Genomic DNA, 61,887 nt, shown 5'->3' on the forward strand with positions numbered 1-61,887 from the left:
TTAGTGAAAGCCAATAATCGACCAAATCATTCCAACTCTTGGGTGATATTCCATCAGGAAGACTATCATAATTTTGATCTAGAGTTTTATTCACTGGATCAAAGTACTGCTTCTTCAATATATACCTATGATTCATCCATGATTTACCAGTACGCCTCACAATTGCCTTGTTAACTACCAGCCCACCAGGTATCACAAAATGTTCCTTCAAAGAAAAAGACAAAATTAAGTTACATCACATGTTACATCACATCATCGGGATAGACACAATATATAAGTGCACATCGTCGAACTATCTATTTCAGTATTACCTTTCACTAACTACATTTTCAATTTAATTATTAACAAGTCATGTATATAGTGGCTTGTTTCAGCACCAGGTAAAGCTCAGACGCTTAGTGTAGGATGATGTGATGTAACATGTTTATGATTTTAGTGGTAGTTGGGACATGTAATATAGATATTTAGAGAAAGTATTGCTACTTCAAATTCCAACATAATCATTCTAAGACCAAGGATCATATAGAGATTTGAACTAGTTGCTACTTAACAGTGGGAGTGAGCCCAAACCGGACCAGAACTGAATTTGGACCTGAACCGGGCAAGTGAAGGATTTAGGGAAAGGAAAATAACAAGTCGGCACATGTTACGACACTCACGACTTATGAGTTTATGTTATTTAAAAAAGGTAAAATGCTTCACACCTTCCTAAAGTTGTCGAAGGACCATCTACAGATTGCTCCAATGAAGTTCCAGTTTGATCAGGTGGTGCAGTTGGCTAGTAAGACAGGCAGGAAGATGTCTACTGTTGCTAGGCTTTAAACACTACTTTTTGCTGAGACTGTTTATGGTGTGTGGATTCAGAGGAATGCTGCTATCTTTAATGTTGTTTCCTGGTTTTGATTTCTCTCTTTTCATACCGGACAAGTTAAAATTCTGTACCTCTACCTGTCCTTTCATCTTCCTAGTGCTCCCATTTTTTAAAAAACAAAAGTAATAGTTTAGCTCTTCTCCTCTATAATTTAGAATAACATTCAAGGCAGAGCCGCACAGGTGAATAACAAATTCTCTAACAATTTTTTTGGACCTCCTCCCTCAACTTTGTTGAATCAAAATCCAGCAATCTTAGTCAGTTTGTCACAAGTAATTCAATAATCTTAGCATGGAACAAGATCCATATAATTGTGTTTTCCAATGATCGTATTGTGGTTATAACTATAAGCTACTTGACAGTGGAGAACCAGAGAGGAGGTGATCTGCCTATGATGATATATTCATATGTTAGCCCTTGCATCAGCATGAATAACGACCATAAGAAATTCAGTATCTCATGAACAAACAAAAAGTCAAAAAGCAATGCATGCCCAATACAATGCAAAGCTTCTTAAAATAATATTCAAATAGCCGACACTATACTTAGTTATAAAAGATAACTAAGGAATTCAAGAAGTGACATAATAAATGCAGTACACTTGGGACATGGGAGAGAACATTAAACAGTAAACCAACTGAAATGAACCACTACCAACCTTTGCAAGATCACAAAGTTCACAATAAAAAAAATATGGTAGGAGCCAACCTGCAGTAATAATTCATGACCAATATCGACTTCCACAACACAAACTATTCTTCTTAACTGACATAAATTTTCAGAAAGGGACATGAAAGAACAAAATATATGTGCACTTTAAAACAAATGCAAAAATAATAACAGCAATTACTTGTGAAAGTTAAGGAAATGTTGTACAAAATATGCTCAAGAACAACAACAGTATGTGTAGACCTATTTAGCTTAGGTGTCTCAGTGTGTCTCACTGATGAACAAGGATTCAGACCCGGTCAGTGATCTCAGTGTGTGCAGACCTGTTTAGCTTAGGTGTCTCACTAATGAACAAGGATTCAGACCTGGTCAGTGATCTAAGTGTGTGCAGACCTGTTTAGCTTAGGTGTCTTATTTAAGGTCCGAACCTTATTTGCCTCCAATTAATTTCTGAGCTACAAGAGCATCACATGCTTATACTTACCGTGCATAGTTATATGTAAAAATATAAGCTCATTGGTTGATAGATGCGCAACTAGTTGATAATGAATAAAAAGGGTTAAGAACGATAATCTACATACCTGAACCATTGTAACAATATTAGATCTTAACTTCTTGTTCACATCACGCCAGGTTTTTTCTCCCACTGAACACAATGAATATTTTTTTTGCAATATCACCGAGGAAACTCACAAGGATGGAACCACCTTTTCGAATAGGTTGGCAGAATTCATTGAGCTTGACATAGTATCTGAATCCTTTTTCATCAGTCCAAACGTCCCGAGGCTGGACTGAACCCTTCACCAGATGGCGTTTTCAATTAGCATCTGCCAGAATTAAAGATATAGAGTTACTTGTAATAATTAAAAAAACAACTCGATTACACAGAATCACCAATATAAAAAAAACAGGTGCATCTTTTATGTAGAGATATGTTTTTACCTATAGCTATAACTTCTTCCTTCTCATCAAAATTCACTCGTTTCGGCCAATTTGCAACTATAATCCGGCGTCGAGGTTTTGATGGTTTCACACTAGTCTCTCTCCCATCTCCTTCATTCAATTCTTCTTCACTCTCAGAAACTGATTCGTCTGGTTCATCAGAACTGTAATTTGTCATAATATCTGTCTCAACATGAATGGATGGAGTAGATCGCTCAACATGAATGGATGGAGTAGATCGCTCCATAGGAGGTGTATAACATCCATGTATGTTGGAGGCCTCTGAACAGAAACCCGATCACCATATCCATTTTTATTCCGTGTCATGGAGTCTGATGGTGATGGTGTAGGAGGAGGTCGTGACAACACATTTTTTTTTAATCCCATGGGTGGAACAAATGATTTTTTCTCTGAATATGGTTTGGCACCTGTGAAAGAAGACAAAATTGGCTGTTGTACAGCTTTGTGAGGCAGACTTGTAGGTTTGACAGAATTTTGTGAAACTTTCTGAGGTTGATGGGTAGCTTTATGAGGCTGTTGGGTAGCGTTATGAGGCTTGGCATGTTGTGCTTCTTTTTCTGTTGTTATTTGAATGAGATTTGGAAATAAAGGGTCACGCGACCATCTACTTTCAGCCGCTTTTTCCTGTGGTTGTGATGCTCCTGTAAGAGTGGATGAAATTGAGTGTTGCGATGGTTTAGAGGATGGTTGTGATAGGGTAAAAGATGGTTTTGATGATGTTTGAAGTTGGGGCTTTGATGGCATGGAAGTAGATTGAGGCATGGATGATTTGGAGCAACCATGGACGAAGATGGTGTAGAAGACGTAGGCTTTTTAACAGTTGTTGACTGCTTGATGGGTTCTGATATATATCCAAATGGTTGTGATACTCCAAGTGTTGGAGGGCAGAATGGTCCCCATTTTTGGGTGGATTCGTTAGAAGATTTGGCTGACTTTGGTGAAGCAAGGCTCGAGTCTTCACTGGTGGTGGCTATGCAGGTTCTTTTACTCCTGTAACTCATTTGTTCAGTTCCTGTTGAGCAAGTAAGAAACGCAATTAGCATGGAATAACCAATAGGATTCTAATAAAATCATACATAAAATTAAAGAAATTGTTGGGAAGAAAACTACAATACACAAGTTCTTTGCCTAGAGAATCATAAATTGACAGTAAGGAAAGAAAAACAAGTATTTAGCGGTGATAAGTGCATAAGATTTATATTTTATTTGTTAAGTTCTGAATCTCTACCGACAAGCTTCTACCTCTCTCCTTACCCTATAATCCTACACCCCGAAAAGGAGGGGAAAAAGTATGTCTTGAAACCTCATTCTACGAATTATCTATCCAGTAGAGTGCTCGGGTTAAATCATAGGAAACATAAAACATTATGAGAATACGAAATTATTCTAAGGTCTCTATGAGAAGTGTTGAAACAGGTTTTCAAGCGCTATCTGATTTTGAGAAATTTTGCCGTTTTCTCAAGAACTATCAGTTCGCATGATTTCAAGCTATTTTAGAACAAAAGGGACATGACCATTTAAAGGCATGCCAAATTTCATGCAAGGTGAATAGGTGACAACTAAGTTTCTTAGTCCGCCGGACAACCTGGTTTCTAGTATGATGAAAACACGTGATCAGATGGGGTCAAGATCTTTAACATCCAGATACATGGTGATCTGAGGTGACAGCCAAGTTTCTTAGTCAGCTAGATAACCTGGCCTCTAATTTGATGAAAATAAATTATCAGATGGTGTCAAGATCTTTTCACATCTAGATCTAGGCATAGTGATCTTGAGCGTTATTTCTTTGTTCTGTGGCTTCTGCCAAGTTATTTATTTCGAGGGTTAGCCTTCTAATTTCTAAATAATCTGAAAAAGAGTCATTTCAAAGGCAAGTATTTATTAGTTTAAAATAGATGTTGCAGAGAAGTCAATTAGCTAGTTTAGCAAGAAACTCTCTAGAGGTAAGACTCTCAAAACAAAGAAGCTCAAGAAATAGCAAAGAAATAACTAGATGAACCTTTTTTTTATAAAGAATATGAATAGCAGAAACAGAACTAAAACCAGAGGACAAGTTGTCCGCACAAGCAGCATAGTAAGAGAATCAGATACAAATTAGCCCAGTTCCATTGAATTTTCCACTGAGTAACTGTCAAAAGCACCCTCCATTTTAGACAGTTAGCCTACAAGATGTTACACAAGTTATTCTATCCCAAAGGATCATGCAAATTAAGAGCTGCCAGACGATTCACAAGAAAGCATAATAATTAATGTAGATGCAAATCAACTATCTCACTATCTTCTTCTTGATAATCCTATACCTCATATTTCCATATGTACACATCAATCAAACAGTTCAACTAAGACAGATTATAGCAAGAGGCAATCAAATAAATAAAAAGAAAGGAAGTGAGCAAGTGAGTGAGTGAGTGAGTGAGTGAGTGAGTGAGTGAGTGTGTGAGTGCTCATGTGATCTAGCTTTCAATTCCCACATATTTCATTTTAGTTGCAGCATAGATATACAGCTGAAAATAAAAGTAACTTAGGGTCGTCGGTCAAGGATGCTTAGTTAGGATGGGAATGGTCAATGAAAATAACATGTGTCCTACGCCGTAGTAATTCCTTGCTGAAAAGGTATAAAACTTCGCAGAATTGTCAACAAGTCTGTCATACACAAGTAAAGAATAATGGTTAGACCAAGAATTAGGAGACAATACAAATTTTGAATGCTACGTAGTCATCTAATTCAGAACTCGCCTTTCTCCAACACTTCTTACTCTAGTCCAGTTTGAAATCATCAAGTATAACTACCACAAGCATATCAACCGCAACAAAAAAAATATAATACTCATTTTACAAGGCACAAGAGAAAATAAATGATATTATTAAAAACAATGCAATATACATCTTAGGGAAAGATCACATAGCTCGTAATTACTAGATTGAAAATAAAAGAAAATAATCAATAGATGGAATCAATAGGATACAAATACAAATCCAAAGAGAAACAACAACGAAAATAAACATGATCAATCAACCCCACCCTCTCCCTCTACTTCTATTGGTACAGAATCACCTAAATCAAACAAGTCTCTAGGCTTATTCTTAACAACATGCAACCATCCTTTTTGTATCTCATCTTCGATGTAAAAAACTTGTTTTGCTTGAGATGAGAATATAGATGGATCATCTTGCAACAATCGTCCAATATGCATCAATTTAGAGAAATTGACACATACGTCGCCATTTGGATATGTCCTTACACCCCAATGAATGTCTACCCAATCACAACGAAACAATACAACTTTGTAAGCTCCATAGTAATTTAATTCATAGATATCCGTCACTTTTCCATAATATGCCTCTCCATCCGCTTCAACCAGAATTCCAGAATTTTGTGTCAAAACACGACAATCACGATCCGTGAAGGAATTTAAATCCATTGATGACGAATCCTTTTAATTTTCTACCATAACAATACAAACCACCCGCCAAAGCTTTTCTTAGTTTCTCATCTTCGGTGGTTGCATCTATGCAATGTACCTACGATGATACATCATAAAATCAAATACATTGTTTTTTTCAAAACAAAATGAAGTATTTATTCACATTAAAAGAACTTATTTAAAAAGTAACCTTATTTTGCAACCACCCTCCGAATTCATTGATGATCCAGTTACTTTCATCACTCTCCGTGAAGGAACTTTGTAAGTTCATTTGACGCTTCTCGGTTAAAAATTCACTTCATGGAAAAAGAAAAAACTTAGAGTGATCTATTATAACAATTAATAATTCAAAGGAAAACTAACATAATACTTACTCCATATCCCCTTTGATCGCATCAGAGTGAAGTAAAACGTAGCGATGAGCTTGTTTTAAGCTTTTATCGTCAAGGCGAATGCTAACCTCCTTCCCAACAACTCGACCACCAGAGTTAAACAAGTAATCATTGGAATTTGAAATCTCATCATCCATCCTTGTAGGTATGTTAAAGATGGTCTTAACACCTTCAAGATATCTCTAACAAAACCTAATTGTCTCCTCTAAAAGGAAGCCTTCCGCAATAGATCCTTCTGGTTGGGCTTTATTGGTTACATGTGATTTCAAATGGGACAAGTACCTTTCAAATAAAATATTTCTACTTACAATATAATAAATGTCAAATATTTAAGAAAATATTATAATTAAGATATGTAAGATATAAACCTTTCAATGGGATACATCCATCTGTATTGCACTGGTCCACCAAGTTTAACCTCCTCCACTAAGTGAATCAACAAATGGACCATGATTGTGAAAAATGAAGGCAAGAACTCTATTTCCAACTGACAAAGAGTTAAAATAATTTCATCTTGAAGACCATCTAAATCATCTGGATCAATAGTATTAGAGCACAACTTCTTGAAAAAGGAAGACAATCTAGCCAACAAGTCAATCACTTTTGTAGCATTAGAAGCTCTTAAGGCAATAGGAAGGATATCTTGCATTAGAACATGGTTGTCATGACTTTTGAGGTTAATCAACTTCCTTTGCTTCATATTCACACAACTCGAGAGATTGGATCCATATCCATCCGGAACTTTAAGTTTCTGCAAAACATTTAAGAACCTCTCTTTCTCCTCCGTAGACATAGAATAAGAAGCTGGAGGCATGTATTCACTTCCATTAGGATTGGTACTAAGCCAAAGGTGAGGCTTTATTCTCCATTTTTCAAGAGCTTTTCGATCATCCTTACTATCTCTACTTTTATCCATACTAAGAAGAGTTCCCAAAATATTCTCAGACACATTTTTCTCGATGTGCATAACGTCTAAATTATGCCTTAGAAGATTATGCTCCCAATACACCAAATCAAATAGTATGCTTCTCTTTATACCAAAAGCACTTTCATCTTGGACATCATTGTTATCATTATCTCCTCTTTGTCTCTTTTTCGGTGGTGCTTTCGACTTTCCATAAACATACTCGACCTTTTCCTGTTCACTGAATATATCAGTCCCGCTAGGACGAGATGGGGCTTTACCCCACTCATTAGTTCCAAACTTCTCACAAAACTTGTTACCCTGAGATCGATATGGGTGATTTGCGAGTAACCATTTTCTATAGCTACAATAACAAATCTTGTTCCCAAATCTATTAGAAGGGGTTGAATCTACGCATATAGGACATGCATTGTAACCTTTTGTGCTCAAACCAGAGAGCATTGCATAGCCAGGAAAGTCATTAATAGTCCAAAGCAAAGCCGCGCGCAAGTTAAATTTCTTTCCGTCAAAAGCATCAAAAGCTTCAACCCCAGTCCACAACAATTTCAATTCATGCACTAACGGCTGCAAATACACATCAATATCATTTCCAGGACTTGCTTTTCCGAGAATAAGTGTGGATAAAATAAAAGAAGATGGTTTCATACTTAACCAGGGTGGAAGATTATAAGGAATCAAGATCACTGGCCACGTACTATAAGTGGTGTTCATTAAACGATAAGGATTAAACCCATCACTTGCAAGACCGAATCGAACACTACAAGGATCTAATGCAAAATCTCTATGACGCTCATTAAATGCCTTCCACGCTAAGGCATCTGAAGGATGCCTTAAAATCTTCTTATCATCTTCACCCAATCAATGTGTATCATGCCATCTCATATCTTCTAATGTTTCTAATGACATGTAGATTCTTTTTAGCCTCGGGATAAGAGGAAAATATCGCATTACCTTAGCTGTCACACCTTTCTTACAAGTATCCGTACCTTGATCACTTATAATGTCCCCCTTACCCTTAGTTTTCATCCACCTCGATGTACCACAAACATGACACTTGTCTTTCTCTAAAAATTCACCCCAATACAACATACAATTATTCGGACAAGCATCAATCTTTTCATACCCAAGTCCCAAGTCTTTTATCATTTTCTTACTATAATAAAAAGATGAGGGAAAATCAAGTATTTGTGGAAATGCATCTAGAATTAGCTTCAACAACATATTGAAAGATTCAATGGAACAATGATTCATACACTTCAAGTGAAACAAGTGTAAGAGAAAAGATAACTTTGAAAAATTGGTACACCCTTCATATAATTTTTCCTCAGACGCTTCAAGTAACTTCTTATACTTCACCTCTTCTTCTCTTGTAGAATCATCATATTCATCATCAGTTTCATAGTTCACTGGCTCCTCAATCCACTCATCATCCTCTCGTGCTTCAAAAGTTGGGCAATTGGGAGACGTATTAACACTAAAAGCTGATCTTAATAGTCCTCCCATATTATCTCGACCAACAAACCCACTTTCATTATTTAGGGATCCTTCACTAGTACTCCCTCCATCACTACCAATCATACCATGAATCATACCCCCTTTACCATGAAAGATCCATTTCTTATACGACTTATAAAACCCCTTAAACAAAATATGTCCCTCTACTGTATTTACCGGGAACCACTTCTCCACCTTACAATTCTTACATGGGCATCTAATTTTTCCATTCACTAGATCATGCTTGGAAAACTCCATGAATCTCATACAACCCTCGACATAATTAGGGTGGCCAGTGGGTAGATCGATCCAACTCGTATCCATATCTATACGAAATTAGTATAGTAATAAGATATATATATTTAATAATATACTAGGAAATTCTTATAAGTAAACATTATGATCATTCTTAGAACCTTGACATAGCATATAATTCAAAGCCAAATGTTATAAATTGATTCTGAAAAGCACATGACATAACTTTATGTTCTCTTGTTTAATCTTTCTTCACTGGTGACTAATATTTAGTATCTATGTACGTCTTCTTATTAGAAATTATTTTCCTTCAATTCCGCAGTATATATTTTTAAGCGTACAAGGTGATACATTCAAATTCATACATGAATCCAACAAGGAAAATAAAGCATGTGAGTTTAGCGCACAAGATGATACTTTTAACTTCACAAGAATTCAAGTAGGAAAATAAAGCATGCGAGTTTCACAAATGTATTAGCACTTAAGTTTCGATATAATAAATAAGATGGTAAAAGCTAAAAGAAAATATCCAAGTCGGAAGTCTAATAACTGGACTCAAATTTTTGTTTGATTATACGTATTAATTGATCTTTTTATCACTTACACAACCACTAGTCAAGTAGAAAAATGAAGGCAAATTCTATATAATAATAAATGTCAAATTTAACAATAAGCACCTGTAAAACGCTTGGGAAAGATATGTAGAGACAAAGTTGATCCCAAATTTCACGAATAAGCTTAAAATCGGGGGCCACTTGAATTGAAGTCCAAACTTTCAATGCTTCTACGAAAGGTATTTCAAACAAAATGTCGCAAATTAAAATAACTTTAGGAACGACTTAGTGTCTAGGAGATCATAAATTTTGTCTCTAACCAAGTATAAATAGCAACAAAATCAAAATGACTTCAGGAAATATAGCATTCAATATCAGTAGATCACACACTTTCTAAAAGAATAATCAGAAAGTAAATACTAGTGTTTGTTTCAACCCTTCACACAGAGTAACATACATATAGTATATAGCCATAGTATGTAACCAGCTTTAGAGCATCGCGTATAAGAAAGGCATTCCTTAATGTAAAAAAAATCAGATCAATAAACCAACAATCAACCAACAACTACACCAACTAACCAACAAGACCAAACAACCTAACCCCCAAAAATAAAATGTAACAAAATACTACAGCCAAGTAACCAACAAAGGCAAAAACAGAATAAAACAGGCACAACAACATATTGGCAGCATATTAGGCAAAACATAACCAAACAGAATATCAGATCGGAGATCGAAGAAGAACCAGATCATTAGCATATCAGAATAACAGTATTTAGAGCAGCAGGCAGTAGCAGTTTACACTACTAAAAAGCCCAGTTATTCTCGACATTATGGCTTCGACGACAAAGGGAAACCGCTGCGTGAAATTCAGGTTTCAGATTTTACATGATTTTATTCCATTGACCTGATTAAATTTTTTTTCTAGGAGATAAATTGTGATATCAAGAAGACACTAGGACAGTGATTAAAGTATGGACAGTATAGATTCAATGCACAAACCCTTTATTGTGGCTTTGGCAGACTAGACTAATTCTGTTGTAGCTCTACGGAAAATCAAACCCGATTGTGGAAATATTTTAATAACTACAAGACAAACTAAGTTGTCGCTCTACGGATTTGAGTTTCTAAGATGGTCCAATTTACTTATTTGTCAAACGGCTCAAGTTTTATTGTGTTATAGCTACTTTTATTTCCCTATTTCAGATTAGAATTAATATGCATATAACTTGGAATATTACTTTGCTCCTCTCGCCTTTTACCTAATATTTATTATATAGGTCTATAGGAGCGTTGATTTACAATAAATAGTATCAATTAGAATGTAGCAAGGGTTGAAGTTTAGAATGAAAAACCTGGTACATTGCTTGCTATTGGTGTTCTGTGTTGGACAAAAAAATTGAATTGGGTATTCTGATAATTGCTTCCTCAAATACTTTTCTGACCGGTGAAGGATAGTGTAAAGTTCAGATTATGAGCACCAACTTAGTTTGTCTTGTAGTTGTTCACAGTGTAACTACTCCGTAATTGTTCAGATTATGATTGTTTTTCTTTTATCTTGTTGGGTGCTAGAAGCAGGAAAACCCTTAAGAGGTGTTATAAGTTGTGAAAAAAGAAAATCAATGGAAATGAAAGGTGGATTGAGGAGTGAAGACTTGGATTCCTTCAAGAAACTGATGGTGTTTAGTGGTGGTCTTGAAAATGCAACAAACTACTACAACCAAGTAACCAACAAAGGCAAAAACAGAATAAAAGAGGCACAACAGAATGGTGGCAGCAAATTAGGCAGAACAAAACCAAACAGAATATCATATTGAAGATCGAAGAAGAACCATATCATTAGCAGATCAGAATAACAGTATTTAGAGCAACAAGCAATAGCAGTTCACACTACTACAAAACCCAGTTATTCTCGACATTATGGCAACAGGATACAAACTGAAAACCAGACTGCAAATTGAACACCTTGATAAACTGACACCCTAACAGGTAGCTGCACACACTGACCACACACCAGGCTGAGAAGAACAACATCCCTTTAAATAGCAGGCCAAACAACTGCAGCAAACGCAAACAGACAACCAAAAATGAAGGCACAAAGCAGAACTGCAACAGGATACAGACTGAAAACCAAACTGCAAATTGAACACCCTGATAAACCGACACCCTACGGCCTACACTAAACATCTTAACCACTAAATCTATTAACAGGAGTATTGATAAAATCTATAAAGCTTAACTACATTTCACTGCAAATATATTGAAAAGGCTTCATCTGCTTAACTGTCAGACTGCAACAGCTTGTTGTTGCTACTAGATGTCTTTGAAAAGGAAACAATTAATCAATAACTTGTGAAGTATTGAACAATTAATTTATCATTACTTTTAATATGATTTTTGGTATTTGGACAGGTTAGACCTTTATCAACACTATATTAATCAAATTTACACCATAAAACCTCATTAAATTCACTTCCTTCTCTGTTGATCTTCTACTGATTCTATGAAAGAGTCATTGCTAAAAAGTAAAATATTCCTATTCTGTTGTAGAAGCATACACTTGGCAGTAGCTCTACTAAAACATTGCAAGCAACTATCACACTCATGTAAACCTATTTAAACTACTATGTCATGTTCACAACTCTGTCAAATCTGTTGCATTAAATCATAGTGATAAGTCATATTCAAATTGTTGTTTGTTTGGTGATTTTTTTATACCTCGCAGTAATTGCAAACAACTAACCGGGAAGTTACCAACGGCTCCGAGCACCCAAGACAAGTCCTGACAGCAAACTACTCAACTCCAATCTGTCAAATATGATTTCTAATCAGTTGTATGGATAGGACGGATGTACTTATTATATAAACACTTAGCCAGACTAAAAAGTACAGAATATCAATAATATACACAGAAACATTAGCATGAATATCCTCCCCAAAGGAAGGAACCACTCTGATTTTTCTATTTGTTGAAACAGGTTCTTAGTAATTCATATCTATTTCCTAATTACAATTATAGTTATACTACGAAACAAATAAACAACCAAGATAACAATTGAAATAATACCGAATTACTTGTAGAGGTAAACCAATATTCCCAACTTATATTCCAAACTAATTGGAGAAATCACTATGGAAATTCAAGACTAAAAGAAGCTGAAATCCCTGGTTCTCATAAAAGCATATACTAAAAAAAAAGATGAAACACAAAGCAGAGTTTTAATTAGAATATCCCCTTAGAATTCTTGCATCCCTGGTTCTCATAAAATCATCCCCTTCCTTAACCACATAATTTCATCGACACCTCTCCCCTAAAATTTAATTGCAAATTAATTGTGAAATTAAAGAACTTACCGGTGGAATTAGCAGCAATCTCTCTGTTTTGGCGTTTTACTGCTCGATATTTCAATCACGAAATTAAATTGTGAAATCCAAGGAAAGTTTGTATGAGATTAGCGGTGAAGGAGTAGTAGCTAGAATTATCTTGTAATTATAGGCTTCACCAGATTTCTGATTTATAGGAATGAGAAAACCATGAGTTGAGGAGATTGTTTAATTTGGAGAGATAATCAGGGAATTTTTTGAGAATAATCTGGGATTTTTTTTGCTGAAGAGTACGGATTCAAACGGATCGGTTATGCGCTATGAATTGAGGGCAGAGGAGGTTGAGAAATTCGTGGGTGGTGTACGTGCCGTTGAGCGGGGAACTTTAGAGTCAGAAATTTCATTTGGGCGGGATATAAGAGCTACACGTTTTTCTTTTTTTCTTTTTTTTAAGGGATTTTAATTAATTTATTTATTTTGGTATATTGTGACTATTTTTACAGCCAATATTTATTTCTACGATTAAATGGGTCAATATATGCATTCCCATATTTTTGGAACACAAAAAAATTGTGACCCTTCTTAAAAGCGTCATAGAAAAAGCGTCATTATTTACACCATTTTTTTGTAGTGCTTTTATTACTTCTTAGGCAATAATGAATTCATTTTAATAATGAAGAATTGCAAATAATGCTCCCCTTTTGGAATATTCTAACCAGTTCACATAGATGTGGGAGATTTATCTTTTGACTGAGAACTTGGAAACTAATCATTGATTCAGTTTCCCATGCATCACATATGGTTTTGGACCTACGTTATCACCTTTTAATCACGACGCTTAATTGCCCGTGTATGTTTGTGGTTTGCCTACCAACCAGATCCGACTTTGGCTTAGGAAAATGCATGTAACATCAAAACTTTAGTTTCATCTTCACTTCATATTATCAAGTTCTCATCCTACATGTCCATATGTATCGGATGTTCTTGATATTTTTCTAATGATCTTTGATTTTAGATCAAGAGATATTGGTATAAACTCGTTATGATCCAACACTTATGAGTTATGCACACACCATACATGATTGATTGTAATGCAAAAACCATTCGCAATTTAAAATCTAATCATGTAACGCTTTGCTTATTCTGTTTCACGAGATACTAAATCTTGCTAAAATTTTGGCATTGCCATGTGATATAAGGTGAAGGCTCTTCTTCAAGGTCCTTCATGTTTAACGTTAGTAATAACAACCTGGATTTACACTTAGTTAAAACATTCATTACTTAGACTTACTCATATGGGTTGAGAGTCTCTTTTGAGTCTCTCAATTGTGTTTGATTTAGTAATTACTTTTACAGAATCCAAACAACGTTTTAGATCTTATCCAATTGATCTTTGACCCAATATGATCTAAGTTTCGCCATGGTTCTAATATTGACAAAAGCTTTCAAATCCTAAACATTTAAAATTTGAATATCATTTACAATAAAGAGATATGTATCTCATACATATAACGAAAAAAGTTAACTTAGCTCCCATGTAAGTCGTATGTTCTTGAAGCTCTTCCAAAGTCTTAATAGGTTTCATTCCTATTCCTTATACAAATTACCTTGGTATTGAATACCAAACATTAGTGTCTATAAACATTAGTGTATATATATATTCTTGAGTTTTTTTGATGGGAACACCAACTCCCACTGGGTTTGACAACCCTAGATATTTATGTTGAAAAGATATACTGAAACAGAGTTCAATCCTTATGATATCTTTTACTCTAGCTTTGACAAATTTAGTTCAGTGTCATAGTCTTTTATGAGTATCATTTAGAAACTTGTATAGGAAAATACTCGTGATTATCATTAATCGACTAAAATTCGATTTCTCTAACTAGATATACCATTTTCTTATGGAGATTTGATTGCAATAATGTCATATAAACAATCTTGATAATCATTCTTGGATCATGCAAACATCATGTTGATCTAGTCTAGATGTTCTAAATATCTTGCCAAATTGATTTTATGTCCTTTTGTGAATCGCATTGAAGCATTCATGTATTTCACTTTGAGTAAATATAGCCATATTTTCTCAAATTCTTGTGAAATAGGTAAGTCATAAAATCCATCTTTGGCCCATGAACTTTATTGTCTAGAAACTTCTAACAATAGTCCATTTCTATGTCATGTTCAACAAGCAAGACCCACGTGTCTTAAATTAACCAACTTTCAGAAATCCATGCCATAGAATCTTGGAATGTTGTATTATTTATATGGTTGTATGACATTGCAAAAGATATGTGGAATACAAATCAAGATTTGATTTGAAACTTTTGAAGTTTGAGTGTCATGAGATTTGTTTGTTTATTGATCAATCATATGACTCAACCCATAAATGGCCATTTCATTCAAATAAACACTCAACGATTGTTTTTGTTTACTTTGAATGTGAGTCTTTCTGTGTCCAAACGTAAAATTATTTATGATGATTAATGGAACAAAATGTCATTAAGTTCCCGTCTTTTTAAGGACTTTAAAACAAACAGATGACCCTACAGCTAATGTAGCACAACTTTGCTTCATTTCCCACTTGTAGGTCAATAACTAGACTTAGATTCAAAATTTTGAGTTCTTAACAAAAGTTAGAACCTCAAGCGGAATACCATAGGATTTCAATTGCTAAGTCGTTTCTCTTTGACATAAACTTCAAGGTAGAAATAAAATTTTGAATTCATTTCTTTCGTTCCCGTTTTCTATCCTTTCTAGCACCTTTTCTTATAGCCCAAAAGATTTTACTCTTTGCTTGATTTTCATACTTTGTTATGCTTACAAAGTCCCTTTCCTTTTATTCGTTTTGAATGACCACATCCAATGAGTCTAGTTCATCATTGAATCAAAAGAAATTTGGTTGTTAACAATTGGTAATACATAAGCCTTTAACTCAATACTTCATTATTCCAAAACTACCCATTATTTTGAATATATGAGGCCCAATTGGTATATCATTCAAGTTTAGTTGAAAAAAACCATGAAAATTACTATAAGAAAATGTTGCATCCAAAATACCCTCTTATTCTCCTTTCTTTTGAGAATTTCTCTCAAAACATGTTACCAATCGATCGAGGAATTATTGCAGTACTATTATCCGAAACGCAATGAAATTGAAGATTTGCAATTATATTCATTATAATTCATAATCTACAAAATGAAATAGCAAAGAAAACATTTATCATACTTTAATAACTTCAAATTAGAGCATACATGCAATCATTAAAACTATTAAACATTTCATTCATGCAATAAACACATAGTCCAAAATGAATGAAACGATTCCAAGACCCTAAAAGTCTCTAAGTCTTAAGCATGTTTTTGCTTGTCTTAATCCTTTAAAGATTTTAGGTAAGCAAAAACCAATTGCTAGTAATTCCAAACTATTCTTGGTTAACAAGTTAATGCCATAACTTATTTCTTTGCCACAATATGTACCAATATTGCCTGAGTTAGAACCACAATCAACGTGCTCCTTTGGGATGCCTTTCCATCTAGGAATACTAAAATAGCACCTCACTTTGGAGGAAACCTACTATCTTAGGTTCGAACATTTTTGTAAGTGCTTGATTCGGAAGGCAATTTTCACTAGTAGAAAAAACGTTATTAGTAACGCCCTATTAGTAACTGGCTTGCATACATTATGTTATAAAAAGCTCAATATTAACTGGCAAAACTTAAGATAGTTACAAATAATATGGTAAAACTAATACTGACCGCAGTACTAATAACAGGCATAAGTAAAACCTGTTATTAAAGATTGGTCAAAACTTTAATTGACCACGCTTTTGTAACTTACCTTAATTGTGCCTATTATCAATAAAACACACAAATTTTCGCTCCCTCATTTTCAGAAGAAGAAAACCCTTATTTTCCTATCTCCTTCCCTCGCCGGTTTTCCCTTACAGTTACCACGCTCTCTCGCTTCTCTAATCAATATCGACCAATGTTAAAGAAAAATACACGCTCTGTCGCCACTCTCCTCCATCCACCCAGAATTTTCGAGTTACAAGAGTGGGTTGATTTCAATTTTCTTTATTTGTCTCTACATATATTCAATTTGAAATCTCAACTCAGTGTTCACTGTTTCTAGATATAACCGGAGGTAAATTCCTGCTAACTACTCAACCACAGTCGGCTTTCGATTTTCTAAAATTCATTTTTATTTTCTTCTATATGTCGAATTCCTAAATCTTGATTTGGATTCGTTTTCAAATTTCCGCTTAATTAATTTTGATTCATGATTTGGCTACAGTTTGTGTTGGTTGTTGCTCGCAATCATTGTAGCTATTGCAGTTATTATGGAACGCTTAATTTTTCATCAATTGTCAAAAGTATGCCGAAAGTATCGAGTTGAGCTCAAAGTTTATAATGCTATGCCCAAAATTCATGTCAGTTTGAATAATAAAAAAAAAAAGGTAGATTGATAGTGGATGTAAGGATTTTAGTGTTCATCTATTGAAAGAGTTGTATAATGGCGATCAAAATTCCGGCCAGCTTGCTATTTTTTTGATTCCTTGAATCGAGCTCACTTGTTCTAATAAGAGATTTTAGTTTTACTAATTGGGGACTAAAGAGTGTGATTAGTTCTTTATTTCTTGGTGTCTACTTATATGAATGAATTAGGGATCGGATGAGATTGGTTCTACAATAAACGTACTTGAAAGTTATTAGTTGAGTATTTGTGTAAGTGAGGGAGTGTGTGGGTGGTTCTGGGGCTGCCAGGCATGTTGGGCTGGTTATGCGTGTCTTAGGGACTGGTTATACTGCACTTTCGGAGCTACTAGTCTTGTGGTATATCTGGTTTAATTCTTGAATAATAGTTAAATGTCAAGTACTCAGGCTCAAGTGTTACAGATTGAACCATCCGCTTAACTGAGCTTAGTATTGTTGCTCTTAAATTCATGTTAACTTTACCTCTAGCTCCCTTTGTCTAACAAGAATATTTTCTCAACATCATTGCTTTGATCAGTTTTCAACTTGAGCCTTAGAGTATGAAAAATGCATTTAACTAGACAAATCAAGAAGGCTAAGAGAAGGTCATTGATTAGCTTGGTCACGATTAAGTAGAACAGTTCTTTATTGGGCTTATTAATGATTGGATTAAACCTTGCCTCCCTTAAATGAGTTTTACCTTAAAAGTTAGTTGGAATTGTGCTAGTCTTGTATTATTATCTGTCCGTTGAGTGAAACCCTTTTTCTGTCATAAGATAGTTTTATAGGATGTGTTGATAAGCAGGTTGCTCAAGACTTCAAGAGCATTAGCAATCACTTATCGTGTACCCTCTCCAGTCACTAGAGAGAAGTTCAAATTGAGTTTTTATGTTGATCTCTGTCTTATGTCATACATTCTCCACAAATATAGTTAGGACTCAATTCTTTGTGTGCCTCCCAAACATTAACGAGAATATTCTACCATAGACTGCAAACAGAGTTGGACCTAGAATCAAGCCCCAAGCTCATCTGATAAAATTCTTGAATATTTGGTATTACTTCCCTAGTTTTGTACACTCAATACTTTTGCAAGAGCACATTATTGATTCCTGAAGATGATGACAATACTTTGTCTCTAGCATAATTTTATATTATTCTTATGCTGGTTAACTTGCATAAACCATTGTGAAAAACCTTTCCTTCAAAATAAAATGTTCTGAAGGTTTTTGGTAGACAATGATAGCAGAATCAAGACAATCCCAAAAACCAAGTCCCTGGTGAACGCGTACATGTGGATTTAGTGTTTGGCAGAGACGACTGGAGAACTTGAATCCACCAGATGTAAGTCGTTTTATGAATAGATTCTTTTGAATATATAGATAATTCCCCCGTTCAAAAGGAATATATTAAAGCCCCACTGATATGTATTTTGCAGGTTGAATATTGTGATTATTGTCCTGAGTCGAAGCAGCCTGACATTCAGATTTAAAATGATGATACTACGGATTCAACCATCAATTTCGATCCTGAAAGGATGATTGAAATCATTGGAGGTAAAAATTATCCATCATTACTTGTGTGTTTTGTTTGCAATTTCCATTCTAATACAATTTCCAAGGTATGTTTGATTGTTTTCTGTAAGTCATATATTTCTAGTGTCTAGTTTTATTTTTTTGGGAATCTTACCAGGTGCTCTAGCTATATAGCATTGGAACTTGCAATTGATTATACTGATAGCATTGAATGCATATGCTATACTTATGGTGGAAAAACTTAGTATTCTCTAGCTATTTTATTCACTGAACCTAATTGCCCATAATCTTGAGGGTCTGGTATAACGAATTGGAAGTTTTAGGGGAAAGGTGTGCTCTATAAGCTAGGCATTTTATATTGTACAATCGGTTATGCAATTAAAAAAAATACTAATGTGTCATATCTCAGAACTACGGGAAGAAAGGCTCGCTGCAACCGAGCACACAATGGAAACATAAATTTATGAGATTTCTATTGCAGACTCAAACTTAGTTTTCAAATAATGAAAATATAAACGTCCATTCTAACCTATTCTTCTTCCCCCCCTGTTACATTGACCACTAAAATACTTCATTCTTAGCTTAAATCAATCGACGGGTAGAGGATACAAATACTACGTAGCAAGAAAGGGCCTCTTTATTAAATCTACCTACCGGCGAATCATTAAGTATGAGTAGTTAGGACAACATGATAAATAGTTCCACGTGAAAAATATTACTGATTTGAAATCATTCTTTTGCACTCCGTAGTTTCTACGGGAAATTATGAGTGGTTGAGACATTGTGACAACTAATTCTAAGCGGTTTAAAATTATTTTCTGTACACTTTGCACTGTAAAAGGCCCAAACAAGTCTTAAAAAATCCAACGAATCACCTATGCTGGCGTGTGCAAAAACCATTCTTCATTCTTCCATGTATTATTCTTTATTCTGCTAGAGTTACACATTAGCCTCCTACCATGAAAGGTATGGAGTAACAACGATATGTAACTGAAGGTTTAAGGATGGAGCACTATTCAGGGCTTCCATCTCCTCCCTCTAGAGAGGGTATTGTATCTAGGATCTTGTAGGAGGCGGTTGCTATAATTTACATTACCAAAATATTTTGTAATACTATGATATGTTTCATGCTTCTAAAATCTGAATGTATATTTTACTTCTTTTGTTAATGCAGAGATAAGTATGGATGGCTTGAGAAGCTTGGTAAATAAGTTGGAAAACATAAACGAAAATAGTCCTGCGAAATGGCTTCCGATGTCTGTTCCTCTACCAGAGACTCTAACTGAGTCCATGGAGTTCTTAGCAAGATCATGGAGTATCTCAGCAACAGACTCAGCAAAGCTCTCCTTTGAGAAGACACTGTTTGAGTTTCTTAGTGATGAACTGAATCTGAATATGACAAATACCTTGCTGTCAAATGAATATGCAACTAATCATCTTATACAGCTCCAGTATGTAAGTCATTTTATATAGCTCATGTAATTGTTTTTTTATGAATTTTGTTTTCATTTTTTGCAGGAAGTGGAATGACCGCGATGTGGACATAGTCCTCTAGATTCTCCAAGATGGAGTGACAACACCAAGGTATGTACTTTTCAGTCCCATGCCTCTTATTTATTACTCCTTCAAAGTTATCATGACCAGCAAATTAAACATTCTGTTATTCTAGACGTAGTATAGAGAACTAGAATACATCCTATGTACGAAGCTTTGGAGTAGTAAACTCCTTTATGTGCCATGTCTTTTATCAGTGGAGACTTCAACTATAAATTTGGTCTTCTTTCCAAGGATCACAATGAGAACAATTGGTCATTTTCACCTTCCTGGCAGGTACAACTAGAAATCTGTAATATAAGATTGGATAGTTCGTTACTATCCCCTGGTATCATTGCTTCATGTCATTAATGGCATCATCTGCATGACTACTTAATCATCAGCAAAAAAAACTTGTAGTTGGATCTTTGTTCAGACCAGTTTTTTGTTCATGATGTTAGCACTTAGAACAGTGAGATAGATATAATCATGTCATGTGGTCTAACCTGGAAAAAAAGATGTTTTTTCAGGGGAGTCGATCATCATTCAAAGTGCATCCCAAGTGTAGTGGACCTTTGAATATTGGGAAGCTCACTACAGAGGCCTAAAGTTCTCTTCCACCCACAAGAGAGGTATGTGATTTTTAAAGTGTTACATGTTGACCTAGTACACCTTTACACGTGGTTGCTACTGCTATGTAATGCTTTTCCAGTTTCCATCATGGCTTTAAATCCATTCCAATTTTATTGAGTTTATAAAAAGTAGAAAGATAAAACAATGAAATTTACGCTTCCCTTATCCCCTGTTATTTCTAATTAGTTATTTCTAATTAGTTACATGCATATCATGTGATTTAAACGAATAAAATTGAACCAATATGCTCTATCATTTTTGTTCTCATTATTGTTGTCTTAGCATTTTTGTTCCCATTATTGTCGTCTTAGCATTTTTGCAAATTGTTACTAGAAGAGACAATGTTCTGCCTTATTCATTGCTTATTGAATTTCAATGTATAAAGAAGACCCTAGTTAATTCTGGCAGCAAAATTTATGAGTTTAACGACCTTCTCTTTGGTTCACCTTGATTCTTGAGTTAATGTTGACAAATATTTCTTATTTTTATTTACTTGTTAGATTATTATGTTTGTTTGTTTGTTCAAAATAAGGTTAATAAAAAAAATTCTTAAAGAGAGCCATGCAGATCTTTGAATTTTTATATTTATATAGTTTGATATTGCAAGTTAAAAAATATCTACGCAACACCGAGACATATAAGGATCGGAAAAAGGACAAAAAGGGGAATATTAGTGTAATGCAAGTAAAATCATTAGTGAGGTTTTTTAGAACACCTTATTTATTTTTAGTTACTTTGGAATGACATTAGGACAATTATGTTTCTCCACTTTCGTGATTCCAGTGATTATATGTTTTTATACCATGTATATAAGTATATAATTTAGCTTATTGAAACTTTATCGATTTGTTTTTATTTTTTTTTTATTTTTTATTGTTTCTGAAGTTTTAGTGCATTGGATTAAGTGCCTTGTAGTGGAGATTTCGGATTATAAATGTGGCATGGTTCAATATATTTTTTTGGAACAACCGTTGGACAGTGCTACTGCTACAGCCATAACTCCTACTGATATTATTCTTACTGTTGCTATGCAATATATCTTGCTACAACCAGATTGTTGCTACTATAGCTACTATGACAGGTGCTGCTGCTATAGACTCTAGCCAGCATGCTTTCTAGTATTGTTTTTTTTATATAAAAAAAGACATTAGTAACTAGCATGAAAAAGAGACCGTCACTAGTAAATAAGCTAATAGTAACCGGCCTATACTTGTAGTAACTGAAAATAATAAAGGTCGGTTACAAATAAAAATGTATTAGTAACGGGCTAAGACTATAACCAGTTACAGTTATTCGAATATTATTGTAAAATTTGACCTTTAGTAATGGGCAAAAGCAAATGTCGGTTACAAATAGTTCGTTATTAGTAACTAGCATTTGGCCGTTGTTAGTTTTTTTTACACTATTAGTAACGCTGGCTATAGCAACGGGCGATGTTAGTTACAAAAGGCCCATTTTTGTCAGTTACTAATAGCGCTTTTTCTACTATGTTTAAACTCAATATTCTTTGGACCTAGTTGTTTCTATGTTGGTTTGATTATTTAGTGAACTAAATCCTTAATCAAAACATAAAACAACATACATGTGTATAATATAGATACACCAATATATGAAAGAATATGTAAATTTGGTGAACTAGTATGGCCCCAATTACTTGGTCTTAAAGCATCTAATCTTCTCTTCACCTTGTTAGCTTGGCAGCGTCTTGAAATCCATTCAAAATGCTAACTTTTAATTTAAAAAAACTAGAAGAACTTGAACTTAATAATCTAATTATTACATCAAAACTTCATGGTACTCATACCATATTTAAAACTTTACATTCAAAGATAAAATAGTACGCATATCGTATTTAACTATCCTGGTTGGGCCATACTAGTCACCTGTATCACCTGCAATACATAATAACAATATATGCATTCACCAATTCGTATCCTAAAACGAATTGCCCAAGTAAGCTTTACACATGATTTATTAAAATCACGTTCATGTAAATGCGTTATAAAATATTAATCAATTCCAAATTATTAATCCTTAGAATTATTCTAATCAAATATTAATTTCATTAAAAATTAATTTCCTACGAAAAATTAATTAAAATAATTAATTTAAACAATTTTATTTAAACGGCTCTCACTTAAACCAATATTTAATTTGGACCTTTTAATTTTAAATATTTAAACTCGCAGCCCGACCCGAGTCACATAAAATAAAATAATGAAAAGTCCATCGTTAGCCCCTTCATGCAAAAATAAGCCCAAAGCCCAAAATTGAGTCTTGAATTAAAACCGAAGCAAAATTGCACAACGATGCAACGAAGCATGCGATTGCGCCAATCCATCGTTGCATTGTGCAGCTCGTGAGCATATGAGTAGCAGACCACTATGACCAATGTATGCGTTGCTTGGTTGTGTAGAGTGGCCACATGGGCGTTGGCTTCGTGCCACACCCATCACTATGCTATCCAAGTAGCAGTGTGCGCGGCAATGCAGCAACAACATCAAGCCGTGCCGCAAGCCCACGCATAGACATGCTAGACACGAGCGAGCGGTGGCTCGCAATCGCTGCTCATACGCGCAGCATCCCTCGCTGGTGCCCGGGGTCGCTCGCTGCCTCTTATGCTTCCCCTTTGCCTTCGTATCGTCTAGCGCAAGAGATCCCTCGATGGCATGCGAGATCCCTCGTTGGTGCGGAAGATCCCTCGCTGCCACAAGGCATCTCTCATTGGTGCTGCCCCTTCGACTCGCCCATCGTCCATAGCCTAGCATCCAAGTCATGCCACAGTGCGCAGGACAACATCATTCGTCCAAGGGCGACGTGTTTGCTCGTTTTTCCAAACCAAAATCCAATTTTTTCCGAGCCGAAAAATGATACGAATTATAATTTCATAAATTTAACAAAATCCAATCGTCAAAAATACGAAACATAATTAAAATAGTAGATTTATTAAAATTTCACACAATCCAATTCATGAAAAAAATAAATCTAGGCTAACGATTATTCAAATTTAACGAATGATTATTATGAACAAAAATTTGAATAATTATGATAAACCAATCCAAACATTTAATTCGTTCCAAACATTTAAATTTCAGATTTTTAACGAAAATTGGTTTAGGTGAACGATTAGAATTAATGAATCCAATCAAAATTTTAATCGTTAATTCTTAAATAAGCTATTTAAACATGAAATCATATTCTTATTATCACCTAAATAAAATTTGATAATCTGACCAATTAATAAAATTAATTTTCGACCTAAAAATTCATTAATCAAGGTTAAATTGGGATTAGGGTTTATAATTAAAATTTATGAACGAAAAAATTATTATAGGTTCATAATATTATAAACAACAGTAGGACAAAATTTAAATTAATTATAAATCGATTTGCTCATATATTTAATTTAAAAAACCGTCAAATTTAACGATTTAATTCATTAAATAACAAAAATGCCCAAACAATCAAACTTTGGGGCCTGTTTTTGACATTATAATCTCATGAGTTAATTTTAAAACGCCATTTACTATCAGATTAGGGTTAGAAAAATTGAAATTCTGACACTTTACGAATACAGTACCTTTTTCAACAATTCATCCAATAATCAAGAAAAAATTCGAAAAGTAACAAAATTTGCAGAAAATTTTGACAGCATACAAACATATAAAATATGATAAAAATTACTTAAATCACATGAAACTCATGATACCACTGTAGGGATTTACAATTAAACAATAATATGATAGCGGAATAATCCCAAACCAGAAACCATGTATAAAGTACATATTAAGCAATGCATATGTTTGTAGCGTGTACTCCCGTTTAGTTTACGTCGAACAAAAACTTCAATTGTAGTTCCTCTATTTGGTTCACCGACACGTTCACATCCGCCTTGAGATTGATAGCTCAGATCTCCTTCAAGGTTTTGTGACTTTTGGGAAGAACACTCTAATGCAGGCAGAATGAGAATTAGGGTTCTCACAATGTCTAGGGTTAGAGAGTCATGATTCCTGAGGAAAATAGTTAGCAAAAATAGGTTATTATAATAACCTACAAGTGAGAAAGCTAGCCGGCCAAGCCATGAGGCCACAACCGACCAGCAAGCCACTCGGCCAAGCATCCCGCACAGCACACAGCGCAGCATGCTAGGCCGTGGGCCGTGCTGTTAGGTTATGATACATATGATATTACATAAATCATGCGGAAACAACCATTAACCCAGGATTACATATTATTTACACATAATCATATAGCATAATTTAGATGCATACTCTTTGTTGCGTGCCCTCCCTAGCTGCGCCCGAACCGAACAAGAACAAGTCTTTAGGACTCCAAGTGTCGTCCCTCCGTAGATAGTCCACAGCACGTCCGGATCCGCCTTAAGATTGACCAACTAGAATCGCCCTTAAGGTACTAGAATTTTCGGCACTTTTGAGCAAGATGTGTGGCTGAATTTTTCTCTCAAAAACTCACTTTGAATACTTTGAAACTCGTTATAAATTGTGAACCCTGGCCACATATTTATAGGGGTATGGAAAGGGAATTGGAATCCTATTCAGATACAAATTGATTAAACCTAGAATCCTACAAGAACTCTAATTTAATTAATTTATCAAATAGAATTAGGAATTTAATCATTAACCGAACTCTGCACGTTTTAGGAAACGTGCACGAACACAAACACTTACACACGCACACACGGCAGCCACGATGGGCCGCCCATGCGTGCGCACGAGCAGCAGCCCACGCAGCGAGGCCTGCGCGAGCTGCAAGCCCACGCAGCTCCCGCGCGCGCTGCGCGCGCTGTGCGCGCTGCCACGGCCTGCTGGGCCTGGCCTTGCGCTGGGCCTGGCGTGGCTGTTTGTGCGGCGCGCTTGGCTTGCTGGGCGATGGCCTGGCTTCGTGCTGGGCCTCGTCCGGCAGGCCTCGTCCGATGCTTATTCGTACGATATGCTTCCGATTAAATTTCCGATTCCGGAATTCATTTCCGATACGAACAATATTTAACATTTCCGATTCCGGAATTAATTTCCGTTTCGAACAAATATTTAATATTTCCGTTTCCGGAATTATTTTCCGATTCCGGTAATATTTCCGATTCTGACAATATTTCCGTTTCCGGCAATATTTCCGATTCTGGTAATATTTCCATTTCCGATAATATTTTCCGATACGTACCATGTTTCCGTTTCCGGCAACATCTACGACTTGGATAATATTTATATTTCCGATACGATCCATATTTCCGTTTCCGGTAATATCATCGTTTCCGGAGTATTCATTTCTTGCCTGTGACGATCTCAGCTCCCACTGAAACCAAGATCCGTCGGTTCCGAATATCCATAGATAGAGTATTTAATGCCATTAAATACTTGATCCGTTTACGTACTATTTGTGTGACCCTACGGGTTCAGTCAAGAGTAAGCTGTGGATTAATATCATTAATTCCACTTGAACTGAAGCGGCCTCTAGCTAGGCATTCAGCTCACTTGATCTCACTGAATTATTAACTTGTTAATTAATACTGAACCGCATTTATTAGACTTAACATAGAATGCATACTTGGACCAAGGGCATTATTTCCTTCACGTGCTTGGCCAGCGTTGCTTCCTTGTGCCCCTTGCGTGGGCCATAGCAACAAGGCCTTTGGGCCAACGTTGCTTGGCCTAGAGCGTTGCGCCCATGGGTCGTGCGCTCGTGCACTTGGATCGTGGGTTGCTTCTTCGTGTTGCGATTAAATTATCCTTCGACAATTTGTTTAAGGTATCTTATTTGACGATCCAATGTCGTACGATACGATTATTCGTTTTTCCTAGCTTACGAATATACACAAACGATATACGATTTCACGATCCAATGTTCAATCGTATAATTATGTTTTCCGACCTAATTTCCCCAAAAGCCATTAAATCAATTTCCGATTCATTTAATCCGGCGATCTGTTACATGTCATTGGTGTGACCTTGTAGGTTTAGTAAGAGTAAGCTGTGAGCCTAATAAGGATTAGAACTAACTGAACGGGAACTTTGCTCCAGTTAGTCGTTCCGATCACTTGATCTCACTGAATTAATTATTCATAATTAATCTGAACCTTGTTATTGGACCATGCACCTTGGGTGAAGGACATATTTCCTTCAAAATACGGTTTGTGATTCGTTCACTACTACAGAAATGTCATTTAATAGCGTTTATTTAATAGCGCTTTTGCCTCTTCAGCTATCAAAAATTTAAAAAACAACATATTATAGCGCTTATCTAAAAAGCGCTGTGATATGTTCACATATTATAGCGTTTAGATCTTCTGCGCTATCATATTACCCGTTTATTATAGTAAAAAAGACTTCCCGTTTATTATAGGGAACAAAATGTTAAAACGAGTAAAAAGTTAACCGCCTAACTCTTTCTCTCCTCGGATTCTCTTCAGTCAATCTGCAAAACCTCAAAACCCCAAAAGTCTCAATGGACGCCGAAACCCTCCTACCAAAGTCCTTCACACGGCGACGAGTTCCTTCAGGCGGCGGCGATTTATTTCAGATGGCGGCGTTTTCTCTCGCCCTGCGCCCTACGATGCTTCTTCTCACTACGAAATTGAATTTTAAGGTAATTCATCCACAAAATTTGCGGAATTTGTTGATTATGTTTGGTTTAATTTTGATTGGGTTAATTATGGGCTATGGGTTTTTGTTCCTCTGAATTGGTATACCTAGGTAGTGAGCATTTAGATTGTAATTGGGTTTTGATTCTTAATTTTGATAATAGGTTGTCGAATTATTTGATTTCATGATTGCATTGGAGCAAAACTTATGGCTACCATAATCCATTAATCAATTCACTCATGTCATTCCATGTAAATTAAACACTGTAAGAAGATGAAATCTGTAATAACTATTACAAAGTTAACCCAACTTGTATAACTATTACAAAGTTAACAAAATTTATGCTTTTTGACTTGCCAAATTTAGAGAGCATCTATGATTGGCAAGTACTGAGTTGCCCGTCTTTGCTTAGATTTGAGGTGTTTAATTGTAAAAAACTCAAGCTTCTTGAGGTCTTGGTGGGACGACAAAATTGTATTATTGAGATTGTAGGAGAGAAAGAATGGACTGATAAAGTGATTGAGTATGGTCCAAGCTCACATTTAAATATACTGAAGCATTAGTTCCTGCAGTGCTATCTACTCCTATGTAAGATTTTTAGTGCTTGTTTGTTATAATTTATGCAGTTTATTGCCTGAAGCATCAGTAGGTCGGAATTGTCTAAATTTGAGGGTTTTGAATTTTAGGTGTTCTTGTGTTGGGTTGCTTGAGGAGGCAGAGATTGTGGATGTTACATACTATTATGCTTAGGTATCTCGCATCGCCTGGAAGCTCACCAGGTTGTAAAACTAGGAGCTTTTTAACCATTGTCTACAATTTCTTATTTTAAAAGGCTGAAATTTTGAAAGTAAGATTCTTTTTTTTTGTCAACTAATAAGAGTTTTTTTAATTATAATATTGTGCTTCTGCGGTTGCTAATAAGTTAAAGAGACTCTCAAGAGCTAGGGGCTTGACAAAGTACAAAACCTATAGGATTGTTACAATGAGTGCTGAATTGTTGTTTGAATTTTAATGATATTTTGGAAGTAGGACATCAGAATTGGAACTACAAATTTAGGAAATTTTCCATAATGAAAATGGGAGGGGGTGGAAATTTTCAGGCATACTATTATGCAAAAAGTTTTTAATTGCTGATAGACTTTATTGGTGTTGATTTTGTTCTGAAAAAATGTTCTTACTTTATCAGGTTGATCTAACAATGTGTTCTGATGCAGGTTATTGACTATTGTAGCTCATATTGGTGGTATAATATTTGTTAAAGTAGTATCTGGATTGTTGGAAAAATGGGTTCAGAAGGTCCTGCACCGTCAGCAGTAACAGACTAACAGTTCATGTTAAGAAGTTTCATGGAGTTGCTGAAAATCCGACAGAGACAATTGTGCGTAATCTGAAAGAATACATGGAGAAGAAGGGTTTACCAAAAGGGCTGGCTTTAGGGAGCTGCAATGTTCTTGAAACTGCAGGACTTGGGGCATTTGCTCCTCTTCATCAGACGCTGCCATCTGCCATTAATAGGAATGATTCAGAATTGCCAAATTCTGGGACTGTTATTTGGGTCAGTTGCTCAATACTTTCTTCTTCACAGTTTGTTGAATAAAATTTGATGCAAAATAGTTAAATAGTTGTATGGGATTCTCTCTACTTTAAATTTCTGGCATTTGTTGCACCAAAAGCTGAATCATCTTATGTTATTATAAGTTGCTGTTGATTCTATACCAACTGGGAGTTTGCCTGTGTGATAGGTGGAAATCATACTTTGAGTAATCTTTTACCCTTCACTTGCTGAATACGTTTTATGGTACTTTCGCTATGCCATATCGCATGCTTAGATAGTGATACCAATCAATTAGAACCCACGATTTGGTGGGAGCTTGCCAGTGTTCGGACACATTATATTTCAGTGTCAGCACTATAAAAAAAGCGTTTCTACACTTGGGGTAGGAGGAGCAGCAAAATATGTTTGTGGTTCAATGTGAACTTAGTTACCTTATATAATGACTGGAACTAAAAATTGGAACTAGGACATCAGAATTGGACATGCTGAATTGTTGTTTGAATTTTAATGATATTTTGGAAGTAGGACGTCAGAATTGGAACTACAAATTTAGGAAGATGGGAGATTTTGCATTCTAAAGTTGGAGGTTAATACATAGCTTCAATTAAGAAGTATGTATACTTCGTTTTTGTTTTGTCATAAGTTATTATGTTTTTTCCATAAGTTTGAGATTTTTCATGATTGAAGACATCCTAGCCAATAGAGGATTGAGAAGATCCAATAATATTCTTTTTTATATTCCTAATGGTTTTGTTTCTTAATGTAACTATGTTTTTCTAGGTATGCAGAGATCGTATAATTCAGGAGGAGTTCAATTCTCTAAGCCTTTCTAAGTTGCAGAAGTATTTGACAGATGAGGAATACAGGTAGGTGACATTTTTATTGTCATATGTCAGTATTGTTTTACTTATCTTTGGTTGAAGTCTAAACTTATATTAATATGGAAATAGATAGTCTCTCTCCCCGTCAGTTTTGCTCAGGTTTTCTTCTGGGAAATATGCTTTTTGTCCCTGCTACAATATGGCTCTTGGGTTTTATATCTTGTTGCGAGATGTAGACCAATTTGGTGCTAACTATAACAGTTTTGCTGGCCGGCCAGTGGTAGCTCCTCATTCTCTTTGGAATATATTGCGATGTGGTTGTTGTGGGACTGAATCTAAATGTGTAAACTTCATCTTGGCAGAGAGATAGATGAAGATATATCTCGACTAAAGACTAGTTGTCAGCTTACTAGCTGATCTTGGCTGCAATTGATCAATCTTGTTCGAGGATCTCATAAATTAAATCTCCCAGTTTGGGGCTGCAGAGCTACATGCGGTCTCTTCCTTCATAGGCGGGATTGCGTCACATGAAGTGATAAAGGTATGCTATATTTATCAAGATTTTATTGTTTTATTCTGTTTTATTGTCAAGATCCATAGCGCCTAAGAGTTGGATTAACACTTGCAAAATACTTAGTGTGGTAGCTAGTGATTAGTGGCTTCCTTGGACATGCAACACTTTAGAGATTCATTAATAGTACGCATTCCCTTTAAAGATCTCCACAACTTAAGAACCGGCTATGTACTATACTTTTCACTTATGGCTTCTGATGTCAAAGGAACAATCTTATTCTGTAATGGTACTCGGACCATCTTCATCTTTGTCACTTTTGTCTGAGTAAACAAAATGGAAGGGCTACGAGTCTGATTTGATGAACAAGACTTCTTTTGCCTTCACTTATTGGTAGACTAGATTCCTTTGCTTGGACTACTACTGTCTTGTGTAACTGTTTACTTTGTCCTACATCTGACATCCCAGATGAACCTCTTGGTTTTTGAGTCAGATTTTTCATGGCATCCATCTCGGATCCATCTCCGTAGCTTCAATTGATAATATATCAGCAAGGAATTATCTGTAATTCTTTTCCAAAAACATCATAATCTATTACTATAATGTGAAGTTCAATTTTTTTTCATGTATGGCACTTATTGTTTATGGTAATACTAATTCTTTCGGGTTTTTCCTTTCTATATATGTATGAATTATTATACCCCATTGTTTCGCAGTACTTTTCAGATTGTCAGTTTCCAAGTTATGACAAGGAGCAGATTGACTAAGTAAGAACCGAATGGGTGCGCCATGTTGTTCAACAATTGTATAATAGCTAGGTTATGTTGAAGGAACAAAAAAAATAAGACTCTATTAATTAATGTATTTTACGTAGTTTAATGTTTAGAATTTTATTTTAGATCTATGTAATCGGTTTTATTAGGGTTACAATTGCAAAAATTCTTTTAATTCAGGTTTGGAAATTAATTTTCAACTATTTACTATTCTTCAATATATGGTGTTATTTTGTGGCAAAAAATGAGATACTTTTCAGGTATATAATAAATATAAAAAAAATAATAATAATAACTTTGATAGCGCTCTATATACATCTGCTATTAGAAAATAATTTAAAAATTGGCGGTAAACCTTTAATAGCGTTTCTTTAATAGCGCTTATAAAGTGCTATGAAAGAAAATTTTGAATTATCCTAATATTACATATGACAGCGCTTTTGAAAAGCGCTATTAAAGGTACCTTTTACTTTTAATAGCGGAGCCAACAACAGCGCTTCAAGAAGCGTTGTTAAAAGCATTATTAAGCGCTATTAAAAGCATTTTCTGTCGTAGTGGTTTTATCTTTGAATGTAATTTTTAAATATTGTCAGCGTACCGCAAAGTTTTGTTGTAATAATTAGATTATTCATTCAAGTACTTCTAGGACAGAATTTAAATTTTCTAATTTAGTATTTTGAATGGATTTCAAGACGGAAGCTAACAAGGAGGAGTTTGAAGATTGCATGCTTCAAGACCAAGTCAAGGGGTCATACTAGTTCACAAAATTACTTATACTTTTATATATTAGTGTATGTATATTATGAATGAGTAATGTTATTTTATGCTTTGATTAAGGATTTAGTTCACCAAATAATCAAACCAACATAGAAATAACTAGGTCCAGAGAATATTGAGTTTAAAATTGCCTTCCAAGTCAAGCACTTACATAAATCTTCGAATCTAATATAGTAGGTTTCCGCCAAAGCGAGGTGCTATTTTAGTATTCTTAGATGGTAAGGCATCCCAAAGGAGCATGTTGTTTTGTGGTTGTAACTCAAGAAATATTGGTTCATGTTGTGGCAAAGTAATAAGTTATGGCGTTAAATTGTTAACCAATAGTAGTTTAGAATTACTAGCAATTGGTTTTTTTTATGCAATAGCAATTCGTTTTTGCTTACCTGAAATCTTTAAAGCATGCTTAAGACTTAGAGACTTTTACGGTCTTGGATTTGTTTCATTCATTTTTGGACTATGTATTTATTGCATGAATGAAATATTTTAATAGCTTTAATGATTGCATTTATTCTTTTATTTAAAAGTTATTAATGTATGATAAATGTTTATTCTTTGCTATATCATTCTGTAGAATATGAATTATAGTGCATATAATTATTTATCTTGTATTTTATTGCGTTCGGATAATAGAACTGCAATATTTCCTCGATCGATTGGTAAATTATTTTGAGAGAAATTCTCAAAAGAAAGGGAGAATGAGAGCGTATAATGGATGATGCATTTTCTTATAGAGAGCATATCTTGAATGCTGCATTTTCTTATAGTGATCTTCATGGTTGTTTTCAAGTAAAAGGTTGAATGGTAGACCAATGGGACCTCATATATTCAAAATACTTGGTAGTTTTGGAATAATGAAGTATTGAGTTAAAGGATCATGTATTACCAATGGTTAACAACCAATTTCCTTTTGATTCAATAATGAACAAGACTCGTTGGATGTGGTCATTCAAAATACATAAAAAGGAAAGGGACTTCGTAAGCATAAGAAAGTAAGAATATAAGGAAACGAGTAATGTGAGGGGGTCGAAAAAGCACGAGGCTAATGCGTGACCTCGTCCCTCGTGGGTGTTACGCTTCTTTTTGTCAAATCAAGTGTAATTGGATTTCCTGTGAGTTTACACCCAATTGACTAGTAATATAGGAGTCGTCATTCAGTTTTTAACGGCAATGAGAAAAACTGACAAAACCCGATTATCGTGACATAAAGGGAGTGCAATTATGTTTGACCACGACGGCCGTAGGTTCCCTTGTGATCCCTGGTGGTGGGGATCGCTCAACGTACACCCGCAGGGTAGAGATTGAGGGTTCGGGGGACTGTAACTACCGAGAGGAGTACTCGCTCTTCGATAACTCCAGAGGCAGGATATCCTTACTAGCTCAGCATAAATAATTGAAGGGACATGCGTTAACTATTAAACTAATCTGAGTCGATTTTAACAATATGCAACATATAATACTAGATCGAGCGCGATTATCTGATTTAGATTGTATTAAGGGACCTAGCATGATAATTCAATTTCCCAAAAACATAATCTTTATTAGGCCTGATAGAACAATCAGATTTAATTAGTTTAACAGTTCATAAAAGGGCGAGGAAAGCAATTAAATCATAGAAAAGGGACACATTACGACGCACCCTTGAGAGGTACGTCACGGTTCTCAGAAAACTAACCACTTTGACTTTGCTATTTCTCCTTTTATTTAACGAATCTCAAGTTATGGGACATGATACGTTCTGTTCGATTTATGGATCGATTGCGACAGAACGCGTGATCAATTTCGCAGCGTGAGGCTTAGGCTTAGGGGTTGGAGTCAATACTCAGAATAATAATTGTGTGTTGTGTGTTTCACGTCGAACTTAGGGCCCTATTTATAGAAAAGAGTTCGTGGAAAGATAGAATTGTAGAACTCTAATCCACGAAGAATTAGGAAAGAACACGTCCCAAGTAATTTCAGCGCCCTGGCCTGGGCGTCAAAGATATCGGCGCCCAGCTCTGGCCGTTGAAAATAGGATCCAGGCAATTTCAGCGCCCAGGGCTGGGCATTGAAATTGATGTTTGGGCCGTTTCTTTGTCAGATTCGGACTTGTTGTTCCTATGTTTTGGTTGATGACACACACATATTGCAAACTTCCTGATTATGGTTGCTAAATGACTTTGAACAGGCATGTGCCCAAGTTTCTATTAGGATAGGAACTTGAATAAACTGGTGAAGTTCCTGAGGAACACTTGGAACAGTCAATGGAGTTTCAGAGCTGGAAGTTGTATCTGTTCCAGTTTGAAGTCACAAGAGGAGCAACACAGTTACATATCAAGAGTTCCGAATATCCACAAGAACTATTACAGACTCATAGCCAAGAGTTCCTGTGTTAGCTAGAGAGGAACTCATCAATGTTCCTTGGCTGGAACGTCTGAAGCTTCTGAGTTGCAAGTTCCAGACAAAGGGAAGACATGAAGTCTAGGTAGTCCACTGTACTTAGAATTTTATGTAAATATTAATTATGCTAATGGTATATAGAGTACTCAAGGAACTTATGATTTAATTAGGCCATTTATTTTATTGGAAGCGATTTTTATGGAAAACATTTCATAAATAAAAACAAGTTTTGCATATTTAATATAAAACAGATTTACGTTTTATTTTATTTAAACAAAACTTATTTTCCTAAAAATTCTCCTAAGTTTTTGTAGATAAATAAAATCTGTTTTAAAGAAATGTTTTAGGGTTTGATTGAGTCAAATCACCAACTGCTTCATGGCTGAACGTGGGAAGTGGTCTTCCCCTTGTTCCTCAAGTCAAGGGACGTGGAGACCAAAGTGCTGGCAGTTAGCAGTTGAGGTTTTGAAGGGAACTAACCCTAAGGATAAACACTATAAAAGGGAAATCGTTTTTGGTTTAAAGTACACAAACATTCTGAGAGTTTTTGCTTTCCTAAAAACGTTTTGTCTAAGATTTTCTAAAACAGTTTGTGTCCTAGTTAATTCAAAGTTCCTAAGTTTCTTATATCCTCACAAAAGCATTATTAATATCTAGAGTTATCCAAACACGAATTATATTTTGTATTAGTAAGGATAGAGTTATCCTGTTTAGACTTAGAGTTTAAGTCTGAGAGAGAGAAGTTAAGGAGTTGTAATCGAAGTAGATTACTGTGAGGAACACGAGTTTGAGAGGAACTTGTGTTGGAGAGATTATTGTAATCGAGGCATTACCATAATAAAAGAATTCTCTTCTTGATTAGTATCAAGAAGTTTTCACAATTGTTGCTATTGTCTTCTCTATTCTCAGTTTCTTGATTGTTTCTTAAGTTCCGCAAGAAACTTTATCAAAGTTCTAATTACAATTCACCCCCCCCCCTCTTGTGCGTGTTCCTACTGGAATAACAGTTGGTATCAGAGCCAGTACTCACCAAAACACAGGAAACCCTGTTTGAGTCAAGTTCCTGAAAGTATGAACTCACAAGAGAAACTGGAAGAAGGTTACTCGACACAAAGGCCACCTATGTTCAATGGCAAGTTCTACTCATACTGGAAGAATAGAATGGAGATATTCATCAAAGCTGAAAATTACCAAGTTTGGCGTGTAATTGAAGTTGGAGACTTCGAGGTAACAAAGACCAATGCTGAAAACGAGGTAGTTCCTAAACCAATGTCTGAATTTTCTAAAGAAGACTTTGATAAATATGAGATGAATGCCATGGCTGTCAAAATCTTGCATTGCGGGCTTGGACCTCATGAACACAACAGAGTCATGGGGTGCAAGAACGCAAAACAGATTTGGGAACTACTTCAAGTAACCCACGAAGGAACTAATGAAGTTAAGCGTTCCAAAATTGACCTTTTGATGTCTAAATATGAAAGATTTGAGATGCTTCCAAAAGAAACTATTCAAGAAATGTTCACTAGATTTACTAACATAACCAATGAATTAGTTTCTCTTGGTAGAATCATTCCCACAGATGAACAGGTAAGAAAAATACTAAGAAGCATGCCACAAGATGATCGCTGGAGAACAAAGGTCACTGCACTGTTTGAGACCAAGGACTTCACCAAGTTCAACATTGAACAACTTGCTGGTTCCTTGATGACACACGAACTGCATCTTGGAGCTGCTGTTCCCGAGAGCTCAAGAAATCGAGGACTTGCTCTAAAGGCTGAGGAACTCGATGAATCTGAACCAGATGAAGAAGAGGCTGCCATGCTGGTCAGAAGAATGAGAAAGCTCTATAGGAACTTCAAACCAGGAAACCAGAAAGGAAGGAACTTTGCCAAGAAAATCACTAGTTCCAAAACTGAGCAAGGTTGCTTCAAATGTGGAGAAACTGATCACCAAATTCGTGAATGCCCTCTGTGGGAGAACGACAAGACCAGAGGAAAAGGGAAGGAACAGGTCAAAGATCGCTTTAACAAGTCTACCTTCAACAGACCAAACTTCAAGAAGGCCATGATAGCTGCATGGGGCGAAGCAACAGACTCAGAAGACGATGAGGAACAACCAAATGAAGAAACTGCAAATCTCTGCCTTATGGCTAGAACAGAAGGAACTGATCAAGTTCCATCAGAAGAAGTAAGTTCCTCCACTCTTCAGTGTCTCTCAAAGTCAAAACTAATTGAACTGTTGCTAGAAACTCTAGATGATTACAAAAAGCTAAGTATATTAAAAGCACAAAGTGATAGAGCCTTGGAACTCAGTAAAGACCACATAAATTATCTGAACAATATTAGATCTGATGTCCAAGGCAGGTTCTTTGAATTACTAGATAGAAATACCTCTATTAATGAGTCATTCGAAAAAATTAGAAATGAAAACATCCTTCTACAAGTTCAACTCAGTCAATATAAGATGTTTAATTTAAGTTTAGATCCTACAAAATCCTTGGAAATCAACATGGGAATTTTTAACATCGACTTAGAAAATTTAAACAAAGATCTGATCACCACAAAGGAACAAAAAGAGAAACTGGAAAGGGAACTATCCATGGCCAGGGCACAGAGACAACCACCTAAAGTTCCTCCCAAATGGATTGAGAATGCTCAATCTAAGAGAACAGAAGGATTGGGCTTTAACCATAAAAATAGTCATAAGAAGAAGTATGTAGATCTTCCTAGTGTAAAAGTATGCTTCTCATGTGGAAGTGGAAGTCACATAAGTACTGAGTGTTCCAAGATGAAGGAACAGGATCAAAGGAACATAAATTATGTAAAACAGAAATGGGTTAAGAAGTCTGAAGTTATAGTTGAAAAGGAACTCGAGGAAACCCGAGTTCCTGTAACTAACCTTTGATCTCTTTACAGATTCTAGTGAAGGGGAACAGCTCGTGGTATCTCGACAGCGGGTGTTCCAAACACATGACAGGAGACAAATCTAAATTCCTCTCACTAGAAGCCTACAATGGAGGAACTGTGACCTTTGGAGACAACATGAAAGGAGAAATTATTGGAATTGGAAAAGTTGGAAGGTCAAGTTCCTACGCCATTGAAAATGTATTTTTAGTCGAGGGTTTGATGCACAGTCTACTAAGCATCTCTCAATTCTGTGACAAAGGAAACTCTGTAAGTTTTACTTCTGAAAACTGTCAAATCATAAACAATAACACTGGGAAGGTTATTTTGGAAGGAACTCGTAAAGGGAACACATATTCTGTGGATCTCAATACAGTTCCCAGGAACAATCTAACCTGCCTCAGTGCCTTTGAAGAAAATTCCCTACTATGGCACAGGAGGTTTGGACATGCTAGTTTCTCGCTGCTTGACAAACTAAGATCAAAGGAACTGGTTCGAGGACTCCCCTCAATCAAGTTCCTAACTGATAAAGTGTGTGATGCATGTGCAAAAGGCAAGCATGTCCGAAGTTCCTTTAAATCTAAGAAATTGGTAAGCACCACAAAACCATTGGAACTCATCCATATGGACCTATGTGGACCAATGAGAATTCAAAGCAGAAGTGGGAAAAAATATGTATTAGTTATTGTTGATGATTACTCTCGCTTTACTTGGGTCATATTTCTAACAAGCAAGGATGAAACGTTTGATGAGTTTGTTACATTTTCAAAGAAAATCCAGAAAACCACAGGTCACCAACTGATCCATATAAGATCAGATCATGGAACAGAATTTGAAAACTACAAATTCGATGAATACTGCAAGGAACAAGGTATGGACCACAATTTCTCAGCTCCCAGAACTCCACAACAAAATGGAGTTGTTGAGAGGAAAAATAGAACCCTAGAGGACATGGCAAGAACCATGCTAATAGCCAGTTCCTTGCCTAGGAACTTCTGGGCTGAAGCAGTCAATACTGCTTGTTACATTATAAATAGAGTTATGATTCGAGCAATCCTAAACAAAACCCCCTATGAGCTACTAAAAGGTATAAAACCCAACATCTCTTACTTTAGAGCCTTTGGGAGCAAATGTTTTGTCCACAACAATGGAAAAAGGAACTTGGGGAAGTTTGATGAAAGAAGCGACGAGGCAGTGTTCCTAGGATATGCCTTAAATAGCAAGGCTTATAGAGTTTATAACAAAAGATCTATGTGTGTTGAGGAAAGTGTACATATAATATTTGATGAATCTAACAAAACTGACATAGTACAGGAACAAGAATTTTTCGAGATTGGTTTATCTCGTGCTGCAGAAAATGATGAGGAGTTCCAAATAAGCAAACACACAGCAAGAGGAACTGCTCAACAAAATCAAGAAGTTCCCGTACTAGAGGAACAAGCAGAAAACCAAGAAGATCCAGAAACAACACCAGAGGAACCCCAACAGGGAACTCAGGTCATAGAAGGAACTGACGAAAATGCCACAACACCAGTAGCTCAATTTCAACCTAAACCTTGGAAGCATCTAAAGTCCCACCCAATGGAACTCATTGTGAGTGACATCAGAAAAGGAACTCAGACAAGGTCACAACTAAGGAACTTTTGCGCATTCCACGCGTTCCTCTCCATATTTGAGCCAAGAAATCACACTGAGGCTCTGGAAGATGCTGACTGGATCATTGCCATGCAAGAAGAATTAAATGAATTCAAAAGAAACAAGGTATGGCACTTGGAACCCAAACCAAAGCACCAGAAGGTGATAGGGCTAAAATGGGTGTTCCGGAACAAGAAAGATGAACATGCAACAATCATAAGGAACAAAGCAAGGTTAGTGGTCAAAGGTTATAATCAACAGGAAGGCATTGACTTTGAAGAAACATTTGCACCTGTTGCTAGATTAGAAGCCATTAGAATCTTAATTGCTTTTGCTGCTTTCATGGGTTTTAAACTTTATCAAATGGATGTTAAATGTGCTTTCTTAAACGGTTTCTTAGAGGAAGATGTTTATGTGGAACAGCCCCCTGGATTTGAAAATCCCGAATTTCCAAATCACATTTACAAATTAGATAAGGCTCTCTATGGACTAAAACAAGCCCCTAGATCTTGGTACGAGAGATTATCAAAGTTCCTCCTTCAAAATGATTTTAAAAGAGGTAGAATAGACAAAACCTTATTCTTAAAATCTAGAGGAACTGACTTGTTAGTAGTTCAAATTTATGTTGATGATATATTATTTGGAGCAACTAATGAAAATTTGTGCAAGGATTTTGCAAGCTTGATGAGCAGTGAATTTGAAATGAGTATGATGGGGGAACTCAACTTCTTCCTTGGTTTACAAATCAAGCAAACCGAGGAGGGAATCATGATACACCAACAAAAGTATGTGAAGGAACTCCTAAAGAAATATGAGCTAGAATCAGCCAAAGTAAATCACACTCCCATGGGAACTGCTACCAGATTAGACACTGATCCAAATGGGAAAAGTGTGAATCAAACAAAATACAGAGGTATGATTGGATCTCTATTATATTTAACAGCCAGTAGACCTGACATTTCTTTTAGTGTAGGACTATGTGCAAGATTTCAATCAAATCCAAAGGAGTCCCATCTAACTGCGGTGAAAAGAATACTAAGATATCTCAAAGGAACTGATGACCTATGCCTTTACTATCCAAGAAGTGGATCCTTCGAGCTAAGAGGATATGCAGATGCTGATTATGCAGGTGACTTAGTGAATAGAAAAAGCACATCAGGTATGGTACAGTTCCTAGGTCCATGCATGGTTTCTTGGGGTTCCAAGAAACAGAATACTGTTGCTCTATCCACAGCTGAAGCTGAGTATGTAGCTGCTGCAGCTTGTTGCTCACAAATTCTATGGATAAAACAACAGCTAAGAGATTTTGGTATTATCTATGATTGTGTTCCTATCTATTGTGATAACACTAGTGCTATTTGTATTTCAAAAGATCCGGTTCATCATTCCCGAGTCAAACACATCCACATCAGACACCATTTCCTTAAAGATAATGTTGAGAAAGGTTTGATCAAATTAGACTTTTGCCAAACTGATCACCAAATTGCTGATATTTTAACTAAGCCTTTGAACAGAGAGAAACATGAGAAAATGAGAATGGAACTCGGAATGATCAAGCTAAGGTAATTGCCAAATTGGAGTTCCTCTAAGGCAAAAGCAAAAATCATGGTACATATAGACTATTACAAACACAAAATCTTGTGTGCAAACATAGTTGAAGCTTACCATCGTGGCAAATTCACTCACACTTCAAATGAGCAAGGTAAGCAGTTCCTTTCAAACTAGTTAAGTCAGAAATATGAAATTAAGCAAGTCAAAGTCAAACACAATTTTTTTCATTTTCCTTTTATTTTTATCTATTTTTTAAATTAAAAACCGAATACCCATATTCAAAGAATGTTTGGAACGGTTCCATTGGCAATAAATAGGAGAAACTCTTCACTTTCCACAATCAATCCATGCAACCCCCTTTCTCTCTCTCACACGCCTTCTCCACTGACATCACCTCTCCTTCCACCTATAAAATAAAAAACCTCAACCATGGTTCTCACAAGCAACAACACTGATCTCACATCCCTCAAACGAAAGAGAAACCCTTCATCTCCTGTTCCCATGGATACCTCACCCATTCAATCGCCAATTCCTCTTCGATCCCACAATCCAATGCTCGCAATCACTCAGGGGGAACAAACCAACACTGACATCGAAATGAAATCCCCAATCTCAAACCCTAGATCCTCCACAAGAAAATCCAAAAAACGACGAGTGGAAGCTTCTGGTGAAAACATCGAGGAAACAGAGGAGATTGCTCAAACTCAGGGGGAAGTAAAAGGGTCCAAGAAACTCACTGCAAAGGAAAACAATCTGGTCGAGGGGTTCGCAATCAACTCAACATGGTGTGAAGCCACGAAATTTAAAGAGTTGATGGAAATCCTTGAACAACAAAAGTGGGTAAGTCTCTTGAGTACCTATGCCAAATCCCCCTTAATTCCTGAAGCTATGAAAGAATTCTGCAAGAACTTTGCATGTGTTGATAATGTTTGCTCAAGTAAAGTGAATGGAACTCGCATCGAATTTGATGCCTCTTATCTGGAACAGCTGTTTGGTACACCCAATAGGGGTTTTGATATGTGGCTCAAAGGTCAAATCACAGTGACCATAGATAATGTAGATGAGAAAGATATAGTTGGTTCCATTGGAGGAGATTCTAAGGTATCCACCTCCACCTCACACAACTGCTTTTCACCTCTTCAAAAATTACTGTTTAATATTGTGTGGAGAGGTGTAGTTCCTCGAACTCAGAAAAGGAACATAGCAAGTCTGTTTGATGCATGTCTCATGTATTGTCTTGAAAGGAAAATTCCCATAAACTTTCCTGCAATCATGATCAAACACTTATCCACCTGTATCCCCAAATTCAAAATTCCATACTCCTCCCTTCTCACAGAAATCTTCAAAAGCTTCTCAGTTGACCTTAGCCCATACTTTGTGATTCCCTTAAAATCCACCCAAATCCTTCAACTTGAAATGCTCCATCTATTAAATCTTAAAGTGGTTCAGGGTAAAGTCATTAGGGCTGGAAAGGAAGAGAAACAAGATGAGGAAGATCAGGAAGGAATTGCAGTTAAAGAAGAAGTGGAGGAGGAGGAGGAACTCGAACAAATAGAGGTCCCTTTACCTCGAGGGAACAGGAAGAGTGTAGGAAAAAGAAAGAGCATGAGGGTAGCAATGAAGGAGAACAAGAAAAGAGGGCCTGTCTTCATGGAAATAAATGAGGAAGGGGATGTCAAGGAGATGCCCATAGAGGAGGATGCTGTTCCACTGAATCAAGAGGAACTGCCTGAAACTGTTAGGCCAAGAAAAAGGACACCCAGATCCTCCAAAAAGTCCAAAGCTAGTCGTGTTCCATCTGAACAGGAACATGTTCAAGATCATGGGGGTGCCTGGAACACAAAGGATGATCAGATATTGGAGCTAAAGGCAACAGTTGCTCGTCTGGTGGAACTACAGGAGGGAACAGATCACAGGATTAGCTCAATGCAGGCCCACATAGGTGCATTGGTTACAAGTGTCAAGACTCTCCAAAACGATCTTCACCACTACTCAGAACAAGCCAATGCAACTCGTGCCACAATCCTCACAAAGATCAACAATCTGGAATCTTTTGAGGAGACTGTGATAGAAGAAACTGCTGGTTCTGGTTCCCCATCCCAAGCCTAAATCACCCTATCCCATGTTTCTTTTATCTTTTGCCATGGAACAATCTTTTTAATTTTCTTTTGGTTTGTATAATTTTTAAACTTGGGTATTTGTTCCATCTTATTTTGACTTGCTTGGTTACACATATCTATGCTTTCTAGTCTTGATCATTACTGCTTGCTTTCAATTTATTGTATGAGTTAGTTTAATACTTTGAGGCTAGCTTAACTTGCCAAACGTTGATCGTGGGGCACTGTGTTTGGAATGGCTATATTTCGTGCTATGCTTTTTGTTAATGTCAACAGGGGGAAGTCATGGGTGCAAACTTCCAAGGCACACTCAATCCAGTTCCTGAATCAATCTCTCTGAATCTCTCTGTAAGCCAAGGGTGCTCCTCTTTCTTCTCTCTAATCTTTCTCTTTTGTTTTTCAATTTTTATGTTCTGTTTCACAATAGTCTGTACAAGTTCTTGTTTGTTTGTACTTACTCTCTTTGTAAAAAGTTTGCAAGTGTTGTCATCACCAAAAAGGGGGAATATTGTTGTTCCTATGTTTTGGTTGATGACACACACATATTGCAAACTTCCTGATTATGGTTGCTAAATGACTTTGAACAGGCATGTGCCCAAGTTTCTATTAGGATAGGAACTTGAATAAACTGGTGAAGTTCCTGAGGAACACTTGGAACAGTCAATGGAGTTTCAGAGCTGGAAGTTGTATCTGTTCCAGTTTGAAGTCACAAGAGGAGCAACACAGTTACATATCAAGAGTTCCGAATATCCACAAGAACTATTACAGACTCATAGCCAAGAGTTCCTGTGTTAGCTAGAGAGGAACTCATCAATGTTCCTTGGCTGGAACGTCTGAAGCTTCTGAGTTGCAAGTTCCAGACAAAGGGAAGACATGAAGTCTAGGTAGTCCACTGTACTTAGAATTTTATGTAAATATTAATTATGCTAATGGTATATAGAGTACTCAAGGAACTTATGATTTAATTAGGCCATTTATTTTATTGGAAGCGATTTTTATGGAAAACATTTCATAAATAAAAACAAGTTTTGCATATTTAATATAAAACAGATTTACGTTTTATTTTATTTAAACAAAACTTATTTTCCTAAAAATTCTCCTAAGTTTTTGTAGATAAATAAAATCTGTTTTAAAGAAATGTTTTAGGGTTTGATTGAGTCAAATCACCAACTGCTTCATGGCTGAACGTGGGAAGTGGTCTTCCCCTTGTTCCTCAAGTCAAGGGACGTGGAGACCAAAGTGCTGGCAGTTAGCAGTTGAGGTTTTGAAGGGAACTAACCCTAAGGATAAACACTATAAAAGGGAAATCGTTTTTGGTTTAAAGTACACAAACATTCTGAGAGTTTTTGCTTTCCTAAAAACGTTTTGTCTAAGATTTTCTAAAACAGTTTGTGTCCTAGTTAATTCAAAGTTCCTAAGTTTCTTATATCCTCACAAAAGCATTATTAATATCTAGAGTTATCCAAACACGAATTATATTTTGTATTAGTAAGGATAGAGTTATCCTGTTTAGACTTAGAGTTTAAGTCTGAGAGAGAGAAGTTAAGGAGTTGTAATCGAAGTAGATTACTGTGAGGAACACGAGTTTGAGAGGAACTTGTGTTGGAGAGATTATTGTAATCGAGGCATTACCATAATAAAAGAATTCTCTTCTTGATTAGTATCAAGAAGTTTTCACAATTGTTGCTATTGTCTTCTCTATTCTCAGTTTCTTGATTGTTTCTTAAGTTCCGCAAGAAACTTTATCAAAGTTCTAATTACAATTCACCCCCCCCCCCTCTTGTGCGTGTTCCTACTGGAATAACAGGACTTTTAGAATCCGGAGTGTATGAGACTTAATCGAGTCTTTTAGTGCGTATCAATTTTATGACGGGATTCGTCTGGGCCCGTTACGAACTCTAGGCTCGTTAGGTTTTTAATTAATACGTAACTCTTATTTTCGAATCGTGTTAGGAACAGGATTCTTCTCGCAATTTCTATCTCATTTAGGATTTATGTTGGAGTGCAACACCTAATTCTGACAGGTTTCTATCTTTTATGACTTGCCACTTTTAACAACTACCCATTACGGAAGTTACTATTTTTAGCAGGTTTCCATAAATGGCAGGTTTCTATAAATAGCAGGTTTCGGGTGAAATGAAAACGGGAATTGAGATTCGTTATTTTATAGGAGATGCGTTGTCAAGTGGAGATTTACGTTCTCATCATCGAACCTTCCCTTTCGGGAATGGGGACAAAATTAGGTGTCTACAGTTAGCCCCCACTTTGACTGAGTCTCGGGATGAGACGATGGTCAAAGTACTGGACGGAGTGCGTCACACAAGCCATGGTGTATGTGACCTGTTTTGCGTGGGTCTCACGAGCCCCCGAGTGATAACATTTGACTTAAGGGTCATCACTTGAAGTGTCGACATATCCCTCACGTGTCATTGGGATTTGTCAACTGATAGTATAGAAACTCCCTCACTTTGTCATTGGAAGTATCTAAAGATGCGTAGAAACTCCCTCACTTTGTCATTGGGAGTAGCTACAGATGTTTTCGAAATCAAAGCTATAAAGTGTAATTGGGCCTGGCCAAGCCCAATCACGAGGTAAAAATATTTTTAAAGATTCTCATTTTCAGGGCTAGCCAAACGAGAAAACCCCCTTGTTTTTACAGGATATAAAACGAAGGAAAATCCAGCACATCGCTCTTTTTTGGAAAAAACGGAAAACCAATCCTTTTAATTTTTGGAAAAGGGAAAACCAGAAAACGTTATCGCTGCAGCGACTAAGGACCTGCGCGGCTTGTGACGTAGACCCCGCCGGCTAAAGATGGCGAGCCTGTCCGCTAAGGGTTGACGCCCCGTCCGAAAAAGTGGGCGATTCTTGTTTTTGAAATTTGAAAATAAGGACCTACGCGGCTTGTGACGTAGACCCCGCCGGCTAAAAATGGCGAGCCTGTCCGCTAAGGGTGGACGCCCCGTCCGAAAAAGTGGACGAATCTTGTTTTTGAAATTTGAAAATAAGGACCTACGCGGCTTGTGACGTAGACCCCGCCGGCTAAAGATGGCGAACCTGTTTCATTTTTTTTTTTTTTTTTGAAGATTCTATTTTTCGAAAACTGAGGATCTGCGCGGCTAGTGATGCAGACCCCGCCTGCTGAGGGGGGGCGAACCCTGTCCGCTAAGGGTGGACATCCCTGAATTCGTTTTTTCTTGATTTGGAACTCGCGTGGTTCGTGGCGCGATCTTGCCTGATCGAGGTGAGCAAGTCTCTATTTTTGTTCATTGTGATTTCTTTTGAGATTTCCTCTTTATCCATTCTTCGTAGGAGCGAATTCTTCCGAGGGATGCTCGGATTTAGTTGTAACCTGAACGTGGGTTGACAACGGGTTTAGAAGGACCTTTGTCTTGCGACCGTCTGCTTTCGTGGTTTTGAGCTAGTCTTTACGGCTTGATTTTTGCCACTACTTGGTCTTTGATCAGAGGACCATGTACAAGTGTCCGTGACGACCCTTTTCTGCGGTCGAACCTGTTCTTTTGAGATCATCCAAACATGGGACGGCGTATAGCGCAGTCCGGGAATGTGATTTCGATTGCGCGCTTTTGTTGGAGTATACTTTCCGCGAGCCCCCAAGCACTTGGGCTTTGTTAGTCATTTTTCGCATACTTCATAACGTCTTTTAATCATGTTTGGGGTCGTGCTCGTATGTGCGAGCGACCTTTCATAGTGGTGTGCTATTTTGGCGAAGTCGTGGGGTGCAACTTCAGTCTTTGGGCGACAAGGTTTAACATCATCCGGTTTATCTTGGCCCGGATCAATCTTTTGACAGACAAACATTTTTTATTTGAGAAACCACCGACTTAACAACATTTTTTTTTGGTGTTTCGAAGAATGACCTTGATATTTCACATTTGTTTTGAAAAGTGTACATGTATGTTTCTTGAGATAAGTCTAAGTTTCGACCAAGTTTTACCATTCATTTTTACTATTTGGGAGCTTAAAGGTGCTTTTGGGCTTGATCTTAATTGCAATAGGGCCTCGTGTCTAGCAGCGCGGTTTTAAGTCTTTTCCTGTTCCGCGTTATGTGAAATCTGGGCCTTGGGCTGCACTATCGGCGCCCAAGGCTGGGCATTAATTATTTCGGCGCCCAGCTTCGGGCGCTGAAAGTCTTTTCCTGGCGAATTTTGACTTTCGGATTTCTTAACGTGTTTCCGAATGGGATCAGGATGTCACTTGATGCGTTCAGCTATATATAGAGGCTAGATACGTCCCTATTTTCCATCACTCTCAATTTCCTTCTTTCTTTTCTGTGTTTTAATTACTCCTTGCTTTCATCATGTCGATTCCCACTTTCTCACTCCAACGGGCTGTTAGGCGTTGGCTACGGGCCCTTAATCCTACAGAAAAGACTTTGTTGAAAGAATACCACTTAGAGGCACTTTTAGGCTTACAACAAATTAACATTGACTATAATTTTCTGCACGCAGCCCTAAACTTTTGGGATTCCGATCATCATGTTTTTGTCTTTCGGGGCAACGAAATATGTCCTTTGCCAGATGAATTTACTGCGATCCTTGGTTATCCTACTAATGCTACCCCTGCCACTCCTGGCACTATTGAAGAGAGTAAAACAACCATAGGGGCTTTCCTAGGACTAGATGCTAACATGCTTGCTGAAGTTGTTGTAGGTGATGAGGTTAATTTGGCAAAACTTGTAAAACACCACTTTAGGCCTAGTAAGAATATGACCGAACAGAAATTGAATATTCGAGCCCTTGTATTTTGCTTGTTGAATCATTATTTGCTGTCGAATAAAAATGGTGAGTTCGGTGACATAAGGTTGATCCCCTTGATTAGCCAGATGGAAAGTTGCTATTCTATTATGCCGTTGGTGGTTGCCGAGACTTTGCTGAGTGCGGATGAGTTGAAGAAGGACGCCAAATCTGAATATTTAAGGGAAGCCCCCTATTACTGCAGGTAATCGATTTTTTTTGCGCACGTATACGTTTTTTTTTGCATATATATTTTCCATTCGTCCTGCCTTGGGGCTGAGTTTCAGCGCCCAGGGCTGGGCGCTAGAATTAACGGCGCCTGGTCCTGGGCGTTGAAACTGCGCCCCAGGAACCGTTTTATTTTTTTATTTTTTTTAATCGTACTCGTTTTTTGCAGATTTGGCTCGTGGAACAGCTTAGGGTCTTGGAAGATCCTGCCGATCCTAAACATTATCGTCCTATAGCCTTGGGTAACCAAAAATATTTGCACCGAGGCCAGGATGAGGCCGAATGGGCCTCCTTTTTTACTCATGGCATCTGTTCTATTAAGTGGGTGGTACCATGGTGGGGTTTGACTACTATGACGGGGGGTTCTGATGTATCGGTTTATGTTTCCTTGTTGGGGCTATCTCGGCCCACTTATATTTTCCCTTACCGAGTCATGCGTCAATACGGTTTAAGGCAGACTATCCCCTTTTCTGATACGGTACCACCTAAAGTAGCGGCCTTTTCACAAGCACGGGTTCTAGCGTGGGCTAAGTATTATGATGGTCTCCCGCGTTGGGCCGTAGCTACAAATGGCTTTGTGGGTCTTTCTGAAAACTACAAGTTGTGGATGAGCTCCGATGATAAAGCTGTGAGGACCGAGGCTCGAAATGGGGAGCCGGCTGAGCTTTTGATACCTCATATTCGTGTTAAGTATGAGGGTCCTGATTCTGCCAGACCTCGTACCCATGGTATTAAGACTGTGAAAGCTCGTCCTGATCGAAAGCGAAAGGAAGTTCCTCCCCGTTCCAGTTTCAGGCCTAAAAAGATGCCTAACATGAAGGGGCATGCTGTTGTTAAAAGAAATGCAAGCTCTCGCGGAGATCATCGCCGGAACAATGTATGGGTTAGGAAGGCTCAGCCGCCTGTAGAAACAGTGGCTAGTCTAGTTGATGATAATAATTCTTCTCCCACCATTGTCTGTACCCTTGAGGCTATTAATTTTTCTTGCCAATGGTATTGACACCTTAGGTTCACTTTGGGGGTTGTGCGACTATGGGGGAATGATTTTCAGAATGTGACTGTTTCCATTTTGCAAATACTATAATGTATTCTTTTTATTGGTGAGAGAGAGTATTGAGGCCGTGGATTCTTCGCAAGGGATGACAATTACATATGGGTGCTTATTGATTTAAATGTTAGAAAGGGAGACTCAATATGGTTTAACCTTTTAACTTGCAGAACGACACCAAGCATTAGGACCGATTCTATGGATAAGATAACTAAGACTTAGGATTTAGATTGTACTTTGGCATAACCTAGTCTAGACTTGGATTTTTTTTATTTGAACATTATTTTTACTTTGACAACTTTATTCGAACATCATTTTTTTTTGAATTCTTTGCCCATGTGACATTCAAGGTTATTTTAATTAGCATGCTCGGTTTTGGTGCCGAACATCATCGTCGTAGGAGGCCTAACAACGACACAAAGAGTTATTTATTTTTATGAGTCGCTTATAGAATCGAGTGCTTTTCTTACGCCCTCGTAGCAAATTTTTTTTTACGAACGGTTTTTTTGCTACCTGTTTTCTTTTTCGCGGGCACTGAGGCTGCTGCGCCTGACCAGAAGGCCAAGCAGCAACTTCACCGCCCAGCGTCGGGCGTGAGAAATTCTGGCGCCCAGCCAGGGGCATTGAAAATGCGTCCCTGGCTGGTTCTCGTTTTCTGTTTGCGTCTACTTTTGTTTATGCGACTTCGATTTTGCGTGTTTGCCTAATAACGTCCTTTACGCGTTGTGCAGCGTTTGTGGGATTCGTTACAGGCCATCCCGAGCGTCACTTATTTTTGTGGCGATCGTTCGGGTTTGCGGAACACGTATTTCGGTATAACTCTTTGGCAAATTGGTTTATGAATGTTTGGGCAATTTTTAAGGTCGTTGGTTTTTCTAGGATAGTTTGTCACACACAATCATATATTTCGCTACACATAACTAACATTCCATCATGAGGCAATAATAATATGTCATGTAGTTTATGATAGGCTTCTATGGGTAGTTATTTGCGCCTGGCTTGGTACCGCTTCTATCGCAGATCCACCACATGCCCCGGTCGGGGTAGTGCTTTCAACAGACGAATTTCGTTCTAGAAGGCCAACACGCAAGTGCAAGCCAAGGGGGCATGCAGGCGAGAGGGACCTAGTGGGCGAGCGATTGGGTTTGGGACGGGTGTACTACTAGCGAAAGTGCCGAGTGGACAACATTCGAAGCGTATGCACCCCCCGGTTGGCGATGGGTATCCTTAGTCCCGACTCCTGAGATGAAACATCCAAGGGAGCCAAGATTCGTTATGCGGTTCTGTCCGTTCACATTAATATGCTGATTTTCAGGTCGTCCCAACTTGATGGGGAAATAAACCCGGGGTAGGATCGTTTCACCCTTCGGCTATTTTGAATACCTACAAGCACGAGTATTTCCTTCACTATCCCCAGTGGAGTCGCCACTGTGAGGGGGTCGAAAAAGCACGAGGGTAATGCGTGACCTCGTCCCTCGTGGGTGTGACGCTTCTTTTTGTCAAATCAAGTGTAATTGGATTTGCTGTGAGTTTACACCCAATTTACTAGTAATATAGGAGTCGCCATTCAGTTTTTAACGACAATGAGAAAAACTGACCAAACCCGGTTATCGTGACATAAAGGGAGTGCAATTATGTTTGACCACGATGGCCGTAGGTTCCCTTGTGATCCCTGGTGGTGGGGATCTCTCAACGTACACCCGCAGGGTAGAGATTGAGGGTTCGGGGGACTGTAACTACCGAGAGGAGTACTCGCTCTTCGATAACTCCAGAGGCAGGATATCCTTACTAGCTCAGCATAAATAATTGAAGGGACATGCGTTAACTATTAAACTAATCTTAGTCGATTTTAACAATATGCAACATATAATACTAGATCGAGCGCGATTATCTGATTTAGATTGTATTAAGGGACCTAGCATGATAATTCAATTTCCCAAAAACATAATCTTTATTAGGCCTGATAGAACAATCAGATTTAATTAGTTTAACAGTTCATAAAAGGGCGAGGAAAGCAATTAAATCATAGAAAAGGGACACATTACGACGCACCCTTGAGAGGTACGTCACGGTTCTCAGAAAACTAACCACTTTGACTTTGCTATTTCTCCTTTTATTTAACGAATCTCAAGTTATGGGACATGATACGTTCTGTTCGATTTATGGATCGATTGCGACAGAACGCGTGATCAATTTCGCAGCGTGAGGCTTAGGCTTAGGGGTTGGAGTCAATACTCAGAATAATAATTGTGTGTTGTGTGTTTCACGTCGAACTTAGGGCCCTATTTATAGAAAAGAGTTCGTGGAAAGATAGAATTGTAGAACTCTAATCCACGAAGAATTAGGAAAGAACACGTCCCAAGTAATTTCAGCGCCCAGGCCTGGGCGTCAAAGATATCGGCGCCCAGCTCTGGGCGTTTAAAATAGGATCCAAGAAATTTCAGCGCCCAGGGCTGGGCGTTGAAATTGATGTTTGGGCCGTTTCTTTGTCAGATTCGGACTTTTAGAATCCGGAGTGTATGAGACTTAATCGAGTCTTTTAGTGCGTATCAATTTTATGACGGGATGCGTCTGGGCCCTTTACGAACTGTAGGCTCGTTAGGTTTTTTATTAATACGTAACTCTTATTTTCGAATCGTATTAGGAACAGGATTCTTCTCGCAATTTCTATCTCATTTAGGATTTATGTTGGAGTGCAACACCTAATTCTGTCAGGTTTCTATCTTTTATGACTTGACACTTTTAACAACTACCCATTACGGAAGTTACTATTTTTAGTAGGTTTCCATAAATTGTAGGTTTCTATAAATAGCAGGTTTCGGGTGAAATGAAAACGGGAATTGAGATTCGTTATTTTATAGGAGATGCGTTGTCAAGTGGAGATTTACGTTCTCATCATCGAACCTTCCCTTTCGGGAATGGGGACAAAAGTAGGTACGACATTAGATCGCAAAATACGGTACGATGAATAAATTATCGAAGGATAATTTAATCGCAACACGAAGAAGCAACCCGCGAGATAAGCGCACAAACGCAAGGACCATGGCGCACCGCTAGCCGATGGCCTTGATTCCAGCGTGCAAGTGGAAAGGAAGCAGCATCATCGTTGTGGCCCGCGGCCCAACAGAGTGTTGGTTGCGTCCATGCGTGTGTGTGTGTTCTCGTAGGGCCTGCTGGCGTAGTTTACTTATTTGTTAGGTTATTTTAATAACCTATACACTTATGTTTTCCACACAATTGTATTATTCTCTAACCCTAGAGACTTTGTGAACCCTAATTCTCATTTGTGCCTCCATTAGAGTGTTGTTCCTAAAAGTCACATTATCTTAAAGGAGATCTAAGCTATCGATTTCAAGACGGATCTGAACGTGTAGGTGAACCAAGTAGAGGAACTACAATTGGAGTTCTTGTTCGCGTTCATAGACATAAGAGGAAAACATGCTACAAACATATGTATTGCTTAATTTGTACTTTATACATGTTTCCTGGCTTTGGGGTTGTTCCGCTATCATGTTATTTATTTAACTGTAAACCCCTACAATGGTTTCATGAGCTTCATGTGAATTATGTACTTTTTAGCATATTTCATATGTTTATGTGCTGTTGAAACTTACTGAATTTTTGTTACTTTTCGAATATTTTTCTTGATTATTGGATGAATCGTTGAAAAAGGTATTGTAATCATAAAGTGTCGGAATTTTGACTTTTTGACCCTAATCCGATTGGAAACGGCGTTTTAAAGTTAACCCATGAGAACATAATGTCAAAAAAGGCCCCGGAGTTGGGTTTTTGTTGTTTAATGAATTAAATCGTTAAATTTGACGCGTTTTTTAATTAATTATATAAGAAAATCAACTTATAATTAATGGAAATTTGTACTACTGTTGTTTATAATATTATGAACTTATGATAATTTTTCAATTATAAACCCTATTCCCAATTTAAATTAGATTAATGTATTTTAGATCGAAAATTAATTTTATTAATTAGTTAGATATGAAATTTTATTTAGGTGATAAGGGGAATATGATTTCATATTTAAATGGCGTATTTAAAAGTTCAAGGATTAAGATTTTGATTGGATTCGTTAATTTTAATCGTTCACCTAAACCAAATTTGATAAAAATCTGAAATTTAAATGTTTAGAACGATTTAAATGTTTGAATTGAATTATCAAAGGTATTCAAATTTTTGTTGATATTCATAGTTCATTAAATTTGAATATTTGTTAGCCTAGATTTATTATATTTCATTAATTGGATTGTTTGAAATTATATAAATCGCCCACTTTATTATTTTTTGTAATTAAAACGATTGGACTTGTTAATATTATGAAAAATATATTTCGTGCATATAATGTTTCATAGATTAAAATTGAAAATTTAAATTCGTTGGACAAGGGTGCGTGTGACACGCACCAAGGCTACGAAACAAAGGGGTATGCGGCAAGCATAGAGGGATGAGACTCTGGGAGTAGCCATTATGTGCAGCAGCATCAAGGCCACGGCGTAGAAGTGCATGGCACAGCATCAGTGTTGCGGCCAGCGCGCTGGCCTGGCGCACACTAAGCAACAGCAGCAACAGCTTAGAGCTGCAAAACACAGCTCTGTTGTGCGAGGCTTGACGCTGCCAAGGCCTTGTGCGATACACTGTGGATTAACGCGGCATTGGGCTGGGCCTAGCCCATGTTAAATAATTTTGTGGTTTTTGCTTCGATTTAAATTCCGAGACCTAATTTTGGGCTTTGGGCTTATTGTTGCATGAAGGGGCTAAAGGTGGACTTTTTCATTATTTTATTTTATTTGACTTGGCCCCGCCGCGAGTTTAAATATTTAAAAAGGTCCAAATTAATATTGATTTAACTGGGAGCCGTTTAAATTAATTATTTTAATTAATTTTCGTAGGACATTTTATTTTAATTAAATTATTATTTTATTAGAATAATTCTAAAGATTAATAATGTGGAATTGATTAATCTTTTAGGAAGCGCGCGTTTACATGAACGTGATTTTAATTAATCATGTAAATACTTGTAAAACTTACTTGGGCCATTCGTTTTAGGATACGAATGGGTGAATGTATAAATATTATTATTATGTATTGCAGGTATTGCAGGTGACTAGTATTACCCAACTAGGATAATTAAATATGGTATGCATACCTCTTCGAATGTAATGTTTTAAGTATGGTCTGTGTACCATGAAATTTTGATGAAATAATTAGATTATTAAGTTCAAGTTCTTCTAGTTTATTTAAAAATTACAAGTTAGCAATTCGGAATGGTTTTCAAGACGGTGCCAAGCTAACAAGATTGAAGATTATTATTTGTATGTTTTGATTAAATTTTTAGTTCACTAAATAATAATTCCAACATAGAAACAACTAGGTCGGAAGAATATTGAGTTTAAAATTTTCTTCCAAATCAAGCACTTACAAAAATCTTTGAACCTAAGATAGTAGGTTTCCGCCAAAGAGAGGTGTCATTTTAATATTCTTAGATAGTAAGGCATCCCAAAGGAGCACGTTGATTGTGGTTGTAACTCAAGCAACATTGGTACATGTTGTGCCAAAGGAATAACTTATGGCATTAACTTGTTAACCAAGAGTAGTTTGCATATTACTAGCAATTGGTTTTGCTTACCTAAAATCTTCAAAGGATTAAGATAAGCCAAAGCATGCTTAAGACTTACAGACTTTTAGGGTCTTGGAATTGTTTCATTCATTTTGGACTATGTATTTATTGCATGAATGAAATGTTAATAGCTTTAATGATTGCATGTATGCTCTTATTTCAAGTTATTAAAGTATTATTAATATTTTCTTTGGTATTTCATTTTGTAGAATATGAATTATAGTGCATATCTTCAATTTTATTGCGTTTGGAAAATAGAACTGCGGTATTTCCTCGAACGATTTGTAAATAATTATTGGAGAAATTATCTTGGATGTTATGTTTTTTATAGTGATGTTCATGGTTGTTTTCAACAAAAACTTGAATGGTAGACCAATTGGACCTCATTTATTCAAAATACTAGGCAGTTTTGGAATGATAAAGTATTGAGTTAAAGACTCATGTATCACAAATGGTTAACAACCAATTGCCTTTGGATTCAATAATGAACAAGACTCATTTGATGTGGTCATTCAAAATTGAATAAAAGGAAAGGGACTTTGTAAACAAAACAAAGTAAAAAGATCAAGCAAAGAGTAAAGGACAAGTTGGAGACTGAAGGAAATATGTCCTTCACCCAAGGTGCATTGGTCCAATACCAAGGTTCAGAATAATTACGAATAATTAATTCAGTGAGATCAAGTGGTCGGAACGGCTAGTTGGAACAAAGTTCCCGATCAGTGAGTTCTAATCCTTATTAGGCTCACAACTTACTCTTGACTGAACCTACAAGGTCACACCAATGGCATGTAATAGATCGCAGGATTAAATGAATCGGAAATTTATTTAATGGCTTTTCAGGTAATTAGTTCGGAAAACATAATTATACAATTAAAAATTGGATCGTGAAATCGTATTGCGTATTTTCGTAATCTAGGCGACAGGAATAATCGTATCTTACGACATTGGGTCGTCAAATACGATACGATGATTAAAATTGTCGAAGGATAATTTAATCGCAACACGAAGAAGCAACCTACGAGACAAGCGCACAAGCGCAAGGCTTATGGGCGCAGCGCGCAAGCAGGCAGCGCTGGCCCATGGTCTTACTGCCAGCGCGTAAGGAGAATGGGAGCAGCAGCAGCGCTGTGGCCCGCGGCCCAGCAGCGTGATGGTTGTGTCCATGCGTGTGTGTGTGTGTTCTCGTTGGACTGCTAGTCGGTCAAGGCCTTCTTGTCTTGGCCGGTTGGTTTGGCTATTTGTTAGGTTATTTTAATAACATATACACTTATGTTTTCCACAAAATTGTATTACACTCTACCCCTAGAGACTTTGAGAACCCTAATTCTCATTTGTGCCTCCATTATAGTGTTTTTCCCAAAAGTCACAATATCTTGAAGGATATCTAAGGTATCAATCTCAAGACGGATTTGGACGTGTTGGTGAAGCAAGTAGAGGAACTACAATTGGAGTTCTTGTTCGTGTTTGTAGATATAAGAGGAAAACACGCTACAAACGTATTGTATTTCTTAATCTGTACTTTATACATGTTTCCTGGCTTTGCGGTTGTTTCGCTATCATGTTATATATTTAACTGTAAACCCCTACAATTGGATCCCGCTTGAGGTTCTAATTTGGTTAGGAACTCAAATTTTGGAAGCTAATCCGGGATATTGACCTAAAACTGGGAAATGAAGCAAAGTTGTGTTACATTAACTGTAGGGTCATTTTATTTGTTATGAAGTCCTTCAAAAGGCTGGAACTTCATGACCTTATATTCCATTAATCATCATAAATAATTTTATGTTTAAACACAGAAAGACTCACATTCATAGTGAACAAAAACAATCGTTGAATATTTATTTGAATGAAATGTTCATTAATGGGTTGAGTCATATGTTTGATTAATAAAAAACAAATCTCTTGACATTCAAAATTCAGATGATTATCTGTTTATTTGATCAGTTGAACTCTGAAACCGAGAAATACCCTGGACATAATAAGGATGACTACTCTTACCTTATGTTCATGAGCAGGCATCGAGCGACAAATGAATTAGGAAATGCACACTTGTCCCTAAGGACAAGTGGGAGACTGAAGGAAATAATGCCCTTGGTCCAAGTATGCATTTAATGCTAAGTCTATTAATTAACAAGTTAATAATTCAGTGAGATCAAGTGAACTGAATGCCTAGCTAGAGGCCGCTTCAGTTCAAGTGGAATTAATGATATTAATCCACAACTTACTCTTGTCTGAACCCGTAGGGTCACACAAATAGTACGTGAACGGATCAAGTATTTAAATGAATATATTTTTCATTAAGTACTCCATTTATGAACATTCGGAAACGACGGATCTCGGTTCCAGTGGGAGCTGAGATCGTCAAAAGGCAAGAATAAAGAATACTCCAGAATTATGGTTCATGACAGAAATATAAATATTATCCAAGTCGTAGATGTTGCCGGAAACGGAAACATGTCTCGTATCGGAAAATATTATCGGAAATAGAAATATTGCCAGAATAGAAAATATTGCCGGAAACGGAAATAATACCGGAATCGGCAATATTGTCGAAAAAGGAAATTATTTTCGGAATCAGAAATATTAAAGGAAACGTAAATATTTGTTCGAAACGGAAATGAATTCCGGAATCGAAAAACGAATCGGAAGCTCGACGAGCGACAAGCCGGCAAGCGAGCCGGCCCATCGCTCGACAAGCAAAGGCAGCACCATGGGATGTGCCTACGAGCAAGGCAGCAACCATGAGGCCACGCCCTGCTAGCAAGGCCGCAGCCATAAGGCCGCGCCAAGCTACAAGCAAGGCAGTAGCTCATGGGCCGCGCCAAGCTTGCGGCAAGACAGCAACACATGGGTTGCGCCCAGCTAGCGTGTAGCAGCTGCGAGGCCAGCCGAGGAAACTCGCGCAACCTACGTGGGCCCTTGTGGCTGCGTCGTCTTGGGCTCTAAGAAATATCCGATTGCTTAATTCCCAAGTAACCTTGGATTAAGTATTCCTAGTTTTACTAGAATTCAAATAATTAAGAGTTTAATTATAGTTGCAATTCTAATTGAATAAGAGTTTCAATTCTATTAGGTTTGGTAATTCTATTCCTAGTAAAACTCAAATTCCTTATTTCCTACACTATAAATATAGGGCTAGGGCCTCATAATTATACATATCAATTGAATTGAAAACAAATTATTTATTCACATTGTGTTCAAGGGAGAACATAATACAAGCCTACCCGAATACATAAAACCTTAAATAAAATCCTAGTTGGTTGAACCAAAGGCGGATCCAAACGTGCTGTGGACTTTCTACAGAGGGGCAACGTTTGGGGCTCTAAAGACTTGTTCTTGTTCGGTTCAGGAGCAGCTAGGGAAGGCACACATTACATTGTATGTCACCTAAATTATGCTAATTGAATATGTGGCAATTAATTTGGATTCTTGCTTTATGGTTTTTCCGCATGAATTAAATTGTTGTATTATTCATAACCTAACAGTGGTATCACGAGCCTCTAATTAATTCCATAATCAATTATAGTTAACATGGATTAAATTTTATAAATCTGCAATGATTTAAAGGGGTAATTAATTTCGTGGATGTAATTGATTGCAAATTCGTGCGATTATTTGATTATATGTTCGCAGGATTTTTCGGCAGTTTTGTCAATAATGGTCGAAATCTTATGTTTTTATAGTGAATTTCGCATGTAAACGACGTTTTAAAAGTTTGACAAAAATCACAGATTTGACGCCGAACCCAGAATTCCCAATTCGAAGCCTAGCTATGACTTTTTGGAGGTTTTAGTTTTTCGAATGCAAAATTTGTAATTATTATGATGTTAAATTAAATATTTGCGAATCTTGTATGTAAATCTTGAATCTATGATTGACCTACTGTATATGTTTAACAATTTTTAGGTCTAATCTTGTTAATTATACAACCTAATTTGTAATTATAATTAATTCGTTGAATTTCAAATAATTTAGAATTTGTTTTGAATTTCATAATTAATTGATAATTTAATTAGGATCCTATGATTAAAAACCACCATAAAATTTGTTGAAATTAAAAAGTTTTAAAATTTTATGACCTAGTTTTAATCCCTAAGAATATATGTAATCGGAAATTAATTTGAATAATAAATATTCGATTTTTCGCCTAAATTTAGTGAAATTAATATGATTATTAATTTGTCGTTAAATTTAATTATAAAAGTTAATAATTTTTCTAAATCGGCCACAAATCTTGCATGCACGAAGCAAAGGAAGCTAAGTGTTACCCTTAAGGGGTGTTGCATAGTGCGGGCATGCGACGACGGTACGATGCAGTGAGCAAGCACGAGCATGCTTGCGCGGGCACGGGCCTGTGCGGTGTGTGCTGTGCGGGTGATCGAGCAAGGCGACGATGCATCATAGTGCAAGGCAAGAGGCAAGTCAGAAGCACAACGAGCAAGGGAGCTTGCGTGCCTCTGCGCCAAGCCCCCTGCCCAGCGCGTGCAGCAAGCACAAGAATGGCTGGTGTGTTGCTTGTTGTGGTATATCACTCGGCCAGCAACAAAGCAGCCATGGGCGCTGCACTTGTGCACGCGGCCCATGGGCGCTGCGGCGTGGCTTGCTTCGGCGAGGCGTGGGCTTTGGCCTACGGCCTTGAAGGAAATATGTCCTTCACCCAAGGTGCATTAAGTCTAATACCAAGGTTCAGATTAATTGCGAACAATTAATTCAGTAAGATCAAGTGAACGGAACAGCTAGCTGGAGCAATGCTTCTGATCAGTGAGTTCTAATGGATATTGAACTCACAACTTACTCTTGACTGAACCTACAAGGTCACACCAATGACACGTAACAGATCACCGGATTAAATGAATCGGAAATTCATTTAATAGCTTTTCGGGAATTAAGTTGGAAACATATTATACGATACGAACTTGCATCGGAATCGTATATCGTATCGCGAATATTCGTAAGCAAGGCGAGACGAATAAATCGTATTGTACGATGATGATTCGTCGTATACGAAACGATCAATAATATATCGGAAATATATTAAATCGCGAATACGAGGAGCGGCCCACGAGCCGAGTGCACGAAGCACTCAAGGCCCATGGGAGCGCGCACGCTAGGCAAGCAAGCAACACAACGCAGCAGCGAGGCCCATGGCCGAGGAGCTGTGCGCGTGCGGGCCGAGACCACGACACAGCAGCAACAGCGCGGCCCACAGCCCAGCTTGCTGTGCGTGTCCGTGTGATGGCGCGCGGGGCTTCCTAGCCGGGCCTTGCCTCAAGGCTTGGTCAGTTAGTAAGGTTATGTAAATAACCTCTAACCTCTTTCCAACTAATCACAACACAACACACACAACCCTAGGAGAAAACAGAGAACCATAATTCTCTCTGTGCCTCCAAGGTGTGTTCATCCCAAAAGCAAAGTATCTTGATCGATTGTCTAAGCTACGATAATCAAGACGGATCTGAACGTGTCGGTGAACCAAGTAGAGGAACGACAAGTGGAGTTCTTTGTTCGTGTTCGTTGACAGATTCGAATGTAAGTTTGCTTAATCTGTGCTTTATACATGTTTCCTGGCTTTGGGGATTGTTTCCGCACATGTTATTATGTTTAACTGTATTCCCCTACAGGCTTTGCCTTGCGTTGGTTCGTTTAATTTTTCGATTGAAAACGATTTTAATTAAATTTAATTTCTTAATTTAATTTTTTCTCGGAATTTAATTTTGATTAATATAATTATTATAAATTATTTTATACTAATTATTTTAATAAAATTAAAACCTTGACAAAATTATATTTAATTGATTTTAATCAACTGAAAATAATATTAAGGGATTTAAAAATTATTTACATGAGCTTTAAATATTAATGTAAGTTTCCGGTTGGAATAGGAAATACAATTTTATGTTTAAAATTTGTAAAGTGTAGACACCTACTTTTGTCCCCATTCCCGAAAGGGAAAGGTTCGATGATGAAAGCATAGATCTCCACTTGACAACGCATCTCCTATAAAATAAACGAATCTCAATTCCCCTTTTCATTTCACCCGAAACCTGCTATTTATGGAAACCTGCTAAAAATAGTAACTGCCGTAAAAGGTAGCTTCTAAAAGTGGCAAATCATAAAAGATAGAAACCTGTCAGAATTAGGTGTTGCATTCCAACATAAATCCTAAATGAGATAGAAACTACGAGAATCCTACTCCTAATATGATTCGGAAATAAGAGTTACGTATTAATTGAAATCCTAACGAGCCTAGAGTTCGTAACGGGCCCAGACGCATTCCGTCATAAAATTGATACGCGCTAAAAGACTCGGTTAAAGTCTCAAACTCTACGGATTTCAGGAATCCGAATCTGACTAAAGAAAACAGCCCAGACCCTATTTTCAACGCCTGGCTCTGGGCGCTGAAATCTTCGGCGCCCAGGCCTGGGCGCTGAAAATACCTGGGTACGTGTTTTTTCCTAATTCTTTATGGATTAGAACTCTGCAATTCTATCTTTCCACGAACTCTTCCCTATAAATAGACCCCTGAATTTGACGTAAAAGGGACACACAACACATAATTATATTCTGAGTATTGACTCCAACCCTTAGCGTAAGCCTCACGCTGCGAAACTGTTCACGCGTTCTGTCGCAATCGATCCATAAATCGAACAGAACGTATCCTGTCCCATAATTGAGATTCATTAAATAAAAAGGAGAAATAGCAAAGTCAAAGTGGTTAGTTTTCTGAGAACCGTGATGCACCTCTCAAGGGTGCGTCGTAATGTGTCCCTTTTCGATGATTTAACTTCTTTCCTCGCCCTTTTTATGAACTTTTAAACTAACCTAATCTGATTGTTCTATCACGCCTAACAAATATAATACTTTTGGGAAATCGGATTATCTTGCTAGGTCCCTTAATGCTATTTAAATCAGATAATCACGATCGAATTAGTATTATATGTTGCATATTGCTAAAATCAATTCAGATTAGTTTAATAGTTAACGCATGTCCCTTCAATTATTTATGCTGAGCTAGTAAGGATATCCTGCCTCTGGAGTTATCGACGAGTGAAGTACTCCTCTCGGTAGTTACAGTCCCCCGAACCCTCAATCTCTACCTTGCGGGTGTATGTTGAGAGATCCCCACACCATGGATCACAAGGGAACCTACGGCCGTCGTGGTCAAACATAATTGCACTCCCTTTATGTCACGATAACCGGGTTTTGTCAGTTTTTCTCATTGTCGTTAAAAACTGAATGGCGACTCCTATATTACTAGTCAATTGGGTGTAAACTCACAGGAAATCCAATTACACTTGATTGAACAAAAAGAATCGTCACACCCACGAGGGACGAGGTCACGCATTAGCCTCGTGCTTTTTCGACCTCCTCACAGTGGCGACTCCACTGGGGATAGTGAAGGAAATACTCGTGCTTGTAGGTAATCAAAATAGCCGAAGGGTGAAACGATCCTACCCCGCGTTTATTTCCCCATCAAGTTGGGACGACCTGAAAATCAGCATATTAATGTGAACGGGCAGAACTGCATAACGAATCTCGGCTCCCTCGGGAGTTGGGACTA

The 61,887-nt window shown here is 37.1% G+C and overlaps 1 protein-coding gene and 1 long non-coding RNA gene across 23 annotated transcripts; one reads left to right on the forward strand and one right to left on the reverse strand.

The window, feature by feature from the left end:
* Window positions 1-6,502: 6,502 nt before the first annotated feature.
* Window positions 6,503-9,063, reverse strand: LOC110781910 (uncharacterized). The gene is made up of 3 exons (XM_056832588.1): window positions 8,211-9,063; window positions 6,689-8,093; window positions 6,503-6,602 (listed from the first exon to the last, which is right to left on the reverse strand). The coding sequence occupies exons 1-3, from the start codon at window positions 9,061-9,063 to the stop codon at window positions 6,503-6,505; spliced, it is 2,358 nt and encodes a 785-aa protein (XP_056688566.1).
* Window positions 9,064-16,746: 7,683 nt separating this feature from the next.
* LOC110781928 (uncharacterized) lies at window positions 16,747-31,520 on the forward strand. 22 transcript variants are annotated; one of them, XR_008923259.1, is made up of 12 exons: window positions 16,749-18,689; window positions 18,784-18,901; window positions 20,055-20,335; window positions 20,399-20,464; window positions 20,632-20,710; window positions 20,944-21,045; window positions 27,471-27,646; window positions 28,857-29,197; window positions 29,978-30,063; window positions 30,148-30,298; window positions 30,381-30,559; window positions 31,246-31,520. It is a non-coding gene; the product is annotated as an uncharacterized lncRNA (long non-coding RNA). The 22 variants fall into 22 exon arrangements; XR_008923258.1 differs by having other exon boundaries at window positions 20,055-20,331; XR_008923262.1 differs by lacking the exon at window positions 27,471-27,646 and adding an exon at window positions 28,329-28,421 and having other exon boundaries at window positions 16,747-18,689; window positions 20,055-20,464; window positions 20,932-21,045.
* The last annotated feature ends 30,367 nt before the right edge of the window (window positions 31,521-61,887 follow it).

The sequence above is a fragment of the Spinacia oleracea genome, chromosome 6 (assembly GCF_020520425.1).
Source record: "Spinacia oleracea cultivar Varoflay chromosome 6, BTI_SOV_V1, whole genome shotgun sequence".
Lineage (NCBI taxonomy): Eukaryota > Viridiplantae > Streptophyta > Magnoliopsida > Caryophyllales > Amaranthaceae > Spinacia > Spinacia oleracea.

Bases quoted from the DNA above. Each gene is read 5' to 3' on its own strand.
- LOC110781910 (XM_056832588.1), bottom strand. From the start codon at position 9,063: ATGGATACGAGTTGGATCGATCTACCCACTGGCCACCCTAATTATGTC. The intron at 8,094-8,210 runs GTGTGACAGCTA...GATTGGGTGAAG, and splicing joins TACGGATACTTGTAAGAAAG to ATGATAAGAAGATTTTAAGG. The intron at 6,603-6,688 runs GTTTATATCTTA...TTTATTTGAAAG, and splicing joins TGGATGTATCCCATTGAAAG to GTACTTGTCCCATTTGAAAT.